The following is a 72,089-nucleotide window of genomic DNA, read 5'->3' as shown; positions in this document are numbered from 1 at the left end:
CAGCAGTGGATGAGGCCTCCCCTTTCCCTGCGGCCTTACCAGCATAAGTGGCCATTTGTTTTACTGACATTGGCCAATCTAAGATAAGACGAAATCTCAAAGTCCTTTTAGTTTGTATTTCCCTGATCGCTAAGGATGTTGAACATGTCTGAAGTTTTTCTTGGACATTTGGGGTTCACCTGTTGAGAACTCTCTGCTTAGTTCTGTATCCTATTTTTAACGGAGTCGTTTGCTTTCTTGCTGTTCAGGGTTTTGTTAGTTCTTTATATATTCTAGTATTAATCCTCTATCGGATGTAATGATCGTTTCTTGTTCCATAGGCTCCCATTTTGCTTGAATGATGGTGTCCTTGGCTAGTCAGAAACTTTTTATCCTCATGAGGTCCTATTTATTAATTGTTGTTCTTAGTACTACCAGTGCCCTCTTCAGAAAGTCCTTTTCTGTGCCCATGAGATCAACATATTTCCTACTTCCTCTTATAAAACAGATTCAAGGTGTCTAATCTTACGTTGAGGTCTTTGATCCACTTGGAGTTGAGTTTTGCGTGGGGTGATAGACATGGATCTATTTCCATTCTTCCACAGGAGACATTCAGTCTGAAAAACACCAACTGTTAAAGACCCTGTCATGTATCCAGTGCATGCTTTTGGCTTCTTTGTCGAAAGCCAGGTGTCCATGGGTGTGTGGAATTCTTTCTGGGTCTTCAATTCAATTCCATTGACAAGCATGCCTGCTTTTATGTTAGTCTCCCCTGCAGTTGTTGCTACTTGGGACTGTTTTAGATATCCCGGGATTTTTGTGTTCCTGTATGAAGTTGAAGATTGGCTTTTGTTTTGTTTTGTTTTGTTTCCAATTTCTGTGAAGAAGTGTGTATTGGAATGTTGCTAGGGATTACATTGACCCTGTAGATTGCCTTTGATGGGGTGACCATTTTCACAATACTAATCCTACAAATCCACAAACAGGGGAGACCTCTTCACCTTCTGGTGCCTTCGATCTCTTTCTTCAATGTCTTATAGTTTTTATTATACAAGCCTTTCATCATCAGCAGTGTGAACAACAGTATAACCGTATTAATTGTGCCATCACAACCTCATGTGACTCTACGTGAATTACCCCAGGACCTCAGCTGTGTTATAGGACAGTCAGCTGGACTGAGTTCCCTTCTCTTCCAATAGGGGACAGTTTTCAGGCAGTCAAAGAAAATATCAATGTAGCCCGGAAAAAAAAAAGGAGAAGGTTCCATAAGGGGCTGAGAAGAGAAGCCAACAAGGAGAGCTCAAGGGGGACTCATGAATCTCACTGTGGAGGGAAAAGAGTGGACATTGGGGGGGGGGCTGGCAAGGGGAAGGGGAATGGGAACAGGAGGTATCAGGTGGAGGGGAAGAGTACTAGAAGAGACAACTGGAATCTGGGGGTATCTCTGCGATGAGGTAGAAACTTGGAGAAATGGAAACTCCCAGGAATCTATGAGGATGACCCTAGCTAAGACTCTTGGCAATGGGGGATATGGAGCCTGAACCAGCCATCTCCTGTAACCAGGCAAGACTTCCAGTGGAGGGATTGGGACACCAACCCAGCCACAAAATCTTCGACCTACAATTTGTCCTGCCTGCAAGGTGTGCTGGGATAAAGGGGATGCAGAAGTTGTGGGAGTGGCCAGTTAATGACTGGCCCAGCTGGAGGCCCTACATACCCTGAGAGGGAGCTCACTTCTGAGGGCCAGGACCCAAAGGTGGGATACCCTAGAAACCTAGGATAGAACCAAATATGACTGGCAAAAAAAGTTAATGAAATGATTCCTAGTGATATTTATTCTACTGTAGATCGGTGCCTAGCCCAACTGTCATCAGAGAGGCTTCACCCAGCAACTGATGGGAACAGATTCAATGACCACAGCTAAACATTAGACAGAACTCGGAGAATCCCATGAAGAGAGGAAGGAAGAATTGTAGGAGCCAGAGAGGTCAAGGACACCGCAAGAAAACCTACAGAACCAACTACCCAGGGAGCCTGCATGGGTCTGACCCTTGCACATCTGTTACAGCTGCATAATGTACTCTTCTTGTGACACTCCTAACGGTGGGAGCTGGGGCTGTCTCCGACTCTGTTGCCTGCTTTGGAGACCCATTCCTCCTACTGGATTGCCTCACCCAGCCTTAATAGGAGAGGAGGAGCCTAGTCTCACTGTAATTTGATATACTTTGGAGGACTGATATCCGTGGGAGACCTGCCTGTATCTGAAGAGAACCAGTGGAGGAGGAGTGGATAGTGGTGGGTAGAGGGAGTATTGTGGGGAGGAACTGGGAAGAGGGGAGGGGAAAATTTGGTTGGAATGTAAAACAAACAAATAAATAAATACTCCCCCTAAAAAGAAATCAAGTTTGTCACTAGAGGGCGCTACCGTCTCAGCCCTAAAATGTGGCTGCCTGAAGCTGCCAAGACAACGCTGGTGCATTCCCGTGCTGGTTTTGCTGTCCTGTGCTAATCGATTGTATTAGGCTAGTTTGTAGCATATGATATGACTTTATATGGTACATGCTTGAATTTCCTAAGGAAAATATTTATTTACTATTCTGCTTTTAATTGATGTCGGTAATTACATGTATCAACTGAATAATGAATAAATGCCATAAGATATCAACAAAAGAAACGACAGCACCTGCTGAAATGACAGGAACTGAAATTGAAGCAAAAAAAAAAAAAAAAAAAAAAAACAAAGCCTAACTTGCCTCTCGAAGACCCCAGGCTCATTTGCGGAGAGACAGCATGTCATCAACCACGATGGCATGCTGGTCAGTCCATCTTGTCTCCTCAGTGCCTAGAATGTTATTTGCTCAGGAAAACATTGGAAAGGATGAGATACAACTCTGTTGTACAAATGCTTTCATCTGTTTGAACGAGCAAATTCATTGAATGTTCCTAATGTCAAACACCAGGAACCCTGATTACCCATAGCTGAATTATCTATGAAGTTTTTTTTTTTTTTTTTTTTTAATGACCAAGACTTAAAACATCAGAATTACTGTGGTGCAATTATGAAAACTGCATTTTCAATTTATTCATTTTTAGTTATGTGTAAGTGTGTGTGTGTGTGTGTGTGTGTGTGTGTGTGTGTGTGTGTGTGTGCATGCTTTCCTGTAGTGTGCATCACATACAATTCCCCTGGAACTGGAGTTCCAGTTGGTTGTGAGCCACCATGCTGCCACTATAAATCAAACCTGAGTCCTCTGGGATCAGTCCTCATTCCAAAGTCTAATCTTAGATCAGTGGTGTCACCTGGGAAGGTGTCGGCACCAGGAGCTCTCAGTTTCACTGTGGGCTGGCTGTGTCGGAAACTCTAGACGTGAAGCCCAGTTGTCTGTGTTTTAGGACATCACTGGGACACTGAAGCTCTCTAAGTATGGCCAGCAAGCAGTCCTGTGTGCAGGGCCCCAGGCCAGTGGAACCAGGAGAACTTGGAATTCAGGACCCTAATTTCCTTTGTAGGTCACCGGGTGTGCAGTCCGCATAAAGGTAGACCTCTTTCACAAATCAAACAGGATCTTTAGCAAGAAGTCCCACTTGGGAAATCCAGAGGCCATTAAACAGTCATTTAAACACTTTCTTGATCGCTTAGACAAGTTTCTTTTCTGTTCAGAAAAAAAAAAAAAATTCTAAGGCATCACAAGTTACAGATTCAAACTCTTCTAGGGCAAAATGTTGACTATTTAATTTCCTACATGAGGGACCTTTAAAGAAAAGTGTTGTGCACTGTGGCAGTGAGGGTATAATGGATCATACAAGAGAACAAGTTGGGGAGGGGCAAGTACAGCCACCACCTATTACCGGAAGGTTGGAGACTCTTATGAGTATGTATGGTGTGTGTTTTCCCTTCGTGTGGCCACTGGGGCCCTCCATTTCACCTTCCCTTTGCTGTACAGGAAAAGCTATACATTCCAACCTGATGGTCAAGAATGATAGAATGCAGAATTTGTGTTTCCAACAGGATGAAAAGGGACTGGAGTGTAAAACATCAAGTACACGCTGACGCCAAAGTCAGTTAAGAACACTCTTTATAAGGCAAAGAAAAATTTAAAATAGCAAATAGAGAATTTTTGTAGAATTCGAGCTTAGTTCTTTTGTTTGTTTGTTTTTACTTTTTTATATTTATTCTTTCTGTCTCTCACATCATGCATGTTGATCCCATTCATTTCTGGTCCCTCTGTAACTGCCCTCTGCCCTTGCAACCTCCCCCGCCCCCCAATAAAATAAAGTAAAATTTAAGAGGAAAAAGGAAAAAATATTGTCACAGAAGCTGTAGCGTGACATAGTGGGTCACATAGTAAACCCTTTTGCATATATCTTTACGGGCGAGTGTTCACTGCAAGGAGTCATTGGTCTGGTTCAAGAACTCTGGTTTCTGCTACACTATCGAAGCCGGAACCTCGCTGGGACTCCTCTTGGATAGCCTGTTGTTGCCCTGTGTGGTGGAGAGTCTGCAGCTTTGGGTCTGTCTGCAGGACCGTCCCCTTCACGTGCTCCAGCAGATCATAGATGGGGTGGGTGTCGGTGGGCCCACTCATAACCCTGGTTCTGGGACTTGTTCTGGGCACAGTTGGTCACCCCGCCAGCTCTTCCCGTCTTCACCACTAGGGTGAGCTCTACAGCATTGCCCTGGTTAGGTCACCCCTTGCAGCAATGAGCAAGGAGCAAATCCAGTTCTGCTCTCACACCAGTCAAGGTCTCCTCTTCCACACCTAGACCTTCAGGGCCAGCTCTACTGCGTTGCCCAGGCATGGTGTAGGGGCCACTCTCCCGAGTGCTGCAGCTGGTGAGGGGCAGGGACAGCTCTCCCACCTGCCACCGATGAGGGGAAAGGACAGATCTCCCAAGCTCACATTTCAGGGAGGTTAACCTGCACCCCACCCCGACCCCTCTCCACTCCCCACCCTACCCTGTCAATAAGGTCATCTCCGTTGTGCTGCCCAGGTGAGGTCCAGGACCCACTTTTTCGAGTGCTGCAGCTGGTGAGGGGAAGGGTCAGCTTCCTTGCCCATTACTGGTGGCAGGAGCGGGGAGCGGGGGCATCTTTCCCTTGCCCTCACCACCACATGGCAGAGGTCGGCGGTGTGGCCAGATACCTCACTCTTACACCCTCAGAGGCCAACTTACCTGCACCTCTGCGAACAGGGTCAACTCTACTGTGCTGCCCAGGTGAGGTGTGGGACCCTCTCTCTTGAGTGTTTCAGCCCTTGAGGGGCAGGACCAGTGTTGCAGCCAGTGAGGGGGTGGAGCCAACTCTGTACAGCCCTATCCTCTCCGCCTTCAGTGAGTATCAGGAGCCTTGAACATCAACACAGACTACAGGGGCATCAGGGCCGTGAACCTAGACTTGGGCCCCAACAGCAGCCCAGGCCCGAACATCACCATGGCCCTGGGTGGCAATGAAGTCACCCACCTCAGCCGGCTCCTCGCCGCTTTCACCTCTTCAGATACGCTTGTGTCCACAGGTCCACAGGAAATGAGCCCTTCTGTCTCTCTCTCTCATCCTCTGTCCATTAGCACACCAAACATTTGCTGCCCATCAGAGTGCCGAGCATCCCGTGTTTTCTCCTCAAAGCCCAGGTCAGTCTGCCCTGGGCTCTCATGTGGATCTATCTCTTGGCCCCACTCAGTCCATCATGGGACTGGGCAGAAACATCTTAAGTTTAGTAGGCAGATCTCTGTGAGTTCAAGACCAGCGTGGTCTACGGAGTGATCTCCAGGATAGGCTCCAAAAGATACACAGAGAAACCCTGTCTCAAAAAAACAAAAAGTAAAACAAAATAAAAAAAAAAGTTTTATTTCCAAAGTGCAAAATACCAAATACCCACTTTGATGGGTCTGTCAGAAAATTTCAATTTGAAATGATAAGAAACAAGTGTAACCGTAAATACCGCAGTGACTCTGTTCCTGCTACACAATTTAAAAATGCAATTCATAGTAAATTTTAAAAAGAAAAATTGTAGCCAGGGGCAGTGGTAGTGCACACCTTTAATCCCTGCACTCAGGAGACAGAGGCAGCGAATCTCTGTAAGTTTGAGGCCAGCCTGGTCTACATAGTGAGTTCCTGGACAGCCAGGGCTGTAACACAGAGAAACTCTGTAGCTGTAAGATTTCCTGTGTCCTGCCCAGCCCCACAGTCCCACCTTCCTCCGGTTCCACTGGGCCCCAAGGTCCCTCAGCTGCTTATAAAATAATCATTCATAGGCTTACTATTACTTATCAACTATACAGCCTATGGCAGGCTTCTTGCCAACTAGCTCTTAAAACAACCCATTTCTATTAATCTATATGTTGCCATGTGTCTGTAGCATTACCAGTCTGCTGGCATGTTGCTCCTTGGGTGGTGAGTTTGTGTCTCCCTCCTCTTCTTTCTTTTCTCCATATATCTGCTTGGATTTCCCACCTGCCTCCAAGCTGCCTTCCCATAGGCCAATGCAGCTTTATTTATCAACCAATCAGAGCAATGCATATTCACAGCATACATAAAGACACAGCAAAACTCTGTCTTGGAAAAAAAAATTTGCAAGCTCTACACTGAGCTCATGGAAGATGATGCCATGGACTTCCCCAGCCAACATAGGTATCTCCTATATGAGATGTGTATGGGAGAAAAGTATCATTTAAATCAATACAGTTCTTATTAGTCACATAATCTCAAAAACATTGGGAAACTTTTTATTATATCTTTAAAATAACAGTTATCTCTCAAATATGCATTCCTTCACACAATGAGCAGAGTTCCAATTTACAGGAAATATATATATTATTCATATAGCAAAACTGAAGGAAATTACATAAAATAAAAATTATTTTTCTTTAAAGTAATCTTAAATACTCCAAGAATGTAAGTCTTGGGAAATGTGGCTTTTCAGGTCAGACTTGAATGATGTTGCTATTACATCTAAATGAACACAAATCTTATTACTTGGCGACATATTCTCTAAAGTTAAATAACTGATAAATCACATAATCGTCTTAAATCATATTTCCAACATTTACATTTGCTTTTGCTAAGTGAAAACTGTTCAATCTAATGAGTGAACCCTAAAATCTACAAGCGTATGAAAGTTCACCTCAAAACAAAACAGAAATGTTAACCTTCAGCATAGTCTAAAGGACAATGTTAAGATAGCTATAAAAATCAAGTTTCCCTGTGGGGAAGGAGGGACTCGGGCATCATGGTCTCTTTCTTTGTTCCTTCTGTTTGGCTTCCACCTCTGCAGCATCTCCATCAGCCTGCTGTCCCCTTCTTTTCTTCCTGACCTCACTCTGAATGTGTTATCCTTGATGTGGTTGCCCACGGATCCTGGGTATTCTCCTGGACATTCAGTTCCATATTACACAGTCTTTTGATTTTGCTTTTAGGCTGGAGGGGTTTCTAGTGACATACCCTGAGCTCAGAGGTTCTTCCCTCATAGCAGGGAATAGTGTTTTGATACTTGCTGTTTCCCTTTCTTCCTTCCTTGGGGTTTCCATCTCTGGTCTGCTCTTGCACAGTGTCTGGTTTGTTTGTTTTGCATTAAAACCTTATCCTATTAGTCAGCATTTGGTGTAGCATGAATCTTAAAAGGTCTTATTAATAAAATCAAACCTGGAGCCAGGTAATGGGGTGAATGTTGGAAGATCAGAGAAGCAGAATAAGCCACAACCATCTCACCTCGACAGTTCCTCAGCTGATCCTGTTTCCTCAAACTGGAAGCCTCTGAGTCCTCATCCGAAAGGATCTCAGCTGAACTGCTGCTAAAAGCCTAAAAGCTTAACCAGGCTCTACTTCTTGATCCTCATGCCTTTCTGCTTCCTGTCATCACTTCCTGGGATTAAAGGCATGTGTCACCATGCCTGGCTGTTTCCAGTGTGTCTTTGAACTCAGAAATCCAGATGAATCTCTGTCTCCAGAATGTTAGGATTAAAGGTGTGTGTGCCACCATTTTCTGGCCTCTATGTCTATCTAGCAGCTGTTCTGTTCTCTGAACCCAGATAAGTTTATTAAGGTGTACAATATATTGGGGAATACAATATCACCACAGTTTGGTGTGTGTGTGTGTGTGTGTGTGTGTGTGTGTGTGTGTGTGTGTGTGTGTGTTTGGTGGTTGCATATTTCCAATAGTGCTACCATATCATTTCTGGTTTCCATGCTTGTTTGGGTTCTTCAGCTGACCTTCAGTATGGCTGGTAGATTTTATCTGACAGCTGACTACACAGAGTTTCAGGCCATAGGCCTTGATGCCGCGGTGTTGAGGGTGAGCTCCTTATAGTTCATTTCAGGTGTTTTGTAAACCTGTGCCCTTGGACTATGACCTTCACAAGTGTTTCATCTTTCCCTTTCCCTGGTGATACAGAATGGCTACAGGGAGCTGGAGTCGGGGTTTCATCTTCCCTGGGTATGTTTTCATAGAACCCCAGCAGGTTAGGCTCTAGATAAACGGTTTCTCTGGAGATCAGGGCTTTTAAAGGATACCAGAATGTGCTGGTCTGTTTCTAATGGTTACTTTCCCCTCCTTTTACCAGAAGCATGAGAGAATTTCCCCCACGTTTACTATAATAACATAGTGGAGCCCTAGAGGCAAACTCACACACATTTGGTGTTTCCCTATGACTGGGCCCCTCTGACTAGGTTTCACCCTGGGGCTTGTATCAGGACAGTTCTAGCCTTTCCTGACACTGGCTCCCACAGTCATTTTTGCCTGGTTAAGTTGTGATGCTCTGACACAGAGTCACAAATGGAGGGTGCAACAGTCGACCTGGTGACCTCAGTTCTATCAGTGAGGTTGACTTTTCTGTTTTTTCAGCTACGTGTCATTGAGTCGATGAGTGTGTACTCAAAGGAAAAAGTATTCACAAGCCAGGAGCCTGGGAATCAGTGTTGAGGTCCTGTCAAGGAGAGCTCAGCTGCCCACAAGCCAGCAGGATTACCAGGCAGTACTTAGGACACAGGAGGCTGAACTTCCCAGCTCAGTGATAATGCTGTCCGCCTGCTATCTTCTGCCTTCAGCCTTGATCTCACTGAGGTGGGTACCCAGCAGTTGGGACCATGGATGAGGTGGAGTGAAATAAATTGGTGTTCACACATGAAATTAGGAAAGAATCAGAGATGCTTCAAAAATAATATTCCTGTGTCTTGTGTATCTTCCATACTAACACAAAGAAGTATTAGTCTCTAAGAACACAAGAAGACACTGTAGAGACTAAAATATTATACTTCTTTTTGTCTGTTGCCCTTAATAACTACAATATTTGAAAACTCACTGAATTCAGAGTCCTCTAATTCATGCAACACGCAAAGAATATTCACATCCTGATAGGAACATGATAAATATGTGTGTGTGGTGTATGAGCATGACTACATGGGTAAGAGGCCGAGTGTTATAATTATCCTAGATAACATATGCTTACTCTGTGTGCTGGCTAGTTTTACATCAACTTATCAACTTGGGAGAAGAGACTCTCAATTGAGAAAATGCTTCCAAATCCTGTAGTGCATTTTCTGAAGTAGTGATGGATGGGGAGGGTCCAGCTCACTGTAGGCAGTTACATCCATGGGCTGGTGATCCTGGGCTCAGAAAGAAAGCAGGATGAGTAATCCATGAAGAACAAGTCAGTAAGAAGTACTTCTTCAATGGCCTCCCCATCAGCTTCTGTCTCAAGGTTCCTGCTCTGTTTGAGTTCCTATCCAGACATCCCTCATTGATGAACCAGTGCTGTGGAACTGTAAGCTGAAATCAACCCTTTCCTCCCCAAAATACTTGATTTTGGTCATGGTGTTTCATCACAGCACTAGAAACTCTAAGTCACTCTGTGCCAGAGTGAAGGTTCCACAGTGCCACGTGTACTCACTCAGTCCTCACACAATCTTAAGTAGAGATTGCTATTGTCAGCAATATCCTGCTCCTCAGATCAGGAAATGAAGTCCCCAGGAAGTCAGGCTAGAGATGGGACTTCTGTTCAGGCCATGTGTTAGGTATGATCCCTGGGCCACTGGATGCTCCCTGGAGTCCATTTAAAAGGCACCAGACAGGCGAGTCTATCTGGCTGTGTCATTCAATTCGAGTCCACTGATGCTACTGACATTCTTATACGGTAGCTTCCTTGCTCAGTTCTCTGCTTGTGGCAACGTGCAGGGAAGTCAGAACCTCTGCTTGCGGGATACAAATGACAGACAGGAGGAAGGAATGTCACATTTCAGACATGTCTCCAGAAGATTTCGAACACCGAGTTTCTTCAACATCTTCTTCCCCAACCCCACTACACTGATCCCACATACTTTTTCTCCAATAGCAAGCTTCTGTGTAACCAAGAGCAACAGAAAACGTGCCCCTCCCCCCACTAAACTACAGGCCTGCTGGTCAGTGGAGGGATTGTCAGCCAGTCCTTGGTCTGGAAGAGACAGTGTACTTGAAATGTAAAGAGAATGTAGAGCTGACATCATGTCGCTCGTTAAACTATGTGACATCGCAATAGCCTAAAGCCAACTGCAGTCACCTGTTTAATAAGCAGCCGCTGTTGCTAGGGCTGGCCGGATCATGTGCTCTTGCTAACCTCTAAATCGCCCCAGGTAGTATTCCGTTCTAGACACCAGCAAATAGAGACTTCTTCACTATCCTTTGCTGTCTTCCCTCTCGCTGTCCTTGCTTGATCACATCCTTCTGTCCCTCCCTGCCACACTCATCTGCATATTTTGCTCCTTGCGATTATAGTGGTTCCCCTCCCAAGCCACACAACTATTTCAGTGTGTGATTGCACATTGATCGGAATCGTTTTCAAATAACATCTGTCTCTGAGCTGACACTCTGAGTTTCATGAGAACAGGGTCTATAAATGTCTTTTGCTGAGTCTTGTTTCATGAGGAGCTAGTGCCATGTCAGGGATATGGTAAGAAATCAATAATATAGATTCCCCATATTGGCAGAGCTAAAGGCCAAAGTCATTTCTGCCTAAGCCCAAAACCTAATCTTTTTATGCTGCACCTTGCTGCCTCCAGCAGTCATATTAATTTAGGAAAAGAAATCTTTAAAAGCTATAAAACAATACAAATATATGAAGTATGGCAGGTGGCGGCACCACTATGATGGAAAAATACTGGACTGGATGACACTGAGAGATCCTTGGCGTTTGGAACTGCAGAGGAGCTCTGTCCTCTCTATGCCTGCCACAGCTCTGTCCTCTCTATGCCTGCCACAGCTCTGTCCTCTCTGTGCCTGCCACAGCTCTGTCCTCTCTGTGCCTGCCACAGCTCTGTCCTCCATGTCCACTGAGACATGTGCGTCATTAGCTCTCACCACTCAGTTCTGAACCTTCCCTCACTTATTGTAGTTTCCCTCCTTGGTACACATTTGAGAAAAGAGAGGGAGAGAGAGTCTTGCATCTTTTGGAAGGGATTAAAATAGCATTTGAGTAACAAAGGCAGAACAAAAACATTTAAATTCTGAGTTCTTTCTGAACCATGTTTTCTTTTCCTGGCTCACAGTCTACTTTTACTTCTCCTTTAGTGGTTCCCCTCAAGGATAACTACTTACTCTGCTATGGATGTGTAAGTCTTAGAAGGATAACTTTCTTGCTTCCCAGATCTTTGCCCTCTTCTCACCACCTAGTGTAATGGAGAAACAGCTACTACTTTCTGTTGTAGAATATTAGTTTAAGATGTGTTTCACTTGTTTATGCTGTGGAATGTTTGTTTAATGATGCAAAGATGTGTTGCATTCTTTTATGTTGCATTTGTTTAACTCTGTGAAGCTGTGTTACTTTGCCTATCTGAAACACCTGATTGGTCTAATAAAGAGCTGAACAGCCAATGGCAAGGCAGGAGAGAGAAATAGGTGGAGCTGTCAGGCTCAGAGTATAAATAGGAGGAGAAGTTTAGAAAAAAGGGGGAAAGAAGGATCAAGGATCAACAAAAGGAGGAGAGGACACTGGGGGTCAGCCACCCAGCCACACAGCCAGTCATAGAGTAAGAAGGAAAGAAATATACATAGAATAAAGAAAGGTAAAAAGCCCAGAGACAAACTGTAGTTAAAGAGAAACAGGATAATTTAAGTTAGAAAAGCTGGCTAGAAACAAGCCAAGCTAAGGCCAGCCATTCATAAGTAAGAATAAGTCTCCATACATTTATTTGGGAGCTGGGTGGTGGGCCCCCAAAGAGTAAAAAAAATCAACTGCAGCTCTCAGCTATGGCCAACGCCCACAGCACTTCCCTTCTCTGTATACTGTAACCCACCTGAACTCTCCCCAGCACCTTCCTTCTACAGACAGGAAACAAAGGCTGTAAAAGACAAACTGCCATAGCATGTCCTGATGGAGACAGGGTGGAATTCAAATGACATTTCAAGTTCTCTCTCTCTCTCTCTCTCTCGAGAGAGAGAGAGAGAGAGAGAGAGAGAGAGAGAGAGAGAGCTAGAACTTCTGAACTCAACTTGAAAAAGTTGCAACCCCAGTCTAGGGATTCTTGAAGTGTGTGACTACAGTAAGGTCAGATGTCAAACTATTCACTTTCCTTTTTATTGTCAGCATCAAACCAAGGACCACAAATAACATTTGCTTATGTAGATTATAGTCATTAGTGTTTACCACATAAAAAAAATAAAACTGGGAAGTTTTTATGGTTTACATATAATTTCAAAAATTACTAGAATCATCACATGTTAATCTTATAGCATATTTTATGAAAAAATGTCTATTTTCTAAACACATACTGAAGAGAGTTCATTGTCTTATAGATTACAAATATCTTTAATGTCTAGATTAATAAAAAATTATAGGAATTTTGCATCTTTGCATTACTTATAATGCTGAGATTAGAAACTTGCTACACACATCTAGTTGAAAGGGGGTGTTTTAATGGTTCCTTATTTGTGCAATTTTTAGATAATTTGAAGATATTCAGTTCTGATATTCTATCAAAACTCAATGGGTAGTAGTTTCTTAGAGATCAGTTGCCATGTAGAATCTGAGATAATATCAGAGGACTTTTCATTCTGTTACTAGTCTGACCTACAGACTTGATTTTGTAGCTAGAGTTTTCCTGCCTTGCCCACAGTCAAGACAAATCTTTGTCACCTGCCAGTCCCGCAGCAGTTCAGACCCAACAATCAGAGCAACACATTTGCCATACAGAACATCCCACAGCATGATTTGAACACTACTTATTGATAAATTTTAAGATGGTGGTTTATTGGCTTATAGGTAAATCTTTCAAATGTCTATGCTGTGGGATGTTCTGTATGTCCTGTGGGAGCCTGTTCTCGGGTTCCTCGTGGCTTTATTCAGCAGGTCCGCATAGAGGATGATTAGGACCACTGGCCTGAGTGCAGGTGTCTAAGATGGTCTGCACTTGGCTGTGCTGTGGGATGGTCTGTATGTCAAGTTGCTCTGATTGGTCAATAAATAAAACACTGATTGGCCAGTGGCTAGGCAGGAAGTATAGGCGGGACTAACAGAGGAGAAATAAAAGAACAGGAAGGCAGAAGGAGACACAGCCAGCCGCTGCCAGGACAAGCAGAATGAAAAGATGCTGGTAAGCCACGAGCCATGTGGCAGGGTATAGATTTGTGGAAATGGATTGATTTAAACTATAAGAACAATTAGCAAGAAGCCTGCCACGGTCATACAGTTTGTAAGCAATATAAGTCTCTGTGTTTACTTGGTTGGGTCTGAGTGGCTGTGGGCTGGCAGGTGACAAAGATTTGTCCTGACTGTGGGCAAGGCAGGAAAACTCTAGCTACATGTCTACATGCTTTTAACGTAAAGAAAAACATATTTGCTAAAATTATCATTCATCTCATCAGGAAACTCAAGGGGTAAACAAGAACACCTCTTTCAAGTTCTGTTTTTCACTTGAAGCCTTTATTTTTGTAGAACATATAATCTCAGTTGTTTTCTCAGAGATCACAGGGTCACTTCTGAGGAAACCTCATCCACATTGGTCATCATTTGTGTGTGTGTTGTTCTCTCATATAAAAATACTCTTCGATGAAAACTAGCTAGCACATGTAGCAGTCTGAGCAATTACACAACTGCTTTTCTCAAAACAAGCATTATACATTAGTACCTAACATGTTTTATGCAATAAAAACAATACATTTTAAGACAGTCTGGTGTGAGAATACAGCTCAGTTGGTAGTTAGCTTGTCTAGCATGTACAGAGCCCTGGATTCCATCCCCAGAACCATGTAACCAAGTGGCCCATACTTATAATGAAGTCCAAGATTACACCCTGCTATATAGCTAGTTCCAGGCCAGCCAGGCATACATGGCACACCGTCTCAAAACAACAACAAAAAAGACAGGTTTATAGGAAAAGATGTTCAATACCAGTAGTCTTCAAAGAAATGCAAGTTAAAATCACCACCAGGTCACTTCACACTGATTAGTACTATTATGTAAAAAAGACCAGAGACAACAAATGTTGGCAATCTTATGAAGAAAAGGCTAGTACATTGTCCAGGGGAATGTGGTTTGTTGTAGACATATGGAAAACAGCACAGACACTCCTAAAGACACCAGTAATAGAATTGCCATAGACCAAGTAATCCCTCATCCGGGTATATAGTCAAGTAAGAGAAAATCACTATCTTACTGTAAGAAAGTCTGCAAACCATGCTCACCACAGCGTTATTTACAATAGTAAAGATATTGAACTAACCTGAGTACCCATTGCCGGATAAACAAGCAAAGCAAATGGGACATAAACATACAAAAATGATTCGGCCTTGAGCATGAAAGGGCTTGGGTATTGTGCTAAATGAATGTGAGCTGGGTCCAAAAAACAAAATATTACACAATCTCACCAGTGTGTGACTCTGAAAACAAAACAAAACAAAACAAAATGTCCCAATACAGGGATAGAAAACGAAGAAGTGTGACTAATGCGGAAGAGGTGGGACACAGGAGAAGTGTAGAGAACAAGAGCGGAAGCAGGAAGCAGTTGGAGGAGAACTCAGTTCTCATGGACAACACAATGACCAGACCAGCGCTACCAAAGTTACAGTTCCTGGGTGTGGAATGTTTGTGAAATGATTGTTTTTGGTGTTCTTGCCATTAGAAAAAGTAATTAAGATGATAGATGTATTTACTTCCTTCATATAGCATCCATTTTACTGCCCTTGTGTATTTCACAATTTGTTGAAAGACTCAAATATACATAAAATTTTGTTTTTCTAAGAAAATACAGAAATAAAAATAAGGAAACCAATAGAGTTTTTTTTTTTTAAAAAAAAAAAAACATTTGCTAAATGCATATTTAGAAAAACAACCATCATGTCACACTGTCCATTGAATTTCCTTGTGTTTTGCAGTACAATCATTTTTTAAGGAGAGTCACTTTGGGGGTGGGACAAAGATTACTGCCACATTCACTTATTAGAAAATGATTCTCTTCCCCTTTCAAACAATACATATGATTAAAACAAACGTGTTTCTACTTCTTATAACTTACGGGAGCACTATGGTTGACGCCTTGTGTTTCCTGAAGTTGGTAAGAATTGAAAGGAACCTATGCTGGGAAATCTCTTCTCCGACAGACAAAGTGAACTGGGCTTCCCTTTGTAGCTGAGCACTGAGCTCCTCCAGGCAGTCCGTCTTGCTTCTTCTTTGTTGAGTAATACCAGCTCTTCAGCAGCCTGGCACAGATGACTTTTTCAGTCAACATCTAGGCCGCTTTCCGCCTGGCATACACACTGTTGGAAAACAATCTATCGTAAAAATAGAAGCTATGTGTCACTTTCAAAATGGAAATCGTTTTATTACCCCTTAATCAATACAGTGGCTTTCCATTGTTTAAGCCCCAGAATCAGCTGTGGCAAGGACTCTGCCATGCAAACCATTGAGCCCCATAGCATAACCGCAACAGAACAAAAATCCTAAAACATCCAACTACCTAGAAGTTCACAATGACCTGCATGTCAATAAAAGCATTGCTTTAATTAAAGCTGCTGGGGATTCTAGAAGGAAATTTCTCCTCCTTTATCTTTTTGGGTTTTTTTCCCCACAAAGAATTTTAATCGAGGTTCTAAAATCTGTTTTCACAGAAGAGCAATTTCAGCTTTCTTAACAGAAACCGAAAGTGATGTTTATTCTTCAAGTCCTGCAAAAAAAAAATGTTCAGAATTTTCCCACAGGAATTAATCTGTTGTAGTTATTGTAATTTATTATAATATGATGGCAAAAATTCCCAATTGTGAAATGTATTTATTTCCAATGTTTCCCATTGGAAAAATAACATCTGTTGGCTCATTATAAAGGCAGCTTCCTAAACAAGGTGGTTTCCAGTTGGGGTTTTGTGGGAGTCCCCTCTTTATCAAAGGCAATCCTGCTTCCTCTTGAGCTGCCCTTTGCCCCAGCTGAGAGAAGCCTCAGGTAGGAAACAGAAGTGTTAAGGCTATGCCAAACTGAGAGGTCAACCCCTGTTCTTTGGTTCACATACTTAAAATGGACAATTGTTTGTTCTCTACTTATTTTCTTCAAGCCATAGTGACCTCTAAACATTTTTCAGAAGTGATTTCGTGGGTCATGGAAATTACTCAGGCTAATGGTAACCCAAGCCTCTTCTTCTCTTTCTTGTCTCTATCCTTTCTATATGTGGTTGGAATGTATCACAACCCGAGTATTTTTCTTACCTTAGTTGGGACTCTATTGATGGGCATGTACATGTATATATGAAAAGCATATCCCAAACTTAGTGGATTGAAATAACACCCTTATTGTAGCTCAAAGTTCTGATTGATTGAGAGTGCTTACTGTGCTCATCTAGGCAGTTTTTGCTATTATCTGTAGTCATTTGTAGGTTTTTAATCAGCTGTGGGGTGCCTTAGAACTTCGGTTACAGGCTGTGAGCTGGGGTAACCTTCCAGCAACTGAACCAAGGGTCCCAGTCATTTCATATGTTAACCCAGGCTCGTTCATATCATCACTGGGAGTTTGAAGAGCAACAAGCAGGAAGACCCAATTTAAAAAAAAATGAAATCATTCAAGCCTTGTTTGGTACTGATCCATAGAACAAAGCCAGTATCATGGCCAAGCCCAGAATTGGTGCAGCTAAATCTATCCAAAGGAAACATGATGGAGGTAGAGGTGAAGATAAACAAATCAGAACCATTACTATAGTCATTCGAACACTCATGTCAAAAATCTAATATTTTAAAATAACAACAACAACCAAAAAAACTCAACAACCAAGTAAACACTTTAGGAGCCTTTCTTCAACATGAAATTATCAGTTGCTAATATAAGTACACTACTCCTAAAAGATTTTGATAATGCTTTATGGTGAATAGAGTAAATATCCACTTAACTCATAATAGTCTAAAGGGAGCTATCACTTGTGGTAATCGAGGCAAAAATAACCAAGAAATTTTTAGAAGTGGTCAGGTTGAGTTGCTCTATAGAGCTGATGGTATGTCACTAGAAACACTGCAGATACGTGGACCATAAAAGAGAATATAAATTCTAGTTCCAATGTATATTTATTTATTGAATAAAGTGCCCCCTCAAATGAGGAAACATTATGATGCACATTTGTTTACTCAGTACACATTTACCATCATCATGAGTCAGTGCAAGTTTTCTTGAGCCTCCGGCATGGGCCTGGCACTAGCTGGACACCAAACACAGGCCACCTGTATTAGTGACTTTTCCGTTTCTGTGGCCATGACAAATGCAACTTAGAGAAGGAGGGGTTACTTTGAGCTTATGGTTCCAGAGGGATGAGAGTCTGTCATGGTTGGGAGCCCTGGCAGCAAGCTGCAGGCATGTCAACAGAAGCAGGATTCTGTGAGCTCACATCCCTGACTGAAAGCACAGCACAGAGAGAGCCAATTGGAAGTAGAGGGAGGATTTTAATGACAAAGCTCACCCTATCACCGTATCAAATCTCTATCCATGTTCTCCTAGAGCTTATATTTCAGTAGGAGGAGATGTAAGATAAAGAACTAACCTGAAATATAAAATTCATTTAGGCAATGATACAATAAAACCGGGTGCTGTGATAGAAAAAGAATGGAGACTTTCTTCAAAATACTGTCATCAGGAAGGCCTCTCTGAGAAGCTGGTATTTGAGGAAAAATTAGAATAATGAGAAGATACTGTGACCAGAGCAGAGATTCTTGGCAGACATAGTGCCAAAGGATGTGAAGGAAGAACAAGCTTGGTCTTTCCGAGGAGCAAAACTAACCCTGGATAGCAAGTCTACAGGCAGCAGAGAATCAAAGCAGCCAGAAAAGGCCAAGCAAGGCCTTTTATGTCTTGGTAAGGAGCTCAAATTTAGATGTCATCCCACATGTATGGGGCAACCACTAGAAAGGTTCCCAGCAAAGGAAGTCATTGTGATGTGATCCAAATGCTTTCTAAAAGATCTTGCTGGCTGAGGTGGAGAATGAGCTATAGTAGGGCAGAGAAAGCAATCACTGTAGTATCCAATCCAGGACCATGCTTGTAGGTAGAAGTTTCTGTCCCGCCAGCAACTCCCAAATACCCAGCAGTCGCTTCCCAAATAATTGACACAAGGGCTTAATATTACTCATAAATGCTTAGCCGGAGCTCAGGCTTATTACTAACTAGCTCTTACACTTTAATTAACTCATAATTTTTATCTATGTTTAGCCACGTGGCTTGGTAGCTTTTCTCAATATGACATTCTCATTTTGCTTCCTCTGCATCTGGCTGGCGACTCCTGACTCCACCCTTCTTCTCCCTGTATCTCCAGTTGACTTTCCCACTCAGCTTTATTCTGCCTGGCTAGAGATCAAATCAGCTTTCATTATCAAACAATGACAGCAACGTACATTCACAGCATACAGAAGGGTCCTTCTGCAGCACTGCTGGACTGATGTAGGGGGAGAGCAACAGAGACAGGACATCAGGACTTGCCAATTTGCTGGGCATGGGAGGAGGAAAAGAAAGGAACTAAGGGCTGACCAATATTGGGCTTGTGTAGCCCCATACTAAGCCTAGGGGATGAAACAGAAATATAGACAGGATCTTTGCCTTCATATGGAATCAGTACTTTATATTATTTGATAAATATGGCTTATTTAATAGTTGAGAAGCTTAGGAAAATGAAGTTAGGATTTAAAGTTCATGGCTTTTAATGTAAGAAATCCAGATGGGTAGAATTTAATGAATAAATAATATCTGAGGAAAACCTAGAAGAAAATTGATACACATATGGACATAAAAGCTTTTATTAAACTCAATTACAAAATAACTGAAAATTAATAGATTTGATTATTTAAAATTTTAAACTTTTATATGTCAAAAGCACCATAAACAAGACAAATAGCCTGGGAAATAAAGCCACAGCAAACACAATGAAGAGCTGATATGCTTCATATGTAAAGGCATATTTTAAGTCAATAAGAGGAAGATGAGCAAAGAGTGCTTTTTTTTTTTTTTTGGTTTTTCGAGACAGGGTTTTTTTGTATAGTTTTTGCGCCTGTCCTGAATCTCACTCTGTAGACCAGGCTGTCATTGAACTCACAGAGACCCGCCTGACTCTACCTCCCGAGTGCTGAGATTTAAGGCATGCGCCACCACCGCCCGACAAGAGTACAATTGTGAAAAGTGAAAAATACAAGGTAAATGTAAAGAAATACTTCAGTGTTACTAGTAACTAATTCTTCACATATTTACAATAGGTATCAGCTGAGGATTGTGGCATACACCTGTAAACTCAGCACTCAGAGAAAGAAGCAAAGAGCTGAAAGGTGGAGGCCAGCACAGGCTACCAAGTGAGCCCTTGTCTCAAAAAATAAAATAAAATATGATTTTAAACTTTCAAACTGATAAACAATTGAAAGAAGCATAATAACTCATGATAGCATATTGCCCTATGGTTATAAAAAGATAAATCATTCTTTGGATTTAATTTTTTTTAAGGTCTAGAGAGATGGCTCAACCGTCAAGAGCACTTGCTGCTTGCTCTTGTGGAGAATCCAGATTCTGTTCCCAGCACCCACGTGGTGACTAACATCTGTCTGTAACTCCAGTCTCAGGGGATCCAATGCCATCTTCTAGCTTCAGACACCAAGGGCAGGTGGTTGTTGCCAGAGATTTCCGCCTTGCCCACAGTCAGGACAAATCTCTGCCACCCGCCAGTCCCACAGCCGCTCAGACCCAACCAAGTAAACACAGAGACTTATTTTGCTTTCAAACTGTATGGCCGTGGCAGGCTTCTTGCTAACTGTTCCTTTACCTTAAATTAACCATTTCTTTTTATCTATGCCTCGCCACGTGGCTGGTGGCTTATCGGCACCTTCACATGCTTCTTGTCATGGCGGCAGCTGCAGTGTCTCTGGTCATGGCGGCGGCTGCAGCATCTCTGGTCATTGTGGCGGCTGCAGCAAGTCCTTCTGCCTTCCTGGGCCTTTTATTTCTCCTCTCTGCTAGTCCCGCCTATCTTTCCTGCCTAGCCACGGCCGATCAGGTTTTATTTATTAACCAATCAGAACAACTTGACATACAGACCATCCCCCAGCACAGCCAAGTGCAGACCATCTCAAACACCTGCACTCAGGCCCATGGTCCTAATCATCCTCTATGAGGACCTGCTGGGTAATGCCACAAGGAACCCAAGAAGGGCTCCCACAGGACATACAAATCATCCCACAGCACTTCCCCTTTTCTTTTTTTAAAAAAGAAGGTTTTAACTTTTACACATCTCCAAAGCCAGCTTGGTATATTTGGGAATTTGGGCGTAGCTTCTCTTAACTACTTCCTGCTGGAGGGGGCGCTGTATCTTATGGGGATGCAAAGAATATTTAAGGATCATGGAGTAGTCCGTGAGGCTGTATCGTCTGAGCCAGTTGCCTTGAAACAATTCTGGATGTTGAATCATCTGGGCCATGGTGTCATCGGAGACCTTTCAGGTGGTCTTGGCTGGTCAAACCTGATGTATCTTAATCTGGAACAAATCCATAGCCTCTGGCTTTCTGTAGAGACAAAAGCAGAATCTCTTTTCCAAAGTAACACATCCTTATATCCAAATTTTAAAGTCAAGATATCTTTAATATATACATATTGGTTTAACTCAACATCTTTTATGATCAAATGTTTTTCTGCAGTTAAAAATCCCAAAGACAATATAATCCAAACTCTCTGTGTGATATCCATCTTTACATGGCTTATTTTTTATATTACTTTTACTTTCTCTTTAAAGACTTTATTTTTTTAAACTTTCTATTTCTTTATATAACTGTCTATGTTCCTTTTCCTCTCTCTTCCAAGCCTATGTACATTTTAGCAAAGGCTAAATCCACCACGCAGCTTAATGTGCCACTTGCAGAGGCCTCATTTCCGCCTTACTGCAGGTTAAGTGCACACGCCAGGAACCCGCCAGTAACTCAAACCGGTGGCTGCCGCTCATTTGAGAGAGAGAATTAGGAACTGTGGGGCGTTTACCGACGTCACCGTTCCTGGAGAACTTAAAGACGTCACCGCTCCGTGTGTTGAGTTCTGAATCCTCTTTACCACCACGCGAGGATTCTTCTCAGATCACACTTTATTGGAGCGCCTCTTGGTTAAGGGACTTTGTCTTTAGTATATATATATATATATTTTTTTTAACACCGGCCTTTATCCCTGTTCATTTGTCCTTTTTCTTTAGTCCCTCTTTTTTTCTTCCCTTTTTTTCTTTAGCCTTTTTTTTTCTTTAGCCCCACTGCTGCTCATTTGAGAGAGACAATTAGGAAGCTGTTTTTAGCTCCGTTTTAGAATCTTTTCTCAGGTTTTAGGTGGAAACTCTTGCCCTCTCGTTGGGCGCCATTTGTTGCCAGAGATTTCCGCCTTGCCCACAGTCAGGACAAATCTCTGCCACCCGCCAGTCCCACAGCCGCTCAGACCCAACCAAGTAAACACAGAGACTTATTTTGCTTTCAAACTGTATGGCCGTGGCAGGCTTCTTGCTAACTGTTCCTTTACCTTAAATTAACCATTTCTTTTTATCTATGCCTCGCCACGTGGCTGGTGGCTTATCGGCACCTTCACATGCTTCTTGTCATGGCGGCAGCTGCAGTGTCTCTGGTCATGGCGGCGGCTGCAGCATCTCTGGTCATTGTGGCGGCTGCAGCAAGTCCTTCTGCCTTCCTGGGCCTTTTATTTCTCCTCTCTGCTAGTCCCGCCTATCTTTCCTGCCTAGCCACGGCCGATCAGGTTTTATTTATTAACCAATCAGAACAACTTGACATACAGACCATCCCCCAGCACAGCCAAGTGCAGACCATCTCAAACACCTGCACTCAGGCCCATGGTCCTAATCATCCTCTATGAGGACCTGCTGGGTAATGCCACAAGGAACCCAAGAAGGGCTCCCACAGGACATACAAATCATCCCACAGCAGGTGGTGTACACACACAGAGAGACAGAACACCTATGCACGTAAAATAAAAGTAAAATAAATGTAAAAATAATTCAAAGTATGCACTACTTTTCATCTTGCAACTTCATTCTGAAGATTGTAATCACAGTTAGGTGCAATTATACACAAGCATCCGCTGTAATTGTTGTTTGGTAGTAAAACTTTCACACAATGAGGAACTGGTTAAATAAATAATGGTCTGTGCATATGGTATATGACAATTCTGCTAGTTAAAACACATTGTAAGAAAAATAATAGCCCGACTTGACATATGGTAAATTGTTCACGATATCCTTTATGAGATAAAAAGCAGGTCATAAAACAACAAACTATGCAGCCACGTTTTGATATGTTCATAGAGCAACCATGTCAGTCAAGACATCAGCCCATTGCTTACAGTAATTTTATTTCAGAGATAAATTCATAGTTTTTCTTCTCATTTCTATGTTTTCTAAAATTTTCACAGTGTACATGTTACATGGTCTTACATGACAAAGAAAACCTGTACATTTACACAAGGATAAAGCACCGGAAGGTCAAAGGGGGTCCAGTTGGAAGGCTGCAGATACAAGCAGAAGCACAATGGTGCCCAGACTCTGAAAATAAACAGGCGATCCCTTCCAGCACAGGTGATTGGGCGGAGCCAGGATCTGAGGAGACATTCTAGAAGCGGTTGCTGTAAACACTGCAGGTCCTGGTTCCTTATCATCCAAAGGTCAGTCCGAACTAGTAACCACACACCAGGGGTTCGTAGGCCAATGTGTGCAAATCAGCACAAAGAATATAGGGCCTGGCCTTACACAGGACTCTTAACACTTGGACTGGTTGGGTCCAGTACCCCTTTTGACCAAGACCTGGTAAATCTCAAAGCCCCTGGTCTTTTTCACTTGCGAAAGGCTACCTCGACTTTCTGATCCTTTCTGCTTGAGTAGAATCCCGTGGAAGACACCATAAAGACACATCAAGCAAGCACTGTGACTCCAGCGTCACCGTCAGTCACTCTGTTTATTCCAGCAGAGGACAGCACATGTCAACTTTGTCACATCTTCTCTTGAAATAAAATAGGTAAAATAAATATAAAATATATATAAAAAAAAAAGTTTTGTAAGCTCAAAAACTTAACCCTTGAAAAACAATCGATGTTTTTAAAAAACTGTCAATAATTTCCTTACATATAAATAGAAAGGTACAAATAATACTGTTTTACTAAGTTTGTGTGTGTGTGTGTGTGTGTGTGTGTGTGTGTGTGTGTGTGTGTGAATGTGTGTGAATAAAAACACTATTTCCACAACGTCTGTCGTCTGCTTATCTTTTGGGTTCCTTTTGAAACTGAAGGTACCGAGAAAAAGTAAACTTCCCACACCCAATTCAATAGATGAAATGCTGTTTACCAGATGCTTCTATGGTGCTTCACAATATAAATAATAATGATAATAATAATAATAATAATAATAATAATAATAATAATACGCCTACCCAGGACCCACAACGTTAGATGGTCAGGCCGGGCAGATACCCTGGTTTTGCAAAATGCCTGGAAGGTTCTGGCTCACCCTGAGGGTGTGAGGGGAAAGAAATGCCTTGTGTACGAAGGTGCAGGTAAGGAATGGGGAAGCCAAGACCAAGGAAAAGAAATTTAAGGAATTCCAAGCTGAAAGACGAATTAACTTTTCAGAAAACACAACGCAGGGTCCCAGCTGCTGCCGTTTATCTCCATACAGCACAGGTTGGCTGGCGAAAATCACGCAACCTGTCGTTGCTGACAAAGGTCTCCAACGTCAGTCCACGGTTCTCTGCAGAACCCTGACCAAGAGCAGTGCACCTGCCCCGCGGCTAGGGAGAGAGAGTAAACACTCCCAACATGCACTGAGGCGCTGGGCGGGGCTCAGGTTGCTCACACCCCACCGCGATGGGCAACCTGGTAATAAGTAACTGCTGCTGGCGCTCGCTCACTGTGCCCGGGAGCAGCACGGTGGGGCCAGCCATGTGCGCTCCGCCCCGCCGGCTTCAACCAGGAGCAGGTGAGTGAGCAGGTGCCGAGACCAGGACGCCGAGACACCCGCGGGCAGCTCCGCCTCCCCACGACAGCAAGGGACGCTCGCCAGCTCGGGCTCCGCGCTGCTCGATCGCAAGAGTCTCCTCTGCCCGGCGTGATAATAGCAGGTGAACTTGGAGGTGGAGGGGAAGAGCTCACAACCTCCGGGGTTGTGGGGGAAGTTGAGGGCGGGACCCGTAGAAAGTTGACTCTATAGTCGGGAAGGGCAAATGGGCGCGTGCATCAGGGCAGCCCTAACCCTGGTGTGAGTTGGCCTTAAATCAAAGTTTTCTCAGAAATACTCTTTCCCGGGACAAGGTAAGCTTGTGAGGAGGGTGGGGAAGAGTAAAGGGGAAGGTTTGGAGCAAGGAGGCCACCCTGCCCTCCCCTTTCCCAAAGAACCAGCTCATGGACTTCACCTGAGCTGCAGGAATCCCCCACCTTAGCAAATTACTAGACTCCTGCGCGACGCCCCCTGTCTCTTCATTTAAAGTGCGTATTAAATGACCACATCGTAAGGGAAAGAGCCATTGACTTGAGGGTTTGGTTCAATATTCGTTTCCTCAAGACAAATCACAATGAAAACTATTTGGGATGTAATGAAGACCTCACCAAACAGTGGTTAAAAAATCACCCGTAATTACGCGGATGTCCGTGCGTTAGCATCAAGATTCTGAAGCCAGCCGGGGAGTCATAGGACTGAGTCTTGTGTCTATTACTTACTACCTTTGAATGTTGTTTCCCATATCTAAGCCTCAAAAGTCTTCCATGTATGAAAGAAGCATGATATTATCTATTACATAGGGCTTTATGGGGATTAGAGAGAGCAGGTATTCCACAAATGGCACCTTTCCTCACCACCCACAAATCCGCAGCTCTGTAAAATGGGTGGTGTGGGGAGGGCAAGCTGACCCGAGCTAGGCAGATAACACCGGACCCTGGGGACGCTGGAAGAGAACAATGCATCTAAGACCAAGCTGGTAACAGCGGGCAAGCATCAGCTTTCTGAGGAGGGGCGAAACTGCCTGGCTTCTCATCACATTCAAGTACTGAGCATTGAGTGTACCTGGTGGCCAATTTAAACTTAGATGTTATTCACTTTTATTTTGTGAAACTCGTGCTTACGTCTAAGGAAATAAAACATCTGTGGTGGAAAAATTGCTATCTATCTCATGCTGTAGAGCCCTGGCCTTCAAGTCTCACAGGAAAGACTGCGTTTGAATGATTTTCCTCCAATTAGACGTCTGCGCCATGCCCTCTGTTACAACACACATTGAATGGTTTACGATCAAATGATGGTGCTTGTGCTTTGTCAGTCTCTAACTCCTCAGCCTAAATGACAAGGAAGTGAGTTTTCCTCATAAAGGGCCCTGTAAAGGATACTTTTGTTAGTTTTAGGAATGTCGCTAAATAGTTTGCCATGAATCTTGACAGAAAATCACCATCGTCTTAAGTATTCTTTTTTCTTTATAGGACTTCAATTTCCCAATGCACTTTTAATTAGATATTGACTGAAGAATTATGAATAAAATCCTAAAAGCCAAATGAACCAAAGTTCATCATGCTATTGTCTTTTAGTATCTAACAGTGATTAGTGCTATTTAGCTTATAAAATAATCAAATTTATTTAGACTAAATTAAAGTATTAACTGAACATTTTTCATTTACAATACTGAATATAAATGGCTGAATACAATTTAAAGCGTTTGATTTTCTATCTCCTAACAGATATATCAATATACAGAACACTGCCAATTAGATAAATCTATTTGACTATGTTTAATATTTTAATATTGAGATTAATCTCTTTAACCACATTAAAAACTGTAAGTCTTCCTAGTTAAACTGTCTTGGCATACATATAAGTTTATGTGCTATTCCTAAGGTATGTAACACTTCATTACAAATTATAGAATGTTTTAATCAATCAGAGAAAAATAACCAAGGTATTTAAGAAATAATGAACTTTTCTAATTATGTTCAAAATCACATAATATATAATGCAGATAACATATCATTAAATATTTTATACTCAACTCTTAGTTTCCTAAAATGAGTAACTTATATTTATAACTAAACTAGATGTTTAATGCTAATAATAATCCATTTCCTTGTATAAATTCCTGGATTACAATGTAGATGGAGGATTCTGGGACTAACTGGGCCATATAGTGGTTTTTATTTTCAGCTTTTTGCAAGTTCTCCACACTGAACTGCATGGTGGCTGCATCAGTTTGCACTCCAACCAACAGTGAACGTGCGTTCCCCTTCTCCCACATCCCAACTAGCATCTGTTGTCAGTTGTTTTATTGATCTCAACCATTCTGATTGGAATAAGATTAAGTCTCAAATAATTTAAATTTTCATCTTCCTAATTGCTAAGGATGTTGACGTCAAGATATATTTTAGCCGTTTTCATTTCTTCCTTTGAGAACTCTCAGTTGAGGACTTGTACAGTTGGTTTTTCTTAACTTGCCATGAACCTAGACCTATATGGGAAGAGGGAATATCAGTTGAGGAATTACCTCTGTCAGAGTGGCAAGTCTGTGGGGTATTTTCTTCATTAATGATTGATGTAGGAAGGCTCCGCCCACTATGGGTGGGATATATATACATACATACATATATACATATATATATACACACACATATATATATATTTCCCAACATCTCATTTCCCCTGATATATATACATAGGCAGGCTGAGTCAGCCATAGGGAGCAAGTGAGTGAGCACCATTTCTCCATGGTCTCTGCTTCAATTCCTGTCTACAAGGTTCTGCCTTGAGTCCCTGCCCTGACTTCCGTCCATGGAGTAGAAACTGTAAGCTGAAATGAACCCTTTCCTCTCCAGTTTGCTTTGGTCATGGTGTTTATCACAGCAAAAGAAACAAGCTAGGACAAGCTGGTAGCCTGTTGTTTAGTTGGTTCATTTGTCTTCTTGACTCTGGGGACTTTTGTAATCGTTCTCTATATCCTGGTTATCAATGCTCTATCCAACGGAGAGCTTGTGAATATGTGTGACAGTAAATGGGTTAAGCAGGCTGTATATATATTTATGGGTGTGTATATTGTATGTGCACGGAAACAATAATTAAAGAACATCATGAATTTGAGAGAGGATAGCACGAGAAGAATTACAGGGAGGAGAGAGTGGGTAGAAATGATATAAATGCAATACTCATGTATGAAAAATCTCAGAACACATAAAAGAGGAAAAATATGTTTTAGCAAAATAAAAATGAAACAGTCAAGTGTTGAAAGCGCAGCTTCTGAACAAGTGCTTCTCAATACTATCCCTTTGCAGACATTTATCTGTGTCTTTCAAAAGTGTCAATTATAGTTCTTTCACACAGTTGGCACTGCTGATTCCAACAGCTGAACATAGGGATGTCTCCTACAGAAAAGAAGTCAGGACTATATCGAAGGAAATGTTCATTAATACTCAGGGTCCAGTCGATGGAGGTTCAAAAGAGAAAGTGTTATTTTACAACCGGGAAGTGAATGGGAAAAGTGAGTCGTGATCTTTGGGACAACAACTTTTAGAATTTCCTTTTGGAACCTCAGATGGAGCAGGGAATCGTTGAGCCTCACCACAGCACTGGCGTCCCCAGTTGATTATCATGACACCAGTTTGCCTTCCCTTCTGATCCCACTTCCCTCATCTCCACAAGGCACTCCAAGGAGAATAGACTGCATTGCATAAGTGCCATGGAAACAGGCAATAGACTTTAGAGATTTGGATTTCCACTGACATTTCATCTGAACTGAGAGCAGCGGAAGGCATGCTCATTTGGAAGTCCAGTTTTTCGGTCTTTCGATCCATATCCTGTTTAATATTTCCTTAAATTCGAGAGTTGAACTAAAATATTTAAAACCAGGTGTAGTTACACACGCCTATAATCTCAGTACTTAGGAGGTGGAGGAAGGAAGATCAGGAATTCAAGGCCACCTTTGAATTCCAAGGCAACTGTCAATCATGTCTACAAACAAGGCACTGTAGAAAAGAAAATTGTTGAGCCAGGCATTTCTTAGAAACCATGTTTCTATGAACTCTTTTCCTTCTTTCAAAAACTGAATAATGGCTGGTTACAGATGGCTTCTAGCAACATCTCATTTCCCCTAAGTGGAAGTTAGATCTGCTCTTCCTATCTCCAGGTTTTGTGAAAACACCTTAATTTAGTGCTAAATACATATCTGTACACCCTTATTGTTTCTCCGTGCAGGAACAATTGTCTCTGAAAAATAATGCCATGTTTATAGTCCTTAAAGTAATCTTACCTCATAATTAAAATACACACTTGTTCTTTCCATGTGATACTTCTGGGGTTATTTTTGTTTCTTAGTTACTTTTTATTGTGTAATGTAAGAGAAGTTTCCTATGTATGTTTTTTAAATGGACATATGAAATCAAGAGGAAAATCACTCATCCTCTTATAGCACTTAATTAATACTTTAGTGTTTCCCTATTGGTTAAGTGTATTTAATATTTTATTAATTTTTGTGTGTATACTTCATATACTCACTCTAAATGATGAAAAATAGTAGTAATCCTGTTGTGAAGAATCTAGTAGTCAACTTAAGGAAAATAAGATATGGGTAAATAAGGAAAGAGAGCAGTTAGGTGATGAGCAAGCTGTGGATAATGTATTATAAAAGTTCAGAAGCCAGAGAAGTCAGTCCTGAGGAGTTAGCGATGGTGTTCTGTTTTGGTTTTCTATTTGGCTTTTTTAAGGAACCTGACCCATTGGCTATACACTCAGATCTAGGCTATGTTTCTATGTCCTGCATGGTAGCAGGCTCAGGGAAGACACTCAAGAAATAGTTGGGTAGATATTTAAAGGAGTGAGCCAAGATTTCCACTTTTAAATAAGTAACCATTGAAGTCACCCATGCTTGGGCACTGAAAGATAGTTTAAATAACCAGTCTATTTGCATTCATTTGGGACTTGAATTCTCTTCCTTCTCTCCCCACCTTCCTTGTTCTGGTAACTGGCAAATCCAGGCATGCCCACATCTAAGCAGGAATACACAGCTGGGGCAAAGTGAACCCCAAAGGCCTCAGCTTTCTTTTCTCAGGTCCCGGGGCAGCCCACACACTGGTGCTGTCTGTCACCATCTCTGAAGGTTCCAGATCCATCTGCCAAGCTAAGAATGATTGTGCTTCCCTGAGTTTCTTCCATTCAGGCTTCTCTTAATTAAACCTGCCTGCTGTCTCCAGGGCTGAGACTTGATTGCCCTGTCAAACTTTCTGTCTCTTGAAATCCATCCTATGGGGCAAAATGGAAAAGTAAATAACCAAACTTATTAAACCAGTGCTCCTATTTTATGCATAATCTAAGTCAGTCAGCTCTCGCCCCTGGACCTGGTAGTGACTATGATTCACTGTCCAAGCAAAGGGCATGTTTGTAGCAACCATTTTCCTCCTCGAGTCACAGTGCATTGTGTTCCACCAAAGAACTCAATGCCCGAAGTATGACCTCAGAAAGTTCCAGACTTTCAGTTCTCCCTTGTTTTCCTACATCCTCTTTATCTCTGCCGCTTCTGACTCTGTTACTTTCTTCCTGAGCTTTTATGATAACCGATTCAGACCTTAAACCCATGAAGTCTCAATAATTTAGAAGATTTTCATCAGAACTCCATAGAGTTTGGTTTGCTGAGTCATTATGAACAGGACTAGGAAAAAGGAAAGGAGAAACTGTTTGAATTTAGAGATGCACACTTCGTTCTGAGTAAACAAAACCTCTGAGATTTTACCAAATCATTCTCTTTTGTTTTAGTTATTAGAGTTCTCTGAACATTTTAGGCAGTTTTGGGATCATGCATGTTCAAAATTATTTTTATGCAATTATTGCACCCTACCTATGAACACAGTTTTTTTAATTCTTGTCCGTTAAATTCTATTCAACTGCCTTCTTTTTTAAGGTTACATCTTTCAGAATCTTGGGAGCCTATCTGCAATGTACTTTAGCACAGATCACAATCTGACAATATTCTTGAACAGTGATGTGTTTGCCCTCGGAAATAATGCTATTTTAGTTTTTTTTTTAAAATGACTACAGAGAGATAGGAAAGCTACTGCAATAATTCTACTCACTACTCAGTCTATCACACAGCACTTCCATGATCTTTCTCCTTCCAAAGATCCTCAGCCTTTGATGATAATTTGCCATCTGACTTATAGATGGTGACTTCTGGGTCCTCCCATTGTAAGAGTGGGCAAGAGAGCTCTCTAGGTCCTGGATTCAGGTTGTGTATTAAAAGTCCAGTCCAAGAGTACTTACACGTAGATTCAAATCTGCTTATGACAGAAGGAGGGAGAACAGGACAGAGACTTAGTTTGGGTGCCTGATTGGACATGTACGAAATAATTGTGGAGGAGGGAATACTGGGGCTGAGAGGAAGTCAACGCTGCAGACTGTGAGACATCCTAGTGGAAACTAGGTGGTAACAGGGCTCTAGAACTGAGAAGCTGGGAGGATTAGCACATTCATTTGTTTGGAAGTAGAGCCAGAGAATTGAAGATGGAACAGATTCTCAAACCAGCTCATATTTAAAGAGACACGAAGACATGAGCAGGGCAGACTAAGACACTGAGACCTGTGAAGTGGCAAGAACATAGGGCAAAGTCATTGTTACTCTGCCTCAAAAGCCTAAGAAGAAAGCTTATCATGCGGGGGAAGAGAAAACTCAGTCCTGTCTAGTGCTGCTCTCAGGCAGACAAATTTGGCCAAGTACTGATTATTTAAATGTGGGAGGAGAGGCACAGGGTAAATTAAAGAGATGGTAAATAACCCATAAATTGATCCAGAAGGAGAAAGGTAGTGTTTCGGCCACATCATCATCACAGGAGAATCTTGGTGTGGGATATCTGCAATGCATTTTTGTAGGTTCTAAGAATGAAAAAAAATATATAAGCAAAACTCAGGGTTTAGACGCTAGAACAAGGTCTGTGTAACTAGACATCCAGATGGACTAAATCTTGGGAATGGGTGACAGCAGTTTGTTAGGCTCATGGGTCAATTATGTCTTTGTTATAAGGCAGCATAGCATGGAGAGGATTGTAGCTTGGATTTTGTCCCTTCTAACATGAGTGGTCCATGACACAGACCTTTGGCAATGATGTGCCACCAAAGAGACATTCTCATGATTTGAACAAGGGCAGTAGAAAAGGAAATAAGACATAAATCAGTAATGACAACATGGGAAGCAGAAATACATAACCAGAGTGGTGCAGCTAAAGCAGCCTGAGGAGATTTGGAAGGGCCCACATGAATGGGACACATCTGGACCTACGCTGGAGATTACCTTGTGATCAACCTGAACAGATGAGGGGACACTTGATGGTATGAAATTTCATTACACGAGGCCTGTAACTGAAGAAATGCTTTAGGGCTGTGTTTGTAAAGATAGGTTTAAAAACAAGTGAAGACGTAAATGCCAGGTTAAGAGACTTAGGCTGTGTGTGCTAAGAGTGAAATACAGGAAAGTTGGTACCAACAAAGTAATGTGATGGTCAGAATGATAGAAGCGGAAGGAAGGAAGGAAGGAAGGAAGGAAGGAAGGAAGGAAGGAAGGAGAAAGGAAGAAAGATAGATAGAAAAACAGACCACAGTAAACTCTCCAGCTTAGAGTCTGATGCAAGATGTCTGTTGAGATCAGCAAAGTGCTTGAAGGAAAAGGGTGCAGGAAGATTTTATGAGACTAGTAGAATAACTACTCCTTCTCCTTCTCCTCCTTCTCCTCCTTCTCCTTCTCCTTCTCCTTCTCCTTCTCCTTCTCCTTCTCCTTCTCCTCCTCCTCCTCCTCCTTCTCCTCCTCCTCCTTCTTCTCCTTCTCCTCCTTCTCCTCTTCTTCCTCCTCCTTCCTCTTCTCCTCCTCCTCCTTCTCTTCTTCCTCCTTCTTCCTCTTCTCCTCCTCCTCTTCCTCCTTTTTTTTATCCTCTTCCTCCTCTTCCTTCTTCCTCTTCTTTCCCTCCTGGTATCCCAGGAAATTAGGATATAAAATGTATTTCACTCTTCTTAACCTACCCAAACAAACAGCTATGAAAGCAAAAAGAATCCCATATAGATCCTTTTTATTAAGAAAATCGAGCTTTTCTTTCTAGCCTTCCTTTTGATTCTGAATACAGTGCCTGTGATTTTCTTGGCTCAAAACAATGATAATCATGTGTGTATTTATACAAAACAGACCAAACAGAAAATATGCTTAATATTTGTGACCACACCCTGATGCCATTTATGTGAACTCATAATAGAGGTGATCCTTGGTATCTGATCTCCTCGAGCTTCAGAGCCTGTAGGGTAGGTAATTGGAGGCTATTACATTATCCTTAGTCAACTCTCAAGCCAGGACTTGACTTCAGTGCCTGGAATCTTGTCCTGATCCAGGGTCCAGCCACTTAAGGTGAGGCGGGTGAAGTAGAAAACCTGTGATTCCTCACACTGATTTAAAACATCCTCGTATACATTAGAGACATAAGTAAATATTCAATTTAAATAAGACACTAACTTAGGGATGTCTCCCTAATGACAACACATTAATACTTTCCTAATGTTTTAGGGCATCCTCGGATCATCTTGGGAAGAGGGAAAGAATGACAATGATGGATTACCAGTACCCGTCTTGGATCTTTGTCAATGAGAGGACATTCATAACCAGGTAATCATACACCTGTATGATATGTTAGTCTGCTCCGGTCACTGGGAGGATATGCCAATTAGACTTTCCTAAGCATGACCTATGACCAACAAGACCAGTGCTGTGAGTCACTGGGTAAGATTCTAGATAAGAAAGTAAAGTAGCTTCCTAAAGACTGCTAAGCTGTGCACTGTCATAGAGGAGCCACCCATGCTTCATCAACAGCTGTCTGATTTCATTTAAAATTGTGCTTCAGTTTTAATAATTCAAACATGTCCGAAGACTAAGTTAGGGAGATAACGCTCATGGATGATAGTAATATACTCAGAGTTTGTGCCAAGGCCTGTAATCATGCATTTAGTCCTTAGCTCTCTCTTTCTGCCTTTCCATTTCTGATACATTCTATTTTTCTTTTGACATGAGATTATATAAGAAATGGTGTTGGGGTCCACAGAGGTTTCCTAGTGAGATCTGAGCTTGCTTTACACAGCAGGGCTGCACTAGAGGATGGCTTGACAACGTGTGTGGTTATCAGGTGTCTGGGATGGTCTGCACTTGGCTGTGCTGGGGGAAGGTCTTTTGCTCCACCCCTTGGCATTTCTATAAAAAGCCCTTTAGAAGAGACAGAAGAGGCTGGTGGGTTTTGACCCAGGCCCTCCTGAGGCTATTCCGTGTTTCTGTCTGTCTCTCTCCTCTATATTTCTATCTAAATCTCTCATCCCTCACTCCCCAAGAGTCCCTGGGGTCAATAAATATGGGATCTGGCCCCCTACAATGTGGCCAATATCCTTACTTTATTTCCTACACACAATAAATAGCACCTCCTATTGCTTTGGGAACAACAGAAGTTTAAAATCTAGAGAGATGAGAGCTGACCTTGCCTGAGCCAGGGCAGATCCTGAGAAAGAGAAAGAGGTAGTGCAGACCCACATGGTACCAACACATGCACCAAGTCGTACGGAGGCTGAGGTGCGCAGTGGAAATGCACGCAAGAAATGCCAATGCTGTAGGACAGAGTAACAAAGCAAAGGGCACCGGTGTGGCCAACAGCCATCACTAGAGGATAAAGATGAATCAGAAGAGTGGGAAGAAAACATGAAAGGCCAACTCAAAGGGAGAGCTCTCCTTGTTTGTTGCTCAGACAGTGGCTGGCTACTCACTGTGGAAGGACTGTAATGAGCACCAAGCACTCGGCAATGAACCAAATGAAACTCTTACTTTCAAGGAACTGAGAGTACAGCCAGTAGGAACATATGTGCTGAAATAAATGAGACACACAAATAAAACAGGAAAGCGAGCAGCGAATCCGGGCCAGGCAGGCAGGGAGTCTCTAATTCAAGGAAGTATTCGGGGAAGACCTTAGTGAAGACAGAGGAAGAAAAAGCTTCAGCTAAGTGGCTGTGAGCATCCCGGCCTCTGAACCAGGTGCATACTGACAGTATTGGAATGGCCAGCGTAGAGGAATTAAAGCAGAGAGTTAACAAAGCTGAGATGAGAGATCCACAGGGCCCAGAACACATGGTGTTTCAGAGGCCACTGGGAGACTTGGCCTTTCCCACCCAATAAGGTGAGAAGCCATAGACAGATGTTGAATACCCCGGTGGCGACATTGGTCTGTCTGTTGTTTGAGGGGCACATTGAAGAAGGGCATCAATAGAGGTAGGGGAGTCACCATTCAAAGTGGAGATGGTGGTGCCCTGAACCATGGCCACAAGAGACGTAGAACAAAGACTGCAATAGACTGCCCAGCTTAGATACCTGTCGAACTTCGCAAAGTGCCCAAAGAAAAGGGCACACCAAGGATTTGATGCTACTGTCCTGATAAACATTTTACATTATTTATGTTGCATTTACAGAATTAGAAAAGCTGAGAAGATTTAAAATACGTAGATTGAAAGAATAAAAGTATCCAGATCAAGCATCCAGGGAAAATGCAGTTTAATTGTGGCTCATTTATTACCTTAAACAGACTCCATTTTACATAGCTGAGACCACACTATATCTTATTTTACAAGCCTATCATTTGATTATAAATATTTCCCCCACACCACTAAAGGAAGTCTTCCTAAAGTGTTTTGATTGATACAGTAGCATTCAGTGATACAGAAACACTATCCTGTAGTCATTCCCTAATTTCTGTCTTCAAGATGGCTGTAGTTTTGTTTTGATACATAAGGCTGGTTGACAGAAATAGCAGGGAATCAATGTGTACAAATAAGGCAAGGTTACTTATTAAAATTAGCTCTCTAAAAACATCTGCTTTCACCAACAGCTGAAGGTCTCATGGCCGCTCTTCCTTATTTCTTACAGGAGTGCTTGGTTATGCTAGGTAAAATGTAAATCACTTGAGGTTAAGAATTACCCATTTTTTGCATATGTTTCACAAAGTTGGACAGGTGGGTGAGCTTAGTGTATGAAATGATTTTTAAGAGAAACATAGATGCTCATCTTATTTTAACCCTTATGGAAAATATTAAGACATCCAGACTGCATTGGGCTTTCTTTCTTTCATCGAGGGAAAGAAAGGGTTTATTTAGCTCACCTGTACATTTAGCCTTAACACTTAATATGTACAAAATATTTTGACAAGCATTACGTAATACTCAGCTATAATATAGAAGAAAAAAAAGGAATGGGTTTTGAAAACCTGTGGACATTGCCACAATATTATTTCTCTGCAATTAAATATGTCACAATGAAGCTGCACGCTGTTGGGGATGTTTCTAACGTAGATGCTCAGGACCTTTGTTTTTTGTCTTTGAATCGGTCAGTTGAAGACCCCAGAGTTGGTCTTCCGTAGTCCAGGCATCTGTTAGACCGTGGCTCTCCACATGCTCATTAGAGCCCTGTATGACTGAGCATCATCAGGAAGCAGCACAATCCCACAGACACGATGCATCAAGATAGGACTTTTGGGGGGCTGGAGAGATGGCTCAGAGGTTAAGAGCACTGACTGTACTGTTCTTCCAGAGGTCTTGAGTTCAATTCCCAGCAACCACATGGTGGCTCACAATCATCTGAAATGAGATCTGATACCCTCTTCTGTCACGCAGTCAAACATGCAGACAGAACCCTGTATATATAATAAATAAATAAATCTTTAAAAAAAAAAAGATAGGGCTTTTCAACCCGGGGTCTGTGGAACGCTTGATTCTGATTCGGAATCTCACCAACAGTACAGATGCTGGGCTCCCTCCCAGAACTGGTCAGGTGACTCTCCTGCCTACTGAACTCACTGAACTGCTCACAGTAGGAAGGGCTGAAGTTCTGGCAACTTCTAACTTTCCATCATAAAACTCTCAAAACCATAAGATATCTCTGCAAAACTGTCATCAAAAAATGATAACAATACTGCTGGCTGATCCAGTATATCCACATCTGGCTAACAGCCCCCACTTGTTTACTCATGGAAGCATGCTTTCAGCTCCCTGTCTGCATTAGGCATCATGGTAAACAAAACAGAAATTGTTAACTTATTGAGGTATTTTCGTTTGCCTGTACCGAAACGCAGGAAAGTGTTGGGAATTGTTTTTAAAATATGAAAAAGTAGTACCTACCTAATTGAAAATTTGGGTTCAGCACCTTTAAGGAGAATTCACATATGAGCAATAAAACAAGAGGTCTGAGGGTCACGGCCCTGCAGCCAGCAAAGCACTTGTACCTTAGGACTGGGTGACCGTTTGTTTTCCAGACTTCCTGGCTCACAGGTGTTGGCGTCAGTTCCTTTGAAGCTCCAGTAACTATGGTTCCAGTTGCTGCTTCATGGCCTGAAGACACCACTGTGCTGGGTGCCCATGCAAATACTCCAAATTAAATATGCTTCCCTTAACTTGGTTGCTTTCAAAGCACCTTCATTTTACCTTGTAAATCAGGACACTTTAGACGTGAGTAAATACCAGCCCTGTATTTAAAGCAAGCAAACAAACAAAACGTCCAATCCAGTTTCAAATGCAGGTCGGATTTCAGAACCCGGTAGGGCTTTGTGCTTCTCAGAACCTGATATCAACCCTCACAGGCCAAAAGGCACATGTGCATTCCTGCCCTTAGTAAATAAGTTTAATTAGCATGGCGTCATGAGCTTGTGCAGAAAGCACGTTATTCCTTACAGCTTCTTTTTCCAGGCATGCTGGCCAGTACCCTTTGCTGAGACAAAAGAACTAGCCACCTACCTTTCTAAGCACAAATTATACACAAAGGGACAGTGTTCCTGAGGCTGCCTCCTACCTGGCTCCGAGAGCCAGAGGGCATTGTTACAGTGTGAGTCCAGAGTCTCCGGATCAAAGGAGCGAGCACCAAGCCCCAGCCAGTGAGGTCTATGAGGAGAAGTATTGCCCTCAGGAAGGCCACTTCTGAGTTTAATGAGGATACTAAGGTTTTTATGGAGTCAAGGGTTTAAAATGAGCCCGAGACAAAGAGTTTGAAGCCTGTGCTTGGAATCATCTGCTTTAAAACATGGACATTTTTCTGTGTGGGGATTGTTTTAGAATTTTCACAGTATTACTCTCTGATGATCTGGTGAAAATAAAGGATTATTATTAAAAACAAAACAAAACAAAAAAACCAAAACCCTGAAGGACACCATAGGACTGTGTCACAGAAAGTATGTGTGGAAAGACAGTACTCCTCGTTAAAAGTTCTTAATGCCAATATTTCCCCAAAGGCATATGTTGTCAGTCGTCACTGAGTGTATCAGTGACAGTCCCCTGCTACGGCCAGTACCATTTATCTGCTATGTGACCCATTCTGTTACTCCAACAAGTTCAAAAACCCAGACCTTTCCGAGATACACAGAGACTTTCCCAGAGTCTGAAGTCAAATTGCAAATGCCCCTCTGTTGAATTCCTGTGTAGAATTTAATTTCTGATGTCTTACCAATTGCATTGGTAGAAGGTATTCATCATCTGTGTCATTGTGTGTCCCCACCCACTCCCCACCGCCCCCTCCAGTAGACTGGGATTCAGTTTCCGTATTTTATTCCCTAAACAAATGATGTTTGAGGGTGAACCTTGAGCCAGAAACCAGAAGAGCTAGGGGTTTAGATAAAGCAGAACCCTTCTAGAAGGACTTTACTGCCTGACGCTGCAGCTCTCAACTTGCCCAGAAAATTGCACAGAGGTCAGGCAGTTCCTCGGAGTTCCTGGGTCTTCATTTGGGGATGGGGTAGGTATCTTCGTGTCCACAGTTGCCAGGTGGCTCAGCCGCTGTGCTCTTTGTGAAGTGCCAGTATAAGGAGTATAAAACAAAGTAAGAGGACCTCCCCTGACTGAGATCTAGGAGAGACTGTTTATACCAAAGTTTGACGATGGGGGGGGGTGGGGCGCTAAGGACAGTTTAGAGGGATCTGGTGCAGGAAGCCTCAGAATCCAGTGGCCAGTGAGTTAGAGCAAGCAAAGGGTTCCAGGCAGGCTGACGCACATGACACATGAAAGTATCTCTCTCTTTAAATTTAAAAAATATATATATTTATTTTACATGTATGTATGTCCTGTCTACATGTCTGCCCATACACAGTGTGCAAGCCTGGTGCCTGCAGAGGCCAGGAAGGTATCAGATTCTCTGGGAACGGAGCTGTGAGCTGCTATTAAGTGCTGGGAATCAAACCTGGGTCCTCTGGAAGAGCAGCCAGTGCTCTTAACCTCTGAGCCACCTCTCCAGACCTGAAAGGCTCTCTTAAAAGGACATTAAAAAGGAAAGCAGGAGAGGACCATGTGCCATGGAGGGTTTTCACAAAGAGCTATAGATAGACATTTAATGATGTTAAGCGAAGCAGATGATATGATTAGACATGTTTAGTGCTCAGTGGACATCGTGGGGGTGACAGGTGGGTGTTGCTCAGAACAGCAGGGCAGTTGGTTAATGTATTTATTTGGAGACAAGAAAAATCAGCGGTCAGAGTCGTGAGAGCCAAGCTGTTACAGCGGCTGTCAAGCTATGTGAGGAGAAGCTTGCTCACCTCAGGGTTCCCTCCCTCCTCACCTCAGTGGCCCCCGAGAATCACACGGTACCTTCTAGCAGCGCTCTCACAGGAGGCCTGGTGAGCCTGGATGGCCTACAGGTAACAAGGGGAGGACTTCATTAAGTAAAATAATTGGATCGCTTCCCCATCCAAAAGGAGCAGAGCATCGGAGGGCAAAGCCACCTTTGGTCTTCATTCTTAGCAGGCACAAAGTCGCTCACCTTTCACCCACAAAGGACATTGTTTCACAGCACACTTACGCCTCTCCAAACAATGACCAGTGATGTGTAGCACTGCTGTGTTTACTTTTTAAGGGACTTTTTTTTTTTTTTCAAAAATTTCCATTAAGCCTTGTTTTAGAAAAGATGGAAAACTTGAAGTGTAAGTGTACAGCAGGTGGGGTGTGTGTGAATGAGAAGCAGGTATTTGGAACCGTGATCGGCTCTCCACCCAGCCAGCCAGTCACCTCCACTTCCGGAGCCCATCAGCCTTCTAGCAGCGCTCAGTTGAAGCTCCTTGATCTCTGGCCTGGCGGACCACAACCGCCTCCCCTGGAGCTTCCATTCTGAGGCCCATTCTCTTTGAGCTTCCAGGTGTTTCTCTCTTATGTAAGCCCCATTATCTTGCCAAAATCCTCCAAAGGTTTCTTGCTGTGCTCAGAGCAAGATGCCTGCTGCCCCTCAGGATAGCTTCAGAGGCTAGCAGGCCCTCTACGACCTCCTTCCCTTCAGAAGCACCAGGCTTGGTCCTGCTCTCGGGACACTTGCGTGTCTGCCTGGAACCTCTCCCTCGCTCTTCCTCTGGCTGTGTGCTCCCATTACTGAGGCCTCAGTTTACGATCTCAGAATTCCTGAGCTGCCTCTCTTACATCTTCGTCCCAAGCACTGTCCCACAGAATCGTGTTTTCTTCTCAGAAATCTTCCCCTCTTTCAAATGAGGGTGTTCCTTTCTTTTCTTTTCTTTTCTTTTCTTTTCTTTTCTTTTCTTTTTCCTTTCCCTTTCTTTTCTTGCCCTCTGCTAGAAAGTCATTCTCATCTACAGAAGTCCCAGTGCTATGCAGGGCGGTGGTGGCGCACACCCTTAATCCCAGCACTCGAGAGGCAGAGGCAGGTGGATCTCTGTGAGTTCGAGTCCATACCCTGCTTCTACCACAACACCTGCTACGCTTTAGTCCCTTACCAGAGTCCCACTGGATGAAAATGAGAGTAACCCTCTCAAAGACCTGACCCATGACATCACTATGACTTCACAAGGATCATCCCCAAATGGCGTTTTCCTATCGAGGGGGTAAAGTGAGGATCCACATGATGCATCTCCCCTTTTTTAATGTACATACAAATTTGGAGTCACTAGAAGTAACCAGTGTAGTTTCAATCAGAAGGACGACATAGCTGTCATTCTCCCTGGAGAAAGCCTCTCCATCTTTTAAAAAGCTAGTATGACCCGAGTTCTCAGTGCTGCAGATGTAAGAGTGGATACAAAAATGGGCTTCCGGCCGGGCGGTGGTGGCACACGCCTTTAATCCCAGCACTCCAGAGGCAGAGGCAGGCGGATCTCTGTGAGTTCGAGGCCAGCCTGGTCTACAGAGCGAGATCCAGGACAGGCACCAAAACTACACAGAGAAACCCTGTCTCGAAAAACCAAAAAAAAAAAAAAAAAAAAAAAAAAAAAGTGGGCTTCCTCAGCTGCACTGGACCTGCTCACTGAGGACCTGGCAGGAATGCAGATTCTCAGGGCCCACCTCAGACCTCCTCTATTAGAAGCGTGGCAGGCACAGCTCAGCAGTCTCGTCTCCACAATCTCTGTGGGCCATGCTGTTGCCCATTCAAAGTTTGTAGTTAACCTATGGATCATTGGGTTCCGTGGCATTCACATAGGGAGTGGTATACTACGCTTCCATGTTTATGGAGCTTTCAGACAGGATTTTCTTCATCACCGAGGGCTTCTCACTCTGTTCCCTCCCCAAACAGCACCAACAAGGAACAGAGTCACATTGGTCAAAAGTATCAGGTCTTCCCTTTGGATTGGCGTGAGCAATGGCACTCATGTGTAAATGGCATTGACATTGTGACCCAGCCCCTGAGGCTGGGTGTCTCTGGCCAGAGAAGAAGATGGCCAGGCAGAGTCTTCCTTCACGCTGGCCTCTGCCCACTGACCGCACAAGCTGCCACACATGCTTAGCTGCTTGTGCTAGCAGAAAATGAGATCTGATATGCAGCCTCCCATTGCAGCGGTCAGCTGGACAGCAGGTTATGGTTTAATTTTTAACCTTCAGCTTTAGAAACCAAACATGAGAGGCAGTGGGAAGTGCCCCTTCTCTTTGATGGATAGACAGCCCTCTGGGGTACAACATTTTCAAATACTGATATTTATTCTTCTGAAAGGAGTCTCTTTGAAAGGGTCAGACCCAGGCCTGTAAGCCTGAAACTGAGGAGGCGGAAACAGAGGTTCCTGAATTCTAGGCCAACCTGGGCTACAGAATAAGTATTCCATCTTTCTATCCTGTCCACACCTTGCACGGCTTAGTGATGGGGTTCCAAGCAGCGAGAGCCCGCTCATACAGGGGAGTTTGTGTAGTTAAAACATCTGGAGCTTTTCCTTCATCTATCACTTAGTTCCCCACCTCCCTCCCGGCCCCTGGCCCCTGACCAGCGGCAGCTCTCTCCATAGTCTAGCATAGAGTTTCTGGAGCAGCCGGGAACTCTTCCTCTTTGAAAGGACAGAAGCTTGGTGCGTGAGCCCCTGCACAGAACTCTGACGTCATGCTTCAGTCAAGATGGCCCTCTCCGCCCCAGCACCTGCCCCGCCCCGCCCCACCCTGCCCCCAGCTTTCAGACTTTGGAACCCAATCCCTTCATTTGCAAAGGAAATGGGACTAACGTGCTTTGCTAAACTGAAGAAGGTCTGTCTGCCAGGTGGTGAGACATTCTCCCTTCAACACCCCAGCCAGAAAAAGAGGCCCAAGGCAGCCTGGCACCCAGGGTTTCTTCTCAGGGAGGCCTGCCTCAAGTTTGCAGTTTTGACTCCAGGATTCAAATGGATAGTAAGGAAGGATAAAGCGGGGTCTGAGAATTTTGCCAATGCTTACAAACATCAGTAGTTCACAATGATGACAGCGTTAGCTTTATTTTCCATTATCCTCATATCTCCTGTTTCTACCTTTCTAGAGGCAGGCAGCCATTTATACTATGAATTATGGATGTCAGGTGTGAAAAATCATGAATACATGAAACGCTTAATGCACAGTTTGGAAAGTGTGTAGCATTACAAGCCACAAAATAACAATCCCTACCACAGTCAATTCATGTTTACATGAATTACACCCTACATGTTTAATTTCTAGTTGTTTTTTAGATTTATTTGTATGTGTATGCATGTCTGTGTGTGTGTGTGTGTGTGTGTGTGAGAGAGAGAGAGAGAGAGAGAGAGAGAGAGAGAGAGAGAGAGAGAGAGAACTCATGTGTGTATGTGTACTCACAGGTCCCCATAAGGACCAGAGGCTTCAGAGCCCCTGAAATTGCAGTTACAGACAGCTGTGAACCAACTGATATGGGTGCTTGGAACCAACTTGGACCCTCTGGTTGAGCCCTTAACCTCTGAGCATCTCTCCGTCCCCTAATTTCTAGTTGTTTTATAAAAGCACATAGAACGTTGTAAATTAAGCTTTTGAACCGACCATATGAAATGGTTAAATAATCTCACTGCTAAATTTAGTATTATGAACAGAGTCGATGGAGAAAAGAAAACTAAATGTACAGAAAAGGAGTGGGGGGGGTGCTTTTTTCTGTCCTGTGTATTGAAGGGACTCAAGTAAAACAGCCCTGCTCTAAAGCATGGGAGCGTGCACAAAGAATGCCACCTAATGCCACCAGCAGGCTGCAGTTCAGTGACTGACTTGAACAGTCAGCATTTCTCGACAAGTCTCCCAGAGAGCAGCACAGACGTAGGACACAGCCAAGCATGGCCATGGACGTCACATGGTACACAGTCGTCTCTGAAGTTCATGCTGCGTTACAGCGTGCGACAATCTCGGTACTTTGTTCACATTGGGTACACGTTGTAAGGATCAAGAATGGAGCAGAGCTCCGTGGTTTCCAGGGAAAGCGTAGAAGAGCCACTTCTAATGCTGTGAACAATTGGAAAAACAAGAAGGGATTACTATGTTGCAGCTCAAATTTGATGTCCATATGTCTGTGGATAGGAAGCATAACTCCCTTCCACCCATCATCCTGTCTCATGTCTGTGTTTATTACTCTTTACAAAATCAAATTAGTGTTCCTTCTAGACAGCTGAATAGTATGATGAGAAAGAGGAACCCATTTCTTGCTAAGTTCATTATCGATGGCACACGTCAGAATGGGGGTGCCTCCCATCTGCTGAGCAGCTCCAGTTCTGGCCACAAGGTACAAAGTACACCTCAGGATTTTTGCAGATCATTTGCATATGCAAAGTATGCCTTAGCGTTTTATAGTCCACTCGCATATGCTTTTAACTCACTAAAGCCAAGCAGGTCCTTAGAGGGACAGGTGCCCTTAGCATCCCTCCTCCCCTCATCAGGTCCTTCCTGGCTCGCTCTCTTCCAAAACCCATGCTAGAGAATTCTGGGCACACATCAGCACCTCCCAGTATCCCCACCCTGCAATGCCCATGTTGGAATGCCAGTTTCTGTGGTGGAAGCTGATGGTCCCATAAATTCCTTCAGTTAGAAGTTCAGTCTGTATAGAAGTTTGGCATTTCTCAGTTTAGTAAGAACACCTTCCCCTTCATATAGTGTGTGAAGATGTTTCTTAAACACCCATGTTATGTAGTGTGGTGTAATATTTTATGTTCCAAAACTCCCACAAATTTTTCTCAGAAAGTCAAGATTTGATGACTCACTTAATTGTGTTTAAATCGTATTTCTATTTCTTTGCCATCTCTGTGTCTTCTAGACATCCCAGGTTCATGAGGAAGGACTAGATGCGTAGCCTCTTTCTGAGCTACCAGTTTAGAGCTTTGTTGGGGGATGTGAATGGCCTGTACCAATCAACAGCTCTGTGTGGGGTGAGGACATATTTGGGAGCTGAGAGAGAAAGAGGCACAATTTGTTTTGTTTTGTTTTGTTTTGTTTATTCATTAAGAATGGGTCCACTTAAGCGGGCTCTTAAAATTCTGCTAAAATTACCACTGAGTCACATTGTATATTTAATCCTATCCCTTTTAATGATAAGACAAACAAACCAAAGAACCTGGTAACACTTTTCCTCTGGCCTTACGTGCCTATATTGCAGTTATTTTAGACCCCTTCTAGACTCTAGATCATTCCATGGGCATTCACATGTCTTCCCAGAGAACGTCAGCCTTGTTCTTGAACCTCTTCCTCGGTGTTCTGATGGTCTCAGCCTCCCTGGCTGCCTCCATGTTGTCTCTTGCCAAAGTTCCCCTTCAGCTCCCTACCTACTGGCTTCATTGTCGGTCTGCCCTCCTCTTGCCTAGTGCTTCACCAGCTCCCCGTTTCCCAGAGGACGGATTTGTTTCTGAAAGTGCTCGTTCTTACAAATCCCCCTGGTTCATGCTCAGCTCTGAGCTGCTCTCACAGACTGCAGAAATGGTGATATGTTCTTATTAGTGTTCGGCTGGCCTGGCAAGCTTCTGGTGTAGTCACTGCCCACCCAGGTTCACCGCAGGGGCCATCTTGTGCTCACCTTCTGTGTATGATTCTGGCATTTATGAATGAGTGCCCATTAGTTCAGCCTTTCTGTTAGCATGCTTAATTTGATTTGGCAGACACAGAGGACCAATGGATGGCGACTCTTTATCTCCTTATGCCCCATTGTTTCAACTAATCAACCTAGTTTATCACAGGCTCCCCTTTCTTCCCAGTGTTATGTACACCCATTCCTTCACTGGGTCCATGAACTAATCATCTTTTAAAGTCCTCTCTCTGGTAAGATGCACACAGTAAAGAGGCCCTTGTAGAATGCATTCACAATCACTATGGTTTTTCACATAACTTCTAAATTTTATGATTCCTCATTTTACCTTTTACCACTAACTTTTCTAAATTAATTTAAATGTGCTGGGCAGTGGTGGCACACACCTTTAATCCTAGCACTCGGGATGCAGAGGCAGGCAGATCTTTGTGAGTTCGAGGCCAGCCTGGTCTATAGCGCAAGATCTAGGAAAGACGCAAAGCTACATACACTGTCTTGAAAAATCAAAAAAAAAAAAAAAAGTTAATTAATTTAAATGCTTTAGTTTACTGAGTTAAAGTCTTCTACTATGTTCCCAAATCCTTCAAAGTTTTCTTAATACTTAGTCAAAAAGATCCTGCTTGTGACAGATAAATGTGGAAAACTTTGGTGGTCTCTTGTTACATGGTGGAGTATGGATTGGCAGGATTCCTCTGCAAAGAGCCAAATTGTAAATATTTTTAGGGTATGTGGATCATAAGGTTGCTTTTGGAGACATTCCACTCTGCAGTCATAGCTCATAGCAGCCACAAACAATAAGCAAAAAGTTAGTGTGGCTAGACGCCATTACAAATTCATTTACGAAAATCAGCATCCCCAGGACCAGGGGTTGTCAACTCCCCAAGTCATTTGGAGACTTGCTTTGGTGTTAGAGGATTTGATCAGACTCTGTTCAGGGACTGAATATTTCCATTGCATGGTCCTGAGTGATGTTCTGAAGGCTTGTGCCATGCCATGTACTGGGGTTTTTCCAGAAGCAGAAGCTGAGGGGGTGAGGTTATATAAAGCTCCATGTGCTTCCATAAGGATGCTCTGTGCTCAGCATATCAGGATTTGCATCCCTAGTGAACCTGAAACTTCTTTGTGCTGCTCTGGCATAAAGAATGAGAGCTTATAAAAGGGCTATTGGGATCTTTAGTGGTAGTTCAGTTTTAAAGGTAATACGTCACAATAATGACCCCAAGGGACAAAATCAGTGTAGCAGAAATACTAGTTAATATTAAACATTTTCAGTAAGTCATTTGGGAAATGGAACAGTAGCCTGGAGGCCTTCACTGGAATTTCTTCCTATCGTCAGTGCATGGAAAGTATGGCCCCCAGAAATGTGCACATTGGAAACTGCAAGCGAGAAAAAGTCAGTTCAAAAAGCATGTTTCTATGACTCCAACATGTAAAAACAATATGCATAAGGCCTGTTGTTCAGTACTCAGCCAGGGTTTGTTGACTAACAGTTTAAGTCTCTACCCTAAACATCAGGAAAATCCACTGAGGGAAACCAAACTGACCTGCTCTCCCAGAGCCTGTACTCTTATGGGAATGACAAAGATATTTGAGGATCAAGGAGACACGCACAAGGAAGTACTTGGAATTAAAAGTTATGGGATATTTTTTGATAAGTAGGTTTACTTTAAACAACTTTTCCCCCTTTATCTTTTATTATTGGTTTTCTTAGGAAGAGAATATTCTGATAATTTTACTGAACCAAAATTAATTGAGTGCTTACTGTGTGCCAATACTACGAGGGTGCACTGGCTGGTTTTGTGTCAACTTGACACAAGCTAGAGTCGTCAGATAGGAAGGAGCCTCAGTTGAGGAAATGCTTCCATAAGACCCAGCTGTAAGACATTTTCTCAATTAGTGATCCATGGGGAGGGAGAGCTCGGCCTATTGTGGGTGGGGCCGTCCCTGGGCTGGTGGTCCTGAGTTCTATAACAAAGCAGGCTGAGTGAGCCATAGGAAGTAAGCAGCATCCCTCCATAGCCTCCATGGGTGGCTCCCCCCCCCCCCCCCCCGCCCCTGCCCCCGCCCCAGACAGGGTTTCTCTGTGTAGCTTTGCGCCTTTCCTGAATCTCACTCTGTAGACCAGGCTGGCCTCAAACTCACAAAGATCCACCTGGCTCTGCCTCTCCCAAGTGCTGGGATTAAAGGCGTGTGCCACCACCGCCCTGCCCATAGGTGGCTTTTAATGAAATGTTTAAAGAAAATGAATGAATGAGCTAGCAGTGTGATAGTGAAGAGGAGGTCACTCTAATTAAGCAACCAGCAAGTTTAAATCCTTAAGACCCGGATTGTTCAGGAGACATCGAGAAAGTCTAGTGTAGTAAGTGAAGGGAAGAGTCATCGGGAATGAGATAGATGGGCTGAAGAAGACTAGATCAAACCTACTCTCTCAAGTCGCCATGACATCAGGATGTTGAATTCTATGCTGGGAAGACACTGAGGAGTTTTGAGCAAAGGAGGAAAACAACCAAGTTCACATTAAAATAACTCCTGTTGTCAAGACTACACAAGAGATACAAGAAGCCTCCTGGGAGGCCATTTCTGTAATCTAGGTGAGATGTTGAGCCTCTCCAGGCGTGATGACTCAGAGCGAAGGCAGGCGGAGACAAAGGTGAAGGAACCAGTCAGTGCCCCAGGGTCTACCTGTCACCTGAGTGAGAGTCCTCTGGAGCAGCGAACATTAATAATCCATTGATTGGCCGTTGTTGCAACATCAAAGAGAAAGAACCATAATGTGGGATGCATAGTAGGTGCTGGGTGCTGGATGGTTGACCTCTGTGGAACAACACAAAGCGGAAAGGTAAACCATCTTTGCTTCACAGCTGCCTCCTCTGACCAAGCTCTCCCACCCATACATCTAATTTATGAATTGGCATAATTAAAATGTGTTAATGTTCTCAGAATGCTTCGGATTCCCATGGGATGCCTTAAATTAGAATGGCGGAATAATAATGATTCCACAGAAACATTTTTTCATCTCATACTTTTATGAAGTGAAAGTACTATTTCTGTGTTTTCTATTCTAAGGCTTAAGATTGAATGTAACTGAAAAAAAAATGTTCTTTCTTTTTCTTTTCTTTTTTTTTTAGGGAACAACTTAATTCTTTACTGGAGGCTTATAATGTTTTCTATGAAAACCAGAAAAATCTGCATATTTTGTATGGACAGGTAAGCCCACTAAAGAAATGCAACAGCTTGATTCACAGAGTCTTTACCATGTAGCTGAGTCGGGGTGAGCTGGAGTCTGGAACCTAGGGACACGTGGGGTCTACATAAGCAGATAAATCTCTAATTTGTCCTGACTGTCATGTTTAGACTAGTTCACAAAATAGTAGGCCTGGAATGCCTGCGAGTTTGTAAGCCTTCTTAGCAAAGGAAAACATACAAAAAAAAAAAATAATAATAATAAGGACACATTTGCTTTCTGTTTTAAAATGGAATGTTTCTCATATAATGGATAATGTTATGAACAGTAAGCCTACTACTTTCTTACACTCAAAGCAACATGTCTGTGGAGAGGTGTGCACTGTGACACCATTTGCAATGAGAAAATGTGACAGTGCCCTTGTATCCACCAGTGTGATATTATAACAAATCATGCTGTACCTGTAAAGCCGAGTTTGATTCCTTCATTAAAATGAATAAGTTGAGTTCCGGTTAATGTATGCTATCTCATAATGTCAATAATCTTAAAATGTTAGAGAAATAGTTCAGTCATTAAATTGCCTAAAAATTGGCTTTTCATAATCACCAATGACTTTCTAATAAAACTTTCTAGTTTCTATACTCTCAAAGTTTCTATAACAATAATATATTACCTTAATAAAAAGATATTTAACATATAAAAAAGAAGATAGGTTTGAAAATAAATTGTATGAGAATTGCTTTGTTCTTAACTTTTCTTTATGTATTTGCAAAATACATACATATATATATATATACATCTATTTGCTAATTTTTCTTCACTCACACATTTCCTCCTTTTGTTATACTATTTCTATTTTGAATGAGTACTTACTTAAAACTATTAATTTTTTCCCAAATTTATTCTTTGTGTGTGTGTGTGTGTGTGTGTGTGTGTGTGTGTGTGGTGCATGCACATAAGTATGCAAGTATACATATCTTGTTCACAGGTGAGGAGACCAAAGCATAATGTCTCTGGCTATCACTCCTCTCTTTGTTGCTTTGAACCAAGGTCTCTCACTGAACTAGAAGCTTACTGCTTCAGGCTAAACCATTCAGAGAGCTCTAAGGCTTGACTGTATCCAGCTCCTGGTGCTGGGGTTATGGACAGACACCGTCATGCCAGGTTTTCACACAGGGGCTGGGGATTTGAACTTGGGTTTCCACTTTTTGTTTTGTATCATATAGTGTGTTTTTATGGGCCTTCTTCTTCTTTTATTGAGATGGACTCTCAGTATATAGCCCTGGCTAGCCTGGAACTATACACTAGCTAATGTCCAGAGATCTCACACCCGCCTCTGCCTCTTTGTTGATTTTAAAGACAGGTGCCACCACCATCATACCTTAACAAGCAGTCTTTTTGTTCTACATAATTTTATGAGTTAAATTATACATACCTATGTATTCAAACAACTAAGGCTTTCAGTGACTAGTTATTCTGATTTCTAATTCAGTATAGTTTTTAAATCTGCCATACTTTTAAATTAAATGGAACTAAAGCAATATAATGCCACTTAATCCAAGAACCAGAGCTCAGAAAGCATGGAATGCACTGTGCCTGTTGGTGGACGGGTCACAGATACTGTGGCTTATTGTGCCAGGCACACTGTCTTAAAAATGAAAGGCTCTGTCAAAATTAGAATTGTTTTTGCAGATAGACTGGGAAGCCACATAATCCATCCTGAGAGATGCATAAACCTAGAAATAGCTCCTATGGACTTCCTTTCTACATCTTCAGTTAAAGCATTGAACTTTCTATAAATGATGCGAGACAACTAGTGTGGGTAACGTCTTCTTTCTTAGACCGAAGATGGACAACTGATTGTTGAAGGAATGCTGGATATTTTCTGGGGAGTAAAACGACCCATACAGCTAAAAATACAAGATGAGAAGCACATCTCTTCTTTTGATCTGTTGAAGTCATCGGAAACATTTTCCAGCAAAGGGTAAGCTGTCCTCCCTTGCAGTCTAAGGATTAGATGGCCTCACACTCTGTCTTCTTTGTTTATGCTCTTAGTGCAGGTTGCCAATAGCTGTGCACGAGGGCTTATGGACAGTCTCATATCACTGTTATCAGCTAAGTATTTGGAAACCGTGTCTCTGAGGTTAGGCGAATTTGCGCATGATCCCTAGTTAGCCACCTGGCAGGACCAAAGGGACCTTAGTTCCATGAGCTCCACAGCCTATGCTTGTGGGCCTTTCTGCTCCATGGCTTATCCTGGAAGACTGCACTTGCTCACTAGAAGAAACACAATAGGAAAGTAAGATTTGAATAGTCCCTAGCTGACCTTCAACAACTGCGAAGAAAACAAATTTGTCCGCTCCTTGGAGTAAAGGGCTCTTCTTGTTTTCTGGAAAGAAGACTGAATTATGTTCGTGTTCAGAATAAGCGGAGCTGTTTAGCCTAACACAGCAAAGTGCGTTTGTAATTCATTGCACATAACAGTTCCCTGCATGGGTGGATCCAACTATACCTTGAATGTCTGACTTTGGTCAGGTTTTGTCATTCTCCTTTATAACTTTTTTGAAAATTAATAATTATTCCAAATTGTACTCATGAAAGGGCTCACTTCCTTTCTTCTGCATCTTTATTCCCATCTCACCTCCCTTCTGACACCTGGACCACTACAATTCTCTTCACACCTCCTAGCCTCTCATCCATTCCTGGAGGAGAAATGGACAGACAGCTACCAGGATGATGCACTGGAGTGGTCTGACCTTTGGCCACATATAAGGAATTTCAGGTACCACCTTAGCGAATATACCCATGATTTTTACCTTTCCAACATTTGTCAAACCTCATTCTTGAACAAGGCTGAACATTTTGCGGTGCCCTAAACACACCATTCAGCTTCTTATTCTCCTCACTCTGCCTGCCTGGAAGCCAGCCTGCCTATCCATGGCCCGTTCTTTTACACGCCTCTAACAAATTCAACACATTCTCCTGAAAGCCTCCCGTGATCCCTCAGTCCATACCGAGCGCACTGACCTCAGTGTTCTTTATCACCTCCAGGGCACACAGTTTGTTGGACTTTTACACGTCTTGTCCTCCATCTTCAGTGTGAGTTTCTAGGAAGGCATCTTGAATTGTCTCTGCATCTCTGTGCCCAGAACAGAGAGGAAGAAAGGAGGGGAGGAAAGAGAGGAATGAGAGATGGGAAGAGAAGGGGATGGAAAAAGAGAGAAAGAGGGATATAGAAATATGACAGATGGAGAAAGAGTGACTGGAGGGAATTGGACCAAATGAAGTCCCCATGAACCTACAAATAAATTATACATTCTTTGTGTGACAACCATCCCACCCCATCTGCCTTTCCTCACTTGTCTCGCATCCAAGCTAAGGGCTGCCGGTGGGCACAGGACATGGAACTTATGAGCCCGAATGGAACCACGACCTCGGGCAGCATATGAAACCCGGCATCCCACAAGCCCAAGATGGCTGACAAGGCTGGTCACTCAGATGATTGGAAGCAGCATTTAAGAAGGATGGAGCCTCGCTTTAAAAAAGAAACTATACACAATATGAATTCACAAAACTAGTGATTGTATTTCACGTCTTTCTCAGAACTCATGGCAAAGTTCTTTGAGAAGCCAAACCTTTTGCTACATTTTAATTCCTTTGGGTTTATTAAAACTTCCTAAGTATGAGGCATTAAAGTGATATGCCAAGGAGGTAGAATGCACTTACACTGGTTTGTGAAACCATTGTTATTTTAATAGCTATTCAAAGATATGTTTTAATTTCTCAAATTCACAATACTAGTTTTGAGTTAAAAATGCTGAAATTCTGGTGATTTTTAGGAACTGGAGGTGGAGGGACAAGGTGATGCTGATGATGCTCTCTCGTGTGCCGTAGCGGACTATAGACTGTCGTCCTCACACCACATCTTCTGCAGAGCCCGTTTTCACTATGAACACTGCTGGGATATTAGGAACCCTTCTCCTCACCGTGGTCGAACATGGCAGAAGCAGCATATAGGCAGGGAGGGGGATTTGGGCTCACCATTGCTCATGTACAGACCATCATGGTAGGAAAGGCATGGGAGCTGGAGGGACTCTGTCCACAGCAGTGGGAGCCTGAGCCATAGCTTGTTCATATCTCAGCAAAGCAGGAAGCAGTGAGCTCTGATCAAAGTGTCTTTAAGGTCTGTCCCCAATGAGCCACTTCTGCAAGCTAGGCCATGGTCTCAGTGACTCTGCAACCTCCCCAGAAAGCACTACCAGTTGGGGTCCAGGTGTTCAAACACCTCAGCCTATGGAGTACATTTCACATTCAAGCCTTAGCAGCTTAAAAGCAAGACAGAAGTTATTTCTCATTATTCCAAACTGAGAAAATATAGCTGGACAACTACAAAAGCCTGTGATTCACAGTAGTAACCAGACATATACTAGAACACTGTGGGTATTGACCTGTTCTTTACCATAGTAGCAAGACCTTCTAGAACATTATAAGAATGCTTGTGCCATCAACCATATCTTTCTAGTGAGTAAGAATTAGCAGGAAGAGATCCCACCCCTTATGCATACAATGCAGACTGTCTCTGTCTCTCTTTGTCTGTCTGTCTGTCTGTCTGTCTGTCTCTCTCTCTCTCTCTCTCTCTCTCTCTCTCTCTCTCTCTCTCTCACACACACACACACACACACACACACACACACACACACACACACACACACACACGAGCATGATAGCATTGGTTGTGATTGGTTAGTCAAGAGGGCCTGGTGGAGTCAGCTGAGCATTCAGGCTGGGAGGCACAGCACAGGAGGAATGGACTCCCCTGGCCTCTGACTCTGAGAGTGCACAGACATCCTCGGCACTGTTCCCTGACTTCAGTTCCTCTCAGGTTCCCTTCCTTGATCACCTCCTTTAAGGTGACACATTTAAGTTCTGCACCCCAATTAAACTGTGTAAAGGATTTGACCATTCCCTTATTCCAAACCTTCTCTCATTTTCCTTTCCCCAAACTGCTGTATCTACAGACAGAAGTTTGTACCACTGCTCAGATTTTCTGTCCCCCATGGGTTAGTGGACAATGAAGGACAGGGACAGTGTGTGCTCAGCCGCAATGACTCCAGTTGTGTGCTTGTCCATTCATCCTCACCGTTCTTGCCGTGTTAGTTTGTTTGAATCGTATTAGAAATGAGTCACACTGAGGAAGTACTAGCCAAGTGGGAATGGTAGAGGCTGCAAAATCAATCAGTTTGTTTGAGCTCGGACCATGTATGTGCGTGGAAATGACTCTAGAGGAGGACTCTGAGCTCTCGTATCTCTGCCAAATGTTTTCTTACAGAAGTTGTGTCTTTAAAATGCAACAGACAAGAAGTGCCTCACTGGGGCCACTTTCGCTTTTGCTGGTTTTCATTTCTGTTTTGAGATCTTTCTAAAGTCTGTGTTGGCATGTTTTAGACAAGCCATGGCAGAAATAAAGAGCAAGAGGTGAACAGGTGTGTATTCGATTTGCGTCGATGGGTTTTTCTCTTCTCATGTTATACGTAGGGAAGTAACTGCACTCTATTTGTCTATAAAATTTCTACCTCCATTTTGTTTTGCAAAACATTACAGCCCCCCTTCGGTGTTTAGATTGGCCCCAGGTATACTTCCTGGTGCTTGGTCAGAGCAACACAAACTGCCCCATGCTTGGACATGTTCAACTGTTTATGCTAAAGTTCTAACCAGTTCTTGCTTGATAAGTATGGGCAGCTGCCCTTAAGCTTAGTCATATTCGCAAGTATATGGAATGGTTCTTGAATCACACAATCCCAAACTGTGAAGCAGCTGTTTCTGACTTCAACAATGAGTGGCAGGGAGGAAAGAGGCAAAATGAATATATTGAGCTGTTCTTCAGCCCCTGTGTTTATGTGGCACCATTATACTGCAAGAAGCTAAGGAAACTGAGTGGGTGGCTGTCACATTTGCCAGCGTCACTGACCAGCTCTGGGGAACATAAGGACTCATTATCTGCAGAACTTCTGGTCTCCCCGTAAGAAACAGCACCTGGTTGCTTTGCCTTTTAGTTTTAACTTCCCATTGGTGTCCAGTTTCCACTGCCATGCCTCTTACAATAGCTTCAAACATGACTACTTTAGTGCTAATATGCTGTACATTGGAGAAAATGTTTAATTTTATGTGCCATATGAATAGGGTATGGGTAGAGACCCAAACTGTTCCTCTACTTTATGACATGTATTTTGACTGGCAATATTTCCACATAGTAGAGTTGGCTCAAAATTTTATTATCAAATATGTTATGATCATATTATCTACTTTTTATGGCTGTTATAAATGAAAAAAGAGTTATAAAAGACTTCATGAGAATTCCAAGACCAAGAGGAAAACAATAGCTTTGCTTTGTCAGTGTCTTCCACTGGTGTTTATAAGATGAAAAACATCAGTGTGTTGATTATTTTTCTGTTGCTATGATAAAGCGTCATGACCAAAAGCAACTTAAGGAAACATTTGTTCTGAGGGATAGAGTCCATCACAGTGAGGAAGGCATAGCATGACTGTAGGAACAGGAAGCTGTGATCACGTCCTGCACACACAGATATCAGAGAGAGAGAGAGAGAGAGAGAGAGAGAGAGAGAGAGAGAGAGAGAGAGAGCGAGAGCGAGCAGAAAGCAGCCTATGGCTCCAAATTCTCAAAGTCCACTCAATAGTATTCTTCTTCCAGCAAGACTCAACTTTCTAAACTTGCCATAACTTCCCCAAACCAATAGAGGACCAAGTCTTGAAATATATGAGCCTTTGGGGAAACGAACATTCAAATCATCAGTCAGGGACATTTGAGTAGAGTTAAGGTCACAGACACCCCACATGCAAATACTTGGGTTTCATACTATAAAGAATTTTATAGAAGAGACTCAAAGCAGGACAAAAAACATTCATGAAAATAATAATGTCCATTTGCCTAGAGAGGTCCAGAAATGAGCTGGACCCCAAATTGTGCCTGATCCATCATGAAATGAATTCAGATGGTGGTGATTTCAGTGATGATGATGATGGTGACGATGACGGTGGTGATGATGGTGATGATGATGGTGGTAATGATGATGCCACTGAAAATGAGATTATTCTGAAAATATTTTAGATATAAACTGAGAGCTTAACTATACACAGGGCATTATTTCAAGAATATTATATAAATTAACACATTAAATTCTGCCAGTAATGCTATTTATTCTACCTCATACAATGATTATTTTCATTTTATAAATGAGGGCACTGAGGCCAAGAGAGGACATGTAACTAACTTAAGGCCAGATAACTAAAATCAAAATGAATGTTGATCTGCTATTAAGTAGACAATTGTCATGTTCCATGTATTCTGGGCACTAGAATATTTTGAAATTTGCTAATATTCTACACGAGATAACAATTTTCTAGGAAGAAGTTTTTCATACATTTCCATTTTGTAAATTGGAATCGTCATGATAGTCACTTTATATAATTATTTTAATGCTGTAGATACTTGATTCATGAGTATAAATGACAATTTTGTATCTAAATTCCCCTTTATGAGATATCTGTGTATCAGTGGCTCACAGTGGTTTCTACCAATCCTATCTAAGCATACATTTTACAGACTCTATATAATTTTGCATTTCAATGTATCGCTGAATTGTTTTGCTCCGAAATATACAGAGTGTGTTTAAAACATGCTTATCATTGTGGTATGAATGTAATCTATGTAACATGATAAACTTGTTTTAAATTTGGATAACAAGGCTGCCTACAGAGGCCTACAGCGACAGTATCACAACACTGTAAGTCTGAGACCCATCATGAGGAATTAGTCTCAGTGACAGGATTTGTTACTTTTCAGGCGGATGACTCGCTGGGGAGAGTTTGATGACCTTTATCGTATCAGTGAGGTGGACAGGAGCCAAGTTCTACTGTCTGAAGGAAGGCATTCCCCAGAAGGTCAGTATCAAAGTGTTATTAATACGGTGTATTTTTTTAACAATATGAAACACGACTCCTAAATGTTTGCCTGCCATACAGTACAACTTGATGAACTCATATTTATGCACTTCTTAAGCATCCCCAAGGGGCCTTGTATCTTACATCACTGTGTTGCTTTTGTGGTACATTACTGGCCGTCCACTAGCCCAAAGCATATTGCCACTTTGCTATCATGAAACTTAGGGACAAATTCTGTCTCTATATTTCATGAGAATGACTTTTCAAGAATGTTTCCATAGCTTTAGAAGAGAACAAAGGTTCAAGATCTGTCTGTCTTCTTAGGAAAGGTCTAGTAAGCTTGGCGTCTGGACAAAACAGAGATGACAGGCCTGGTCCATCACTCAGGAGTACTGTATTCATAGAGAAGCTGCTCAACTCATCCTGTTCTTATCTTACCTGTCTTAAGTTCTGACTGACAGAAAAACATGTTTTTCCAGTTCTTCCATACTAAAATTGTGTATAATTTGCACACACCCCCCAACAAAGACAGATTAAAAGAGTGGAAACACCAATCACATGATCACGTAAATCCTGTGAGACATAACTCACTAGCAGCATTTGCTGCCTGACCAATCTCACACAGCACCTAATAAGTCAGTGTGAGCCCAGCAGTGAACCACAGTGCTCGGAAACGGCCAGGAAATAGGAGCCATCCTTGTTACTAAAAGCATACCAGTATCCCCACCATGCAAGAAGATAGGCAGCTAAATGATGCTGGCTTGTGATCTTTATTCTTCCCAGACTATTTATCTTATCACAGCACCCTGAAGCTGTATGCAGACGAAGAGCCAGAATCCCCTTTGCTCTACAGGACCATGAGTGAGGCAGCTTTGGTGAGAAAAAGGATGAAGCCTCCCTCGATCTACAGAAAAGACAGGCACAGAGCCTCTATCAACGGACACTTCTATGACCATGAGGTAAGTCACAGTTCCATTAATGTGGAATAACGCTGTCCGTTGCTCTAACGATGCTGTTTGTTTCAACTTAGAATTTAGACCAATAATAAGAATGTTTGTAGATGCCTAGCACTCCTCAGTCTTTCCCTGTGGTGACTCATAAACTAAGTTTAAATCTGATCTTCTTCACATCTTTCTTTGTTTAGATGTTTTTAAGCACAGATTTAAGTTAGATACCTGCACAGGTTCAAGCCAGCTGGGGTCCTTGTACTGAAAGGGGGAGATACACAGGGTCCCATGTTATTTGCAATTGATACGGGCTGGCAAAGGGAAAATGGAGTGTCACTGTGTATGTCAACACATTCCCAGACAGGCCCCATGCCCAGGAGTAGTTGGCCAATGCAAAAATGAACATTTTTTTTTATGTGCATTAGTGTTTTGCCTACATGTCTGTCTGTCTGTCTGTCTGTCTGTATGTATGTATGTATGTATATATGAGGGTGCCAGATCCCCTGGAACTGGAGTTACAGACAGTTGTGAGCTGCCCTATGAGTGCTGGGAATTGAACCTGGGTCCTCTGGAAGAGCAGCCAATGTTCTTAACTGCTGAGCCATCTCTCCAGCACCCCCCATTTGGCAGAGGGGGAGCTTTTTGTTTCATTTTGTTTGGGCATTCGTTGTCTTGTTTGTTTTTTGGGTTTATTTGTTTTGACTTTTAGTTTGGGGTATTTTTTCTGCTATTTGAGAGAGAATGAGAAAGGGATAGAATATGAAGTTGAGTGGTTAGGGAGGTGAGGAGATCTGGGAGAGAGGAAAACATCATCAAATATATTTTTTTGTATGAAAAATTTTTAAATAAAAATAAATAATGAATTAAGTAGCCCCTGCTTGCCTGGTACTTGCTATAGAGTTCAAGCTGACCTCAAACATAACCTCCTCCTGCCCCAGCCTCCCAAGCATTAAGAGTATAGACAAATACACCTAACTTTAAATTTATTTTAAATAAATTATCTCATTAATCCTAAAAGCTCTCCTATCAGGGTAGGTATTGTTATTTTTTTTCTTCTTTACATATAATCAAAGTTTACAGTCATCAAACAATTTCTCTTGAGTCACACTGCTTTTAACAAAAACTCTGAACTTGAACCCATATTTGTCTCCCTCCAAAACTCAAAGTATTAGCCAGTATGATGGGTGAGTCCCACCTAGGTGCTGGGCACTGAACTGACCCTTTGAAATACATAGATGAGCTTCTTGAGGTGTGTGTACAAAGCTTCAGCAGGAAAACCAACACAACAACAAACAACATCCAAATCACATGAAGGCTCCCACTGAGATTGGTTTAGAGACATTCAAACTGTTTCTTTTGCCCAGTCAAACATCGCATTTTTCATCCTGCCCTTTAAATCTTGTACTTACATGCAAAATGTTCATACAAGTGTGGCTATAGTTTAGATAAAATTTCCCTTCTGATTTTTTTTTTTGCTAAGATGTATAAAATTTACACGTCTTCCTATAACACTTATAAGACATTTCACTTGTTGAAGGTTAAGAAATAAAACATTAGTTCTCCCAGAATTCAAAGATTTTTTTCATGCCATGCATTTTAACAATCACTTGTATATTCATTCATTTGGCAAATACTTAAAAGTCCTCTGCAAGTGCAGCAAGTAAATCTCACCAGGGACCCATCTCTCAGCCCCCTAAACATGGGGCATTGATATCATATCATTTAAAATTAATTTTTATGACTTTCATAGGAATTAAGTCATTATTTATGAAGGGCTTAGAATAGTCTTATATACTGTTTAGTATTTATCATTCAAATAAATAGTGTTTATTTGACAACTTTGTGACATCATTAGGAGTGATATCATCACTTCTCGGGATTATGTAGTCCATTTCATTTCGGGTTCAAAATACTAACCATTGTTTATCGACGGAGTCTTATGATTTTGTTATTTTCTTTTAGACATCTATTTTCACCCCAACGTTTGGATCAGAAACCAAAGTCAGAACAAATAGTAACATGAGAACTGAAGAAGTAATAAAGCAACTTCTCCAAAAATTTAAGGTAACCTTTCTCACTAGCCTGAGCTCTCATACCTGTGAGCAAACTGATGGAGACACATACATGCACTCTTCTGAAAGAAGTCATGGTCCATGAGCCAGCATCTTATGTTCAGTTCTGGTGGATCTTTTCCACAGAGCAACAAAAGCCTGGAAACTCACATGGTCCCCCAGGAGCAGAGAAGACATGTCTGAGGCGAAGGGCCAAGTGGAACACGGCGGAATACTTAGGGTCTAATTGAATCTAGCATCATCTGACCCAATTGCATTTCTTCATTTTTTTTTTCCATTGACAGATTGAGAATAGCCCTCGGGATTTTGCTCTTTACATTATTTTTGGAACAGGAGGTAAGAAAATTTAATCCCTTTTTCTACCTGGGGCTCCTGAAAGTTAGTTTTCAGTTCATAAAGACAGAAGAGGCTTGATTCTGCCATAAAAAAAAAAAAAGAAAAAAAAAAAAAAGAAAAGAAAAGATACAGACTACAGGAGAGGCAGGAAAGGGTTCATTATCATTGTTATTTACAGAGTTATTGGAGCAAGCTAAACACAAACCAACACTCTGAGCTACCCTTTCATCATGGAGAAAATGATGCTAGAATATCATGTATCTCTCCAGTTCCAGAGAAAGATAGCCTAAAAACAAACACCTTCAGAGTTTATAATACAACGGACTTAGCTTGCTTGTCAGACGTTGTCTGAGTGGAGATCAGACCATCAGGAACCCATTTGTGGGGGGCTCTCCAGGAGGTGTTGGGCTCCTAGTCTATGTCACCTCTATACTTGGTTCCTTCTCCACCCTGCTCCTTGCCTAGCTAGCTCTTTGGTCATCACTGCATGCCACCTCTCTCTGACCTTGTAAGTTCGCTCTTTGGTATCTGACACTGAGTCTGACACATTGGAAGAAAATGAGCTCTCCCTCAGTAGAGAACATGTTCAGAGCGCGGTGGGGGATATATGTTTTCAGTAATGGTTCCAAATCATCATGAAGCAAGGAGCTTAGGAATGGGAAATATGGAAGCAACTGAGGGTGTGAAACCAAATTAGCTTTCAACGCAAAGGTCAAGAGAGGACTCTGCCATGCTGAGGAGAGGAGCAGAGTCATGTGGGCTTCCTGTTGCTTCAGACGAGGCAAAGGGATGAAATCAGCACACACTCAATTGGAATGAAAATGGGAATAAATGGAATCCAGAGATGAGAAACAGATTTGACTATTCTGAGGAAGGAAATGAGAAAAGGGGGAATGGGAAAAGAAGATCAACTGAGGGACACTGGGGGCTTTTCTGTCCTTTTATTAAAATGAAATCCCAGATGGGAGATTTGACAAAATCTCTACTTTGACAAAATGCCCGTACTTTTGTGGTGGGGCATTTATCGTAATGTTTTAAATTTGGAATTCTGAGAATATACCAACTTTTGGTTTCCTTTTCATGGCTGAATGGGTGAAACCCAAAGATAATGAAAAGGACTTATCTTACTAATTCTGCATTTGTAGTTCAGTTCTTGGAATACCCAAGAATTGAATATGAGGTTGAAACTAAAGGAAGAATTAAGAAGAACTATAAAAATGGATTTATATTAACCAAACTTGAAAATAAGTATTTGTTGAGTAGATGAAGGAAGGAAGAAGGAAGGAAGGAAGGAAGGAAGGAAGGAAGGAAGGAAGGAAGGAAGGAAGGAAGGAAGGAAGGAAGGAAAACTTATAAAGAATTGAGCCACATTGTTCTTTGGTAGGACTAGGGTTCTGTCTAAATGACCTAACTAAAAGGTGGAATTCTTTGAGCTACTAAATTAGACCATGTATTGAATGGAAGAAGTTTGCTTGTAGTTTTGGAAAAGGTTTTCATATTTAATTTTAATTAGTAATCTAACCCTATCTACAGTTTCACTTTGTATGGTTACAGCTAGCCATGGCCAACCATAGTCCAAGAATATTGAATGCACTTTTCCAGAAATAACAATTCCTAAGCTTTAAGTTGTATACCATCAGAGTATAGTGATGAACTCTCGGGCTGTCCTTCACTCTCCCTCTCTGGGATGAATCCTCCATGTGTCCATTGTATCCACACTGTAGACACAACCTCCCCATTAGCCACCCTAGTGCTGGCTTCATTATCAGATCAAATGTTGAGGCACCATACTCTTCATCTTCAAATAATGTCTTTCTTTTTCTTTCTTTTTGGTAATGGCTTCAAACTACGAAAGCAGTAACGGAATGCTGATAGTTTTGTTAGAATCTATTGTGGTTCCTGTAGCTAGAGTTTTCCTGCCTTGCCCACAGTCAGGACAAATCTCTCTCACCCGCCAGTTCTACAGCCGCTCAGATCCAACCAAGTAAACACAGAGACTTATATTGGTTACCAACTATATGGCCGTGGCAGGCTTCTTGCTAACTGTTCTTATAGCTTAAATTAATCCATTTCCATAAATCTATACCTTGTCACGTGGGTTGTGGCTTACCAGTGTCTTCACATGCTTCTTGTCATGGCGGCAGCTGGCAGTGACTCCCTCTGCCTTCCTGTTCTTTCTTTTCTCCTCTCTGTTAGTCCTGCCTATGCTTCCTGCCTGGCCACTGGCCAATCAGTGTTTTATTTACTAACCAATCAGAGCAACAGATTTGACATATAGACCATCCCACAGCATTCTTCTATCTGTTACTAGTGATGCTACCCTCCTACTATGACTAATTTATAAATTAAACTTTATTATATATATGTATGTATATGTTTTGGGAAAACAGAGTTTTCGGGATTATAAACCCATCTACAGCGTCACATGTGTCCCTTGAGGTCTGGGAACATATCCACCATGACTCTCCCGGTTTTTTGTTTGTTTGTTTGGTTGGTTGGTTCTTTTTTTAATTAACTTTTTGTTTTTTTTGTTTTTGAGTGAGTTCTCAATTCCTGTTGCTTCCAAAACAAACCAAAGGAAGACCAAAAGACAACGTTGCACCCCACCCTACCCCTGCCATCGCCCTCCCCCTTCCTTTTTCTAGGATGAACTCTTAACTGTGGTTCATTCCTTTTCGTTTGCAGAGCAGAGAAAACTAAAGAAGACCGATGTCCCGCTGCTGCAGAGGCTTCTACAAGGACCATCCAAAAGCAACGCTCGGATCTTCCTCATGGATAAAGACACAGAAGAAATTAGCAGTGATGTATGGACGCCCCTCGTCTCCATGTGTCCGCGCGCCTCCTCCCGCTGACTCGGCACTTCTTTCACACACCCTTCTCTTTCCCTTTTCAGGTGGCGCAGTACATTAATTTTCACTTTTCTTTCTTGGAATCCATTCTTCAAAGATTAGATGAGGAAGAGAAAAGGGAGACTGAAAGGATAATGGCAAAGTAAGTCCGGAGCGTGCACCTGCGCGTTTCATCCTTCCGTAGAGCCAGTGCGCTCCAGGTACCCAGATTTTCATGTTCTCCCTCTCCTTTTCAGATTCAATACCGAAAGGGCCTTTATACTGAAGTGTCTTCAGAGTAAACAGGCAGCGAAAACAGAGACCACCGTCTAGAAGCACTCACAGCACCTACTGCTAGCCTGTGTGCCTCACAGAGCTGGAGAAGATACTGTCAAAGGAATGGACAGTCGACCTCTGCATTCTGGTGTGAATGACCTTGAAGCCATGGAAAACTGAATGCCAAGCAGCCTGCTTCCTCAGGTTGGCTGTGGTTCGGAGTTGGACTGAGGCAAAATTGCCCTTCATTTCAGTAACTGAAGCCTGGATACTGTGTATTCCAAATGTCATTTATAGCAAACTCCTTAGTGAACTCAGATTTAAGTGGCCTCTGCTGATATCATGCAGTTTAAACTTGTTTTTATCTTGCACTCTGAAAAGAACTGAGACATTTGCTGACTCACAAATGATTGGAAGTAAACCCTTCACTTCTTGATGTCAATGGGACACACATTCTCAAGCCATCAAGGACCTGAATTGGCCGTATTTCACGGCTGTGTAAACAATTGAGCATTTTCATAAAATTTAGAAATATCTCTGCAAGGATTGATGATTTTTAACTCCGTAGTATCAGAGCCATCTGTCCTTTGGGAATAAAATTATTTTGAACTCTGTAAAGAAACCTAAACTCAAGGCTGGAGAGAAGGCTAAGTGGGCCAGAGCACTGACTACTCTTCCAGAAGACCTGGGTTCAGCTCCCCAGCACCCATGCGATGACTCACAGCCATCTACAACTCCAGTCCTAGAGGACCTGACCCCCACCTCTGTGGGCACTGCACACACATGGTGCACAACATACAGGCAGGCAAAACATCCATAACACAAAAAATAAATAACAAATAAAAACCTAAACCCCGACTTTCTCAACCTGGGCCCTTCATTTTGCCCTCCCCCACCACACACACACACACACACACACACACACACACTTCTAGTGATAACTTCCAAGCTGGTTTTAAGTGTCGTAAATGTCGGTTGTATTCGTTTTCTTTATCTTTGCAAACAAATGTATCACAGACATAGAACATACTATATTAGGTAGAATAAGATTTGACCGCAAATACCTAGTTGTTGCTGGTGATTGTTGTGGATAAAAGCCAAGCTTCTATAGCTGATCCAGGAGGGGCATCACAGCATGCCTGCTGGTGTGTATGACACTTTTGAGGTACTCACAGGTCTGCTAATGCCACTTGAAATAAAAAAAAAAAATGCTATGGAATTTTATTTGTAAACTCGTTAGTAGTGTGGAGTTTTAATTAATATTCTTCTAGCCTGAAACAACTTCCATTTGAATTCTTTATTTTAAATTGTTCAGTCATGTTACCTGTACTAAGGTAAGGTTGTATTTTCAATATTAAATTGTGAAACAGCTGCAATAGTGAGTTCCTCATTCCCAGCGTCCCCAGAATCTGAACTGGGTGACAGCGTAGGAACACTGTGGCGTTTCTGTCCCAGGAAGTCTCCCTCGTTGATTGAAACAAAGTCTCATATTTCTAATACTTGGCCCATCAGTCAAGAAAGGCACAGTTTCATCTCACTGAAAATGGACCAAACGATCATAATATATTTAAAACCCACCCAGGTATGGTGACATATCCTTGTAATCCTACCATTCAAGAGTCAAGGCAGGAAGATTATTATAAATTCAGGCCAGCTTGGACTACATAGTAAATTCCAGGCCAACCTGTGCCCCAGAGTAAGGCCGTCTCTCAAAATTTGTGTGTGTGTGTGTGTGTGTGTGTGTGTGTGTGTGTGTGTGTGTGTGTGTAGTCTACAAAGTGAATACAAAACTCAGCAAGCCTTGCACGGAAAAAGAAAGATGGTCTGAAAACTCACAGAAAAGAAAATGCAAGTAACTAGTAAGTGTGTGCAAAGTATTGCATCTAACTGTGTTCATCAATTCAGGTCAGAAGAGAGAAACTACAATAACATGGGCAAAGTTTAGCATGAAGAATTATTAAGCTATGATAGAACAGCACCAATAAAGATGGGAAGAGAACTCTGATGGGTGCCCGGCAAAGGGAGCCCCACACAGCGCTGTCCTGAGTATTTGGGGAGTGAGGAGAAAATGTAGGCACAATGATTTTGACCAAGGATCCAGCCTGCACTTGGTTCCAGGTTATGCCACGACTGCCTGAATCAAAAGCTAGAAAAGCAGGCCAAGTAGACAGAGACAGAGAAATCTGCACCTACTGGCTGCTAGTGTTGGAGAAACCCCTGGATGCAGTCTCCAGGAGACTGGGTTGGGACCTCTGATTGCAATGTTTTTTCTAGCACGCCCTCTGCTGGCAATATGTGATATTGTGCAAGCTGCAAAGGAAGCTTTAAAAGGGCCTCCCCTCCAAATACTCTTTCGGTTCTCACAAGGCTGAGAAAACGGAAACTGGCATATGAGCACAACAAAATCCTTATTAGCAAGGATCAAACTGTTCAATAGATGGTGATATGTGCCGCAACAAGTGGATTTTGTTTTTCCTTGAACACAAGTTAGATGTAAAATTTACCCTATAATTCTACTTGTAAAATAGTATGTGGATGGACATCAGAGATACAAAGGCATTTTTCAAAGTTATTTATTCCACTGATGTTTATACTGACAAAAGGAAGTAAAAAGACTAAATGTTCAAAAACAGAAAAAAAAATGATTTAAAAGGCAAGAAACATTTACTCAGAATGTTACAGTCATTAAAATTATATTTTAATAACGGGGCTAAATTCTCCTTATGAATATAAGAATATATTATAAAATACCCATCCATTAGGTTCATGGATGGGTATTTACTTGTGTATTTGCACGCTAATGTCATATATCCACTCACAAACCAATAACAAGTTATATATATATATATACATTATAAAATGATATGTTTCTCTAATTTTTTATATTTATTAAATATACAACAATGTATTAACTTTTCAATTAGGAAAGAGAAAATGTGTCGCATGAAAGTCATCCACAAAGAATAGGAAGTACATGCAAGAATAGATTTCCACTAGATGCAAAATATTTTAATATTATTCAAATGAGCCATTGACTTTGTGTGGTTTTAAAAAGATATTTTCTATCTGTCCTCCTTAATCTTTCTGCAGGTTGGCCGGACAAAATGGTTGCTTTTTTATTTTTAATGGAAAAACATTATAAACATACGGCATTTGATGAGATGTTGTAGGTTAGGATGTGGAATGATTGAATTGGGCAATCACACTGCATGATTATCACGTCTCCAAGATGAGAACATTTAAACATCCACTCTTTCAGCATCTAGAAATCCCAAGGAACAGAGCAAAGCAGAAGGGAGAGTGTGCGACTCTTGAGATCTGATCACCGAGTTGCTGAGTTTCCTTGAAAGCTCCCCTGGGTAACTTCCTTATGTGTGTGATGATCTGAGAGGCCCATGAGGAAAGCCTGCTAAATCCTGCACTGAGCCTTTCTACCCAAAACCAGCTGATTCTCTTCTGATAGCAGCTATCTGGATGCTCGATGCTTGTCTCAGAAGTGGATTTCTAGGCCTCAGACAAGCCTTCAAAGGCCAGTACTTAACCCAATAGCTTGAATGCAACTTCCGAGAGACCCTGAGCCAGAAAACCCAGAACCACTCCTGGGTTCCTGATCTTCAGAAACTTTGTGAAATAAATGTTTGCTGTGTTGTGTGGCTAAATGCTAAGATTGTTACATAGCCCTAGATTACTAATGTGGTTTCTAAGGCCAAATCTATTTCAGCTATTTTTGTATAATGTAAGACCATAAAATTTGTCAAAAATGTTTCTCCTTGTTTTAGGTGATCCGAATATTTCATTGTCAGTTATATACTAATTAAAATTAAATCCCAGCTATCATACCATGGTTATTAGTCAGAGTCTGTTGCATTTATATTTGTGCTTTTTGTACTTCATATCATGTCTTGTTGTACATAGGATGTGCTCAATAAAATGAATGATTCATGAATTAATTATCAGAAATATTCTTATATATTCTACTGTGTATACATCTATGTGTTCACAAGTCTGATCCAGTAGCTAGAACTTTGCTATATTTTAACTTAACATCAACTGCTCCCAAAAACAATCCTCCAAAAATATATTTTATTAGCTCAGAGCTCTGAGATATTCAATTAGCCAGCATTACTGTGGAATCTAGCTGCGGACTATGCAGATTGGTCTGAGAAACAGGGGAGAACATTCCATTTGAGGCAGCCAATGAAGGAGAGACAAGAGGTGTAACTCCTATGTTGAAGTGTGAACATGGGAAACATATGATAGGATGTAATTAGTAAGGTAAAAGCCTTCACTGACATCCATTTGTACATTCAGTAGCATTTAATACCAGTTAGGCTGAGCCACTGACATCAATATTTGATCAACAAAACCTGAGATTTCTTGTAACTAGTACAATTTGCCTTTTCCCTTGCATGGCTTTATAGCTACTAACTAGTGTAATGATCATACAATCACACGGGGGAAATTATCAATTGAATTCCATTTTATATATGACGAAAGTAAGCCTTGAAAAGGCTAGGAAATAGAACAAGATCTTACTCAGAAGAAATGGTTGACTTTGAACATGATGGATGTTAAGAGTTGAATTCTAGGAGCCTGGTTCCAGGGCCCTGCTCAGACATCATCTAAGGATGCCAAAACATATTCTATAAAATTAGCATGTAACTTATGACCTCCCTAACTCTTCAGGTCATTTCTAGCCTACTTATAACTAGAGATTATTTACTAGGACAATGTAAATGATAAGCAAATAGCTGTTATACTGTATTGTTTAGGGGATAATGACGAGGAAAGACACTTGCAGCTGTTTGGTATAGTAATATTGAAGTATCCTTACTCCAGTGTCAGCCAAATCCACAGGAGCAGAATCTGCAGGGGGGATGCCTATTAGCTACTTCATTGGACAGTTGTGAGAGCAATGTGAAGAAGACGTGCAAATGTTGGTGCTCTGCGTATAAGAAGTATTGAGGAAAAGAATCTCTTGTATTTAAATTAGGATATGTGTGGACATCCCTCCCCCATCACAGCCTTATCTTCCACTAACCGTGATTGCCCACAACTACTTTATTCTTGTCTTACAGCCAGTCAAACTGGGCTGAGGAGGCAGCTCCATGGCTAAACTGCTTTCTGTGAAAGCATGAGGACCTGAGTTCAGATCCCCAGAATGCATGTCAAGTCAGACATGATGATGCACATCTGTAATCCCAGGGCTCCTGTGGTGAGATGGGAAGTGGAGACAGGAGAATCCTGAGACTCATGGGCAAGCTAGCCCGACGTACTCAGTGGCAAATAAAGCAGAACATGACAGCCAACAGCTGAGTTTGTCTTCTTCCTGCCACACATCTGCCATGGCATGCATGTGCCCACACTCAAACACAAATACATACACAAGACTAAAAACACAGTACAAAATCTACAGCTAAATGGAGCGCTCACATTCTCCGAAGCACCTTCACTGCTTGTCCAACTGTTGAAGCCATTCTCGTTGTCTAGTTCTAAGCAAGGCTCTGTCCTTCAGTGGCCTCTCGGGGTCTCTGCAACAGTGGGTGGTCTCAAACTCCTGCACACTGTGATCATTTGCTCCACTTCTGAAACACTAGACATGTGACCCATGCCTTTATTATAATGCCTTAAATTGATTGTCTTACACCAACTCATTAGTAGCTTGGATTCCCTGTGTTTATATATATTTATTTATCCTTTGTGTGTTTTAAGTGTGTGTGTGTGTGTGTGTGTGTGTGTGTGTGTGTGTGTGCACATGCACATACCTGAGATCAGGTGCCCAGAGAGGCCAGAAAAGGGATCCTCCAAAGTAGAGTCACGGCCAACAATGAGCTGCTAGATGTGGCTGTGGGAAACCAAACTTGGGTCCTCTAAGAGAGTTGTTTGTGCTCTAACAGCTGAACCATCTCTCAGGTCCCCACAGTATTTTATATAGTACATTGAAGTGCATGGGATGGTCAACAAATGTGAATGTTGCTAATGTATACAAATGTATTGATAACTCTGGATTAGAAAAATAAGAAACAATTAACTTAAGATTAAGCAAAGAGCATCTATAATTAGAATTTAAAGCTTTCTATTTCTCCAGTCAAACAATTCGCTTATTTAATGAGCACTAAGCTATTACTGTTTATTTTATTACATAAAAGAATCACAGAAAAAAATTTTAAAGGCCCAATCATAAGTCCTTTGCATCATTTTCAGTAGACTTTCCAGAGAAAAGAGTAGTCATTCACTAATGCTCAAATTAACATAAATATATCTGGAGCCATTGCCGGAGATGTCAACATCGCATACATAGAGGAGAGTAGGCAAGCCAGAACCCATTCACAAAGGTAATCTTATTCACACATTTCCCTCAGTTCATCAACAGTCATTCTCAGAAGTGGTACAGACAGCTCCATGTAGACCTTGATGTCTTCACTGTGGGGGCCCAGGCGCCAGTTCCCAGGGAGATGTGGCTGCACATTAAATTGGCAGAGACCTTGAATGTTCTTTGGGTTTATGTCTCTGCCACTGCTCTTGAGAGGCAGAACTTGAGGTGGGAAGGCTGAGGGACTGATCCGGGAGTTGATGTGCCCTTTGCAAATGGGAAAGGAAAGATGGTGTGGACCGGCCAGTGTTCTGCTATAGCACTGAGCCAATGAGAAGCCACTCGGTCTACTGTTAGCTTCCATGTTGCTGATCTCAGTGATGATCCCACATCGACTCTCTCTGGGATGAGTCAGCCCCCAAGAGAGACTGGCACCCTGCGATCAGTTGGGGTCCTTAGGGGAAAATGAATAGGCAGACCTGTGATTGGGAAAGAGAAGTCAAAACTACTATGTTCCTTGTCCCTAAAGAGAAAAGTCTTCGAGCTTCTATGTTGAATGCCTGAGGTAGCTCTATTATACCCCTTCCTCTGGGTGTCAGACTTCCCAGCCGCCCTGGTCTCTTAAAGAGTCAGGTAATTGTAAGTTCATTTTCACTTTCAGGATATCAGATCTGAAACATTTTCATCTCTTCTCAAGATGGTCAGGCTCTTTTGCTGCAGGATAATGCACACACACACACACACACACACACACACACACACACACACACACTGATGTATCACACACACACAAACTGATGCATCACACACACACACACACACACACATATATGTATATTATATACATGTGCGCACACATGGGAGCTGATTCATGTTCCTTCGCCCCTGGCATTCCTTGGGAAAGGGCTAAGAGTGTGTTAATTTAGTCCCTCCTCCTGGCCTCATCACATCTCATCATTCAGGCCAATCAGCATCTTTTCAGGCATGCTTTGACAAAACCCTCTGGACTTTCAGAAAATCCCTCCTGCTCCGGTAACCTGTGAGTTTTTAAGTCAATTTTCATGGGAAGTCATTGCATAAGCTTAACCAGAGACCGTATTTGATCTTAATTTCTCGGAAGCTAATAGCAACAGAAGTCTGTTCTGTATCTATCTTCTCTGACAGCATTTATCCCACAGTTCCTTGGTAAAATGTAATTGTTACAATAACCAGCAATATGCAAATATGTCTCTAGCTAGGGTAGGAGGAAGGCATCCAGGAAAACCATTTTATTTGTTCATTTGCGGTGTTGTGAATGAAAGGCATGACTGTGTGCTAAGCCAACGCTCCATCAGAAGGCTGTACAGCTATGTCCTGAGCCCAGAAAAGCAGTTGAATGATGAAGAAGGCCCTGAATGACGTGAGAACCACCTGGCCTGAGAGAAAGCCCACACAAGGCTGAGAGAGAAAAAATGGGCACAGACTGTGTGCGCATGCTCACTAGCACCCTTAACCCCAGCGTTGGGAAGGTTAAGACAAGAGGATCACTGTGAACTCCAGGTTGGCCTTGGCTGCAGAGTGAGTTCCAAACCTGCCTGAGCTATGTGACAACACCCTTTCTACAAAAAAAAACTCCCATGATGCAATGTGGAGGATAGGAGGCAAAGAGGTCTCTTCCTCACACTGTCAAGATTTCCCCTCCTCAGCCTCCTCTGAAGCTAGGCCTGCTGCAGACCGCTAAGCTTGCCTACACCAGCGTTTGTGAGCACTAATTACCTGTCTCCCCTCTCATACCCTGGTAGCACAGTCATCAAGTCTTCTTCATTCCGTACACTCCCAGCACATGACAGTTTGCTGGCTCCCTTTTAAGGCGTGTTTAGAGGGCCGAGAAGATGGCCCCATACGTAAGGGCCCTTGCACGAAGTCCTGGGTTTGGATCCCAGCACCCATGTAAAACCTGAGAGTGGTTGTGCAAGCCTGTGACCCCAGCACACAAGCGCAGAGACAAGCAAGCACAGACAGGAAGATCCCTAGGCCTGCGTGGCCAGCCATTCTTGCCCAAAGCATGAGCTCCATCCGGGTTCAGTGAGAGACACTGTCTCAAAGGAAGAAGGCAGAGTATAACAGAACACGACGCAATATCTTCCTGTGGCCTCTGCAGGTGTGTGCAGAGGCTCACAGACACATGTATACACATGCCACACTCCAAAACAAAAATAAAATAGAGATAAACAATGCCTTCCATTTCTTCTAATAGCGTGGTATAATAATAGTCAAGGCTTACAAAAATAAATAAATAAATAAATAAATAAATAAATAAATAAATAAATAAATAAAATCCTACCAATGATTTAAGACCTGGTCATCAATTCAAGTTAAAAATAAAGTAACTGTGAGTGACGTTGGCCAGAATGTGAAGGCATAGCTAGGAGCTCTGAACAGCAATGGGAAAGGATGTGGCAGTCGCCAAAGGCTGGAGTCGCTGAGCCCAGCTGCTCTGTGCTCCTGGGGAGCTGCACCTGGGGGCTCAACCCTCACCACCTGTCCTTCCCCCCTTTCCAGTTCTGAGATGGGGCAGCCCTGCCTCTGTGGCTGAGGCTGATTTGGAACTGGACGTTCTTGATTCAGCCTCTCAAGTACTGGAGTTTATAAGCATCAACCTGACTTCCCAGACTCTCAAAGCTACCAATATCTCTCAGTAAACTGGTTTTCACTTACATTAGCCAGATTTAACCCTATTATTTACAACAAAAGAATTTTTACTGGCAGACCAGCAAAAGTACTGTGCAAATGTGTGGAGAAAATAACGTTTGAAAAATGCCACTATCTGCTGTGGTGGCCTAGGCCTGTAAGCCCAGCCCTCAGGAACCTAAGGCAGGAGAATTACAAGTTCAAGGCCTGTCTGAGCAACTTAGTGAGACCCTGTCTAAAAAGGTTTTAAAAGTAAAACAGAGGTTGGAAGTATCGATGAGTGGTAGAGCACTTTCCTACTGTGTGTGAGGCCCTAAGATCAATCGTGTGTGTGTGTGTGTGTGTGTGTGTGTGTGTGTGTGTGTGTGATTTTCTCTCAGGTATTCATCCTGAAAAAAAAACCCACAAATATTCATACTGATAGACATAAGTTTAGAATATACTGATCAGAAAACCTTAAGCAATTGAAGAATGAGCCAAGCATGGGATAATAAAGTACTCAAGTTTGCCCAGGGATGTGTGAAGAAGACATCCCATGAAGCCATCCAATAATCGGGTCTAAAATTAACTCAGTCCAAACTGAAGATAGTGCAACCTTCTATTACAGAAGATATGTAAGTAAAACCCAGAGTTATTTCCATGGTGTGATAAAAGTAGATGCTTTATGCTTTGTTTGTGAGCGTGGGAAAAGCACAACTAAATGCTCTCAGAAAGGATAGAGGTACCAGGAAACTATAGTTCAAAATCATAAAACCAAACAGATGTGGCATGCTTTTATGCAGTTAATGGTAGACTACAAAAAAGACATGACTTC

The 72,089-nt window shown here is 42.3% G+C and overlaps 1 protein-coding gene across 2 annotated transcripts; it reads left to right on the top strand.

Moving 5' to 3' along the window:
• The first annotated feature begins 24,280 nt into the window (after window positions 1–24,280).
• Window positions 24,281–62,998, top strand: Rassf6 (Ras association domain family member 6). 2 transcript variants are annotated; one of them, XM_037209145.1, is made up of 11 exons: window positions 24,281–24,388; window positions 32,964–33,062; window positions 47,819–47,897; window positions 49,716–49,858; window positions 55,736–55,833; window positions 56,617–56,792; window positions 58,743–58,844; window positions 59,137–59,188; window positions 61,874–61,992; window positions 62,082–62,179; window positions 62,274–62,998. In XM_037209145.1, the coding sequence occupies exons 2-11, from the start codon at window positions 32,998–33,000 to the stop codon at window positions 62,347–62,349; spliced, it is 1,008 nt and encodes a 335-aa protein (XP_037065040.1). In that variant the 5' UTR covers window positions 24,281–24,388; window positions 32,964–32,997; the 3' UTR covers window positions 62,350–62,998. The 2 variants fall into 2 exon arrangements, with proteins under 2 accessions (XP_037065040.1, XP_028737725.1); XM_028881892.2 differs by having other exon boundaries at window positions 24,281–24,530.
• Window positions 62,999–72,089: the final 9,091 nt, after the last annotated feature.

Source organism: Peromyscus leucopus, chromosome 10, assembly GCF_004664715.2.
Source record: "Peromyscus leucopus breed LL Stock chromosome 10, UCI_PerLeu_2.1, whole genome shotgun sequence".
Taxonomy (NCBI): domain Eukaryota; kingdom Metazoa; phylum Chordata; class Mammalia; order Rodentia; family Cricetidae; genus Peromyscus; species Peromyscus leucopus.
This window is presented reverse-complemented; position numbering and strand designations above follow the sequence as displayed.

Excerpts from the sequence above, each read along its gene's own strand:
- Rassf6 (XM_037209145.1), top strand. The coding sequence starts at position 32,998 with ATGACAATGATGGATTACCAGTACCCGTCTTGGATCTTTGTCAATGAG. Across the intron at positions 59,189-61,873 it reads CATTATTTTTGGAACAGGAG|AGCAGAGAAAACTAAAGAAG; the intron begins GTAAGAAAATTT and ends TTTCGTTTGCAG. Across the intron at positions 61,993-62,081 it reads CAGAAGAAATTAGCAGTGAT|GTGGCGCAGTACATTAATTT; the intron begins GTATGGACGCCC and ends TTCCCTTTTCAG.